We start from the raw sequence: 72,089 nt of genomic DNA on the forward strand, positions 1-72,089 counted from the left end.
TCTAGAGAACAAGAATTGCTGTGTCAGAATGCTGTTCATTGATTTTAGATCCACCTTTAATACTGTCATCCTCCAGAAGCTGATATCGAAGTTGATATAGTTGGGCATCAACACCCCCCATGTAACTGAATAATGGACTTTTTCATCAACAGACCCCCAAAAAGTATGTGTGGAAAATAACAATTCAATCAGTACTGCATTGAGCATAGGTGTCCCTCAGGGCTGCGTCCTGAGTCCTCTGGTGTTCACCTTGTTGACACATGACTGCATGGCCAAGCATGAATCCAACAAAATCATGAAGTTTGTGGATGATATCACTGTCGGAGGTCTTGTCAGAAATGGTGAGGAAACAGCCTACAGGGATGAAGTGGAACATTTGATAGGCTGGTACAACAGCAACAGTCTGGGCTTAAATGTAAGCAAGACCAAAAAAATAATAGTGGGCTTCAGGAGGACACAGGAGATATATCAACCTCTGGAAATTAAAGGGGTGACAGTGGAAAGGGTCAAAAACACCAAGTTCCTGAGGTGCACATCTCAGATAACCTATCCTGGTCGACTCATATTAGCCACACAGTGAAGAAGGCACAACGTCTGCACTTCCTACGGAAACTGAGGAAGGCAAACCTGTCTCAGTCCATCCTCAAAGCCTTCTACAGTGAGACCATCGAGAGCATCCTCTCAAATAACATGTGAAGATATGTGAAGGCTGCCAGCCTAGCTAGATAGAATTTTGTAGATAATTCTGTCATTTGTAAATATTAATGTAAGCTACAGGCTTGTTCTCTTAAATGTGAAAAGACTGTATTGGATGTTGAACTGAAAAAAATGTAACAACAGTGTGTTTGGCAGTGGTGGGATATCCACACCACATATTAAATGGTTGGCAAATACTAATTGGCTTGTAGTGGTGTGGGTAGTATGAATTCCTGTAGCTTGTGTACAGTGATCTCTGAAGGTGTTTTTGTACTCTAAATCAGCCATGCAGTGAATACTCAGAGTTCAGATCACAATTGTTTTATTTCTTTTGTTAGCTTAGTTCATCAAGGAGAGCAGGCAAGCATGTCAGCAGAGGTGTACGGAAAGCTGACAAGGAGCCATCTGGCTGAGATATGCCAGGCTAGGCGACTGGTGCATGGAAACCTGACTGAGGCAGACATGACTGCAGCTTTGGTCACAGCTGCATCAGAAAACAATAACTAGGAGGATGATCATACTGGCAGTGGAGATGTACCACACTCAGAGAATGGACAGCTCAACATTTCTGCAAAGGACTTAAAAATCCAACTGGAGCTAAAGAGACTTGAGTTGGAGGCCAGGTGTTTGGAAATAGAAGCAGCTGGAGACTGAGGCATCTAGAGAGTGAGGGCAATGAGAAACTGCAATGTTTGCGGGCTGAGGAGAATGAAAAACTACTATGCCTGGAAGCTGAGGAAAAGGAAAGGCATAGGCAGCATAAAAAGGAGATGCTGACTCTTCTCCAGAGTCATGGAGGTAATGGGGAAGGAAATAACTGGATCCCAGGAGCACAAAAGGTCACTAAATTTCTTCTGCAGTTTAAAGAGGGGGATAATTTTGATAGTTTCATTCACATGTTTGAGAGGGTATGTAAACAGTATGATATTGACCAAAGGCTCTGGGCACAGTTCCTGACCCCTTTACTCCATTGTAAAGCTGTAGCTGTGTTGTCTAAAATTTCTGATCAGGAATGTTTTAATTATACTACTGTTAAGAACTGTTTGTTAGAAGTTTTTAAGCAAACACCTGAAATGTATAGGAAAAGGTTTCGTGAGCATAGACGCAAGGCAGATGAAAGTGTGTGTGAATATGTTGCTGAACTGAGCACTTATTTTCATAGGTGGGTGAGGGGATGTCAGGTCACCACTTCTGAAGGGCTGGCAGACCTTTTTGATGAGGGAACAAGCTCTTAGCACTTTGCCTGAGGACATGAGGATCTGGTTAGCTAATAGACAATGTGCTACTTCAGAGGAGTAGGGGAAGAAGGGAGACCTATACCTAGCAAGCAGAGCATACCTGCACATGAATGGGACCTCCAGTACTGCTCATGGGTCTAAAGGAACCCATGGTGGACAGCACAGACTGTCCTAACAGAATCTGCCAGTAGAGGGGGAAGCCACTAGTCCAGGTACACGTCCAGGACCTAGGGTTAAATGTTTTGAATGCAACCAGTGGGGCCATGTGGCATACAGATGCCCATGGAGGTAAGGTGGGGAACCAATAAGTGGGGAAGACAAAATGCCAATAGTAGGTTGTCTTGAGACAACAATGGTACCAAACTACCATCCTACAGATGTCCTGATAGGGAAGGATTTGGATGAGGCAGTACCATGTGCTTATGCAGTTACACGCAGTCAGGTTAGGAGACAAGCATGTGAGTCTGGTAGCCTGGTGGAGACCCAGACAGACTGCATACTTGCAGCCAAGACTGGTGAGGTGGTTACTTCAGGGAGGGAGACATTCTGTAGCAGAGAGGCTGAATGTGATCCACAGCTGCTTGTGGGTACTAATGTTCCCTTGGACAGAGTGACTGCAAAGGTAGAGGTGAGTAGTAGTACCCAGGCTGACAGGAAGACACCACTGTCAGAGGATGCCAGACTTCCTGTGGAAGGGGAGCTGGGAATGGTTACAAAGAGAGAGTTGCAAGGCCTGAGGCAGGTAGCTAATGAGGCACCTGATTCTCAAGGGAAGGGGGAATCTGTATACTGGGACAAAGAGGTTACTGTATAGAGAATGGACCTCCGAGGGAGGGCTAGAAGGTGAAAGGATGCAGCAGTTGGTAGTGCCTAGAGCCTACCATATGGTGCTTCTAGCCATAGCCCACGATATTCCCTTTGCAGGTCATATGGGCATAAAATGCACAAAGAGGCATATTATGCAGAACTTCTATTGGCCTGGAATTTCCAGAGATGTAACAAGGTATTGCAGGAACCTTGAGCAGTTCTAAAAGGTAGGAAAGTCAGGAGACAAGGTGAGAGCTCCTTTGATGCCTTTGCCTGTAATTGAGGAGCCATTTTAGATGGTAGCTATGGATATTGTGGGGTCTCTGAGTACCCCAAGTTCCACAGGGGAAAAAGTATATCCTAGTGGTAGTGGATTATGCTACATGATACCCTGAGGCAGTGGCTCTGTCCTCCATTCAGGCAGAAAAGGTGGTAAATGCTTTGATAGAGATTTTCAGCAGGGTATGTTTCCCAAAAGAAATACTGACTGACAGAGGTGCCAGTTTCATGTCAGACCTGCTGGCTTGTCCGTGGATGTACTGTGGAGTGAAGCACCTGAAGACCACCCTCTACCATTCCCAGACTAATGGTCTTGTTGAGAGGTCAAACTCTACACTCAAGTCCATGCTACAGGCATTTGCAGACCAGTTTAAGAGGGAGTGGGACAAGCATTTGCCCCATCTGTTGCTTGCCTACAGAGAGGTTCCCCAGGAATCCACAGGTTTTTCACCCTTTGAGTTGCTGTATGGGCATAGGATGAGGAGACCTCTAGATTTAATTCAAGATGAGTGTGAAGGTAAGTGTGAATCTCACAAGGAGTCTGTTGTAACATATGTCCTAATTCTCAGGACAAGGCTCAGGGAACTCGTGGGTTTGTCCCAGGAAAATCTGGCAGAAGCCCAGCAGCAGAAAAAGGTCTAATATGACAGAAATGCTCGAGCTAAAGAGTATGCTGTAGGGCAACAGGTAATTGTTCTCATTCCTGTCAGACACATCAAGCTGCAAGCAGCCTGGGAGGGACCCTACAAGGTGGTAAGAAAGGTAAATGATGTTAACTACATGGTAAAACTGCTAAGCAGGAGGCAGGGACACAAATTGTACCATGTTAAGATGATGAAACCTTACCATGATAGGGAGGCCCGTGTGCTGAGCATTTGCAGTGGATTACAGGAGGAGTCTGAGGGAGATCTGGTGACTGATCTCCTCACTGAGGCTCGGACCGACACCTCAGTGAAAGGGGTAGCAATGTCCCAGCAGCTATCTCCTACCCAGTTTCAAGAAATCTGTGCAGTGTTACAGGAGTTTGGGGACATCTTTACGGGGAAACCAGGGTGCACCCACCTGGTGTAGCACCAGGTGGATACAGGACCCCAAAGGCCTATTAGGCAGGCCCCTTATAGGGTGCCTGAGAGAGGCAAACAGATTCTGAGGGAGTAGATACAGGAAATGTTGAAAGTATGGGTAATTTAAGAGTCCAACAGTTCCTGGGCCTCCCCACGGGTGCTTGTGCCAAAGAAGGATGGCAGAAACAGGTTCTGTGTGCACTACAGCAAATTCAATAGTCACACAGTCATATGCTTACCCCATGCCTAGGACAGATGAAGCCCTAGAGCAGGTGGGTGGGGCTAAGTATCTTACAACTATTGATCTTACCAAGGGTTACTGGCAGGTGCCCTTGACTCCCAGTTCTAGAAATAAGTCAGCCTTTGTGATTCCTTTTGGCTTGTATGAGTTCACAAAGATGTCCTGTGGGATGAAAAATGCTCCAGTGACTTTTCATAGGCTGGTATATCACATCCTAGCAGAAGCAGGAAGGTTTGTCCTTGCTTATCTAGGTGATATTGCCATCTACAACCATTCATGGAAAGAGCACCTTCAACATGTCAGGTGCTGGACAGACTACAGAGGGCAGGGTTGACAATTAAGCCCAGCAAATGTCAGATGGGTATGGCAGAGGTCTCCTACCTGGGACATAGAGTGGGGAGTGGTAAGATCAGGCCAGAACCTGCCAAAGTGGAAGCCATTCAGGCATGGCCTGCACCTGTTACCAAAAAGCAGGTGAAGGCATTCTTAGGGACAACAGGGTACTACAGAAAGTTCGTCCCCAGTTATAGTACCATAGCTGCTCCCCTCACAGACCTGACAAGGAAAAACAGGCCAGATAAGGTAATGTGTACCACAGCATGTAAGCAGGCATTCCAGAAGCTTAAAGAATTTTGGGAGGACCCCCTTTGTTAGCCAGTCCAGATTACAGCAAATAATTTGCTGTGCAGGTGGATGCTTTGAACCATGGGGTGGGGGCTGTACTTAGCCAGATTTCTTCAGAGGGAGCAGAGCACCCAGTGGTTTATCTCAGTGGCAGGCTCCAACCCAGGGAGGAATGCTAGAATATGAATTAACCAAATGCTTTAGTTTTTTGAATAACACTTCTAGTTTTCTAAAATTCACTATGAAGAGTTCTACCATGCTATTAGACTTTCTTGACATCAAAATCACTATCACTGAGGAAGGTAAACTTACCACTGGTGTACACAGGAAAGACTGCTATAGAAATGCATATCTCCATAGAACAAGCATGCACCCACAACATATGTTTGATAACATTGTAAGGAGGCAATGGATGAGGTTATCTAGGTTGTGTGTGGATTCTGAAGACTTCGAAACTGAAATGTCCAGCCTACAAGACAAGTTCGTACAGAGCGGATGTCAACAGAGGAAACTGAAGAACATAATAGAAAAAGTTAAAGATGATAGAGGTGAACAAGGGACACCTTATTTCTCTGAGAGAGTGGTAGGAGGGTTGACTAAGAGAAAGGGTTATAAGAACCATAGGATGTCTTTGAAATATGCTAACAATGTATGAATAGCCACTGATATATTCAAGAGATGGTCTATTTTAACAGCGGACCCAGAAATTGAAGCAGTTGTAGGTACTAGGCCTAAATTTGTGTATAGGAATATGACTAACATTAAAAGGCAGTTATGCTACCCCAGGTTTAACAACATGAACCAAGATAGAGAGGCTAAGGCATGTGGTAAATGTAATTTTTGCCAATTTATTGATACGTCAAAACAATATCAGCATCCAGATTTAAACAGAACCTTTTGGTTCAAAGCAAATGGGACATGTGACACAGAGCACATAGTGTATCTGGCTTCTTGTCAAATCTGTCAAGCCTTCTATGTAGGCAAAACTGATAGAAAATTTAAGCATAGCATTAAGGAGCACCTGTATGACATTCACAAGCAGGTCTTGACTAATGTGTTAGCTAAGCATGTGAAGAACACCACAGAACAACATAACTTTAAGTTCTCTATGATTGAAAACAATAAGATAGACAGTACACAAGGTCTCATGAGAAATAGAACTGAAACTAACAAAACCAGATGGATAGTTAGGCTTAGGGCTGACTCTGGGAAGGGTCTGAATGATAAGGTCCGTATCAAGCCAATATTAAAGAGTAGACCCCTAAAACACTAACACATATTTAGAACACTTCTGGCACTGTCATGTTTTATATATGTAAAAAAGGGGGGGTGAGATACACTCCTTTTTTATATGTATTATAGGTTTTTAGAGTTGTAACATGTTTACATTTTTATGTACATTGCATATATTTTATGTGGATATATATATATATATATATATATATACTGTTCTGTGTTATATATATTTTTAGAATACTGAAGTGCTTTAAGTACATTAGATGTATTTTATCAGAATACATGGGATCCAACTTGCTGTTTTTGATCATGCATTATATGACTTTAAGAAGAGAATGCATGGAGAAGGTGCTTTCAGTTAGTGACTGATGGTAATAGTATGTAAGTAGAAGCTCCATTTCAAATATGTATACGTCTGAGGAAGCAGTGGGACACACTGCGAAAACGCTTATGTTTTATTTTCTGTTCTTTGTCAAATAAATAGTGGACCAGATTCAGGAAGGCTTACACGGAGTTCAAGAGTAGTGTAAGCCTCCGTGTAAGCCTCCCGATTCAGGAACAGCCCAAATCTCCGTGTAAGAGACAGCTAACACGTCTCTTACACAGACTGGGCGTGGAAATGCTCAATACCTCATTTGCAGCTTAAAGATATGCAAATGAGGTATTTGAGTGATCCACGAAGCCGAAACCAGTCCGTGTAATGGACGTGTTAGCTGCAGAAATGTACTCAGCTGACAACTGAGTACATTTCTGCAAAATTAAAAACGGAGCTATGTCAGCTCCAAATAAAGGGTGCATATGTTTCATTAAGCATGCCAATGGCCAGATATGTGGCCATTGGCATGAAAAACTGTTGCAAAAATAAGTTATATAACTTTTTTTTTTTCACGGGATTTCTGGGTTTAACTGCAGCGCACACCCGCGCAAATGAGGTGCGCTACCTAAAACTAAAAACCGAAGCTTATAAGCCCACAATTGTGGGATTTATGTATTACATGGAATGTCAATGGAGGGACTTGCAGACCAAAAACAATATGGCCTCCGTTTAGTGGTTGTCAAGGGGGGGAAGCTCCATGTAAGACATGTAACTAAGCATTACTAGGCAATCCTATGTAAATGAGGGTTACAATACTGAATCACACTGCCACATAGGTAATGAGCACTTTCTAAGTAGTGTAAGAGTTAGAGAAGGGGGAGGAACAGAGTAAGAGGTAGGTGACATCACGGGGGGGAAGGATAGTAATAAATGTACCAGATTGGAGGGCAATGTAAGGTAACAGATGACAGACAGACATCAGGGAGGGAGGTGTGTCCCAACAGAACACTAGGAAAGTCAAGAAATTGAGGGTATACGCTATCCCTACACTCAAAGTTTCTTGAAATACGTGCATGCACGCGTGTGCGCACGTGTAAGGCAGGTTCAACATGTGGGAGCGTGTTGCAAACCGTTTACAACGGTTTCTTGGCGTCTGCGTGTTTAAAGCAGTGTGCGCGCGTTTTAACATGAATCAGCCAAGCTCACACCGTGTAAGGATGTGTGCGCGCGTGTAACACCATGTAGAGATGTGTGCGCGCGTTTAAGTGACTGTGAGCGTGTTTAAGCTGGTGTGCACATTGCTCCTCCTCAGGAAACAGAGAGGAAACAGGAAACAACTAAAATACAGGGAAACTGCCAGAAGATACTGCTGGAGTTAATTGGTGGAAACAATTAGAAGCAGGCACTTACACAGGCAGACTAAAAGCCCAACCCAGCACTTAAAACACTGCAAAGAGCAGTGCAGGCTGTTTCTCACAAGAGATACTGCCAGAAACTAAGCTATCAGAATTGAAAACTGAAAAAAGCTGAACTCAGAGCAGAAATGCTAGGGGCTGCCATAGCTATTATAATCAGGCATAGGCGAATTGCTGAGGGTGGTGACAATGCAGATGCTGACAGACAACCCAGAGTGAGGAGAAGGAGAAGAGTATACAGGCCCAGGGTCACCTACCATGGGTTACATGAGCTGGAGATAGTAGAGCACTACAGAGTGGACAGAGACCTTCTGCAGCAGATTGTTGAGCTGTGCAGGCCACATCTCACACACAGAACCAACAGAGGGGAACCCATCCCAGTGGAAACCAAGGTATGTGTCGGCCTAAGAATACTAGCAACAGGTACCTTCCAGAGACCAACTGGTGATATGATGGGGATATCACAGGCATCAGCCTCCAAAGTACTGCACCAGTTCCTGGATGCCATGTCAGCACATGTCAGTGATCATATATATGTCCCTAATGACCGTGAGGTTGTGGCCAGCAATATGCGTCTCTTCCAGCAAATAGCAGGATACCCTGAGGTGCTGGGTGCAATAGACTGCACGCACATACGCATCAAAGCACCAGCCAGTGAGCGGGGTAGAGCCTACATTAACTGCAAGGGATACCCCTCCATCAACTGCCAGGTCGTGTGTGATGCCCAGGGCATAATAATGAATGTGTGTGCTGGCTGCCCTGGGAGCTACCATGATTCCCATATCTGGCATCTGATGCAGCTGTACCAATCATTTGCCAATGGGGACTTCCCACACGGACACCTAGTGGGGGATGCAGGTTATGCACTTGAGCCGTGGCTGATGACACCCATCAGAAATGCAGACACACCTGAACAGGCACACGCACAAACACGTAATGTCATAGAGCGTGTGTTTGGGCTGCTCAAGTCACGGTTCCGGTGTCTGGACACATCTGGTGGAGTCTTGCAGTACACACCAACTACATGTACCCAAATGATCGTGATATGTGCTATGCTACATAATATGATCCTGCAGAAACAGCTGCAGCAGGACCAGCACAGAGCTGGACCAAACATCCCCCCACCATTGCCAAGGCCACCACAGGCAGGGGGTGACTCGGAGGAGGAACAACCTGACCTTGTCCCAGTAGGCAAAAGGAGGTGTGCCCAGTATGCCCTGGCCTTGGCAAAGAGGCAACGCATAGCACATACACTTGGTCAGTAGGAACATTGGGACTGATACCTGCTCTGACTCACTCATACAATAACAGGGATGCCTAACATGACACAACCTGCTTCCAAACATGTACAGGGAGTGTAGTATGTGCATCTGACAGAGGCGGCCCTGCAGCACCACCTGAGGCATGAATGCCATGTGTTAAGTAATGTAATATCATGTACCATATGCACACCTGAGGACCCCAACTAACATCCACCCTCAACAATCATAAACCACAAAAACACAAACCCACCTCATGGGTACCACAAGGGATAGGAACCTAGATGTAATGCTACCCAATGCCAGAAGTATAAACATCAAGATGAGTGCAGTGTAAACACACACAGTATAGAGAATGTAGATATCAGTGCTGTAATAGAAAACAGGGTCAAAGCCCACATCAGCACCCTGACACTACCAGGTCACACCTCATACAGTGATGTACATGTGCAAAAACATGGAACAAGATAAAAATGAGGGTGACTAGCAATAAATGGCATGGATAACCACACACCCATGTTTGTACCACAACAAGAAGCAACATGGAATAGCCATGGTCAAAAACCAATGGCTAAAACTGACTACTACTATATAGCTTGCTGCAGACCACTGTCCTAATAGCAGGAACTGCCCCAGGCCTATGTTCATAGGTTCATAGGTTCATACTAGGCTATCTGCCATAGGGCATTTATAAGCCTAGCCCAGAGTTTTGTGGCTTCTGCCACCCCCTTCAATTTGATGGATAATATGCCCATTATTTTGCTGTGCCTCTGTCAAGCAGTGATACTGAGGTTATCCCTGGGGTATACCTGCAATCTCCCATCCATTGGTCAAGATCTCACTTGAACAAAGCCAGTGAGGTGCTCAGCCTCACATGTACCAGGATGTTGTTCCACAGCATAGGGTCTCTCTGGGTGATGAATCTGTCCCTCCAGCACATCCTATTAATATCTGTGTTAAGGTTTAAGTCTCCTGCCCTTGTAGTTCTGATGGATGTAGAGGTCTTGAGGTGAAGCATGTTCATTAATTCTGGGATGGACATAGCCTTGTATGTCAGGCACAGGTCACCTCTGAGCAGACGGTAAGCGACTGAATACAGCTGGAATTCCTTCAGTTGGGCAGCATAAGAAATATGTCTGAGACCCTTTCACCTCCTGTTGAGGAATTTGTGGGCCCATCCAATTGCCGCAGGTGTTGGGTCAGATACATTCTGAATGGGGCATTGTATGCAATCATTGGTCTGATGAGTGATGAGTACAGGGGAACAATGACCTCCCTTGATCTAGATGTGAATCCCTTCATGATGAGGTGGCCAATGTAGAAGGTCTTCCAAACTACCCTGGCAATGTGAGTGTCAAACAAAAGGTTACTGTCAACCTGGGTGCCCAGGTCCCTGATAACCTCCTCTGTGCTTAGAGGATTGCCACCTAGATGGGAACTAGTGGTCACCTTGTTCTTCCTGAAGGGTATGGCTATGCATTGTTTAGTGTTTAATGTAAGGCCATGGCTCTGGCACCAGTTATCCATGTCTATGAGACCCTTCTGAAGGATGTCTGTGTCAGATGGGTTTCCAACTATGCTTCCCAGTTTGCAGTCATCTTCAAACTTTGTCAGCCATAATCCTCCTGTGTTTGCTCGTACTTCTGAAAAGTAGATGCTGAACAAATGTGGGCCCAGGACTGAGCCCTGTGGGACACCACTTATGACAGCTCTGGAGTGTGACATGGCACCAGCAACTTTGACCCTGTGTGTTCCGTCACTTAGCCAGTTTGCAACCCATGCTGTGATGTATGGGTTCACAATTAAGCTGGTGATGTTTTCAATGATACCTGAGTGGGGTATTGTGTCGAAAGCCTTTGCCAGGTCAAGGTAGGCTGTGTGGACTGCCTTGCCCACGTCAATGGCCTGGGTGACTGTCTTGAAAAAGTCAACCAAGTTTAAAAGGCATGATCTGCCCTTGACAAAGCCAAACTGGATTGGATCCAATGTCTGCAGGTCCCCTATGTCTTCATTTATAATTTCCATTATGATCCTCTCCATAGCTTAGCAGAACAGGCTTGTCAAGCTGATGGGATGGTAGTTTCTGGGGTTGGTGGAGGCACCTCCTTTGTGAAGTGGGTCCACCATTGCCGTATGCCACTCCTTGGGCACATATCCTGAGGTGAGGCTAAGATTAAACAGCTGCCCTAACTGCGGGTGTAATTACTCATTGAGTTCATGGAGCACACAACTGGGGACACCATCTGGTCCCATGGATAAAGTGTTTTCTGCCTTGGATAGAGCAGTTCCCACCCCAGCATTGGAGATGTTTGGGGGGCTACAATCCTCTGGTGTAGATACCCCTCCAGTTGGGGGGGGGGATCTGCACTGAACCTGTCAGCCAGTATGTTGGCAATGTCTGTAGGTGCAGTGATATCTACATAATTCCGAACTAATTCTGAGCATATCTGGGAGTTCCCTCCCAGGTTTCATACATAGGTAAAAAAGGCCTCATGATTGTCCCTTGAGTCCTGAGTGGGTTTACTCTCAAAACTTGCCTCGGATGATTGTATGGGGGAACCCAGTGTTTTACTCACAATGAGCAGGGGTGTCTTCCCTCCTACGGATTACGCTCTATCTCATAGTAGCTCCTTCCTTGTGTTGTAGAGCTTGTTTATGGCTAGGGTCCACCAGACTGGATGCTTGCCTGTGGTACAAAGAGTCTTTGTTTTGTTTGGGATTGCCTGATCCATGCAGTCCTGGAGGTGCTGGTAGAAGGCATTTCTAAGTGATACAGTGGCTAGGGTAATGGTGTCCGCTGGCTTGGGGGCCTTGAAAGAGACCACACCAGTCCTTAGAAATGTGAAGTCGGCATTTGAGAAGGTCTTCACTGTTTGTTCTATCTGGGGTGTGGGTGGGATGTGGACTCCCACTGAGAGTAGTCCATGATCTGATCTCACCAATGATGGGTATACTTCTGGTGTTGAACAGTGTGACCCCATGTTCGTGATGATGAGTTCTAGTATGTTGCCTCCACTTGTGGGGATTGGGACCAGTTGTTCCATGGCATTTGAGTGTATGAACTCTTGGAACCTTTGTGTTAGAGTGTTGTGGCTTGATTAGTGATCCCAGTCTATATGTGGATAGTTGGGATCACCCAGTAGGATGGTGTTTGGAGATACATTTATCCCCTTCAGTGTTTGCAGGATAGCTGTGTGAGGTACCTGAGTTTGAGAGGGTGGCATGTAACATGCTACAAACTGCAGAGCAGTCTTGCCTACGGTCACTGGCACCTGGATGGTCTCCGATGCATCGTGTGTTGCCACCAACCATGAGGTGAGGGTGTCCTTGATGAATATGGACACCCACCATCCTTCTTGGTGTTGTCCGGATTCTGGTGCCGGAACACATGATATGAGGTAACACCCGATAGTGCCGGGGTGCTGTCAGAAGCTGTGAACCAGGTTTCAGGCACAGCACAGACATCAATGTGCTACATACTGAGAAGGGCATAGAGTGTGTGCAGCTTGAGGTTGAGACCTCTGGCATTGAGCAGCATTACCCTTAGTGTCTTTCCTTTACTGTGTTCTAGGGTGGTAGGTGTAGAATCTGAATCTTGCATAAAAAAGGCACAATGGGGGTGGCAAGAGCATCATCCGAAATCCGGAAGCCCAGGGGTGACAGGTGCAAGCCGTCCCTTGCAAATCACCATGGCCTGTCCAGCATGTCATCCCAGGCAGACAGACATTGGACCCCCTTTGAATGACACCATAGTTTAAGCAAAATATTACAGCTGATCATCTTGTCTCTGTTTATGTGGCATCATACTTGGTGAAGGTAGGATACTGCTGAAGGTCAGGGTAACACCTGCCTGGTCTACATAATCAGAGGGATCCTCTATGTCTCTTTCCATGTAGTCCAGGGAGGTACATCTCAGGTCGTTCACACCAGCATGGATAATGACTGGGTCAGACTTGTACTTGCAGTTGAGTGACCTGAGTGCTTGCATTATGTGGTGAATTCCAGTGCCCGATAGGCAGCTTACTGTGACCTCCTCCATACCCGATCTGGTGAGCGGGATGTCAGTGTGTCTGACTATGGAGTCACCTATGACAAGTGTGTCTGGCATTGTGTTTGGCCTTAAGGGCTGTGACTGTTTGGCACACCGACTCTGTGGTCAATGTGTTGCATGTGCTGTGCCCTGTGGAGGCAGTTGTGTGAGTGTCTGCAGTGGTGGCCACTGCCGTTTTGGTAGAATTCTGATCAGAGCCTCCGAGTATGTCTCTGTGTGTCTATGTGTATGATCTTAAGTTGTGATAGTGCCATGTGAGACTGGACTTGTGATGTGTGTGGTTACCTTCACCTTCTCTCTGGTCTTGCTAGTCCTATGTTGAGAGAGCTCAGCCTCCACTTTGGCTATATAGTTGCATCTCTCACATGTATGTGTGTTTTATGGGAGAAGGAGAGGGTTGTCAGTGTACATGAGGCAAGTGTAACATTGCCTCAATATTCCCAGGTTCACCAGCTGAGCAGGAGAGGACACTAGCAACTGATCCCTAGACATGCTAGAAGGAATAGACAAAACAATGTTGGAATACAGGGAGATATCAAGCCCCCCAAACCACATCATAGTGTTTGATTGACAATACCTACACATACACCGGTGTTTCATAGTGTCATAGTCTACTACTAGGCTATCTGCCCTAGTGCATGTATAAGCCTAGCCATAGTGATGTGGCTATTGCCACCCCTTATAGTGGTAATAAGTGTACAGAGTAGATTCTGAATATTGTGCCTCTGACTTAGTAGTGACACATTATGACCCCCTTACGTAATTGAATAACATGACTGTGCCTCTGTCTAGTCTGTGCCTCTGTCTCATATGCAGTTGTCCAGATGTCTCCTGAAGAGAGTCAGTGAGGGACTCTGTCAAACATGAACTGGGATACTCTGCTAGAGTGTGAGATGCCTCTGAGTTATGACTGTCCCTCCAGCATGTCCTATACATGTATGTGCTGAGGTTCAAATCCTCAGCTCTCATGGCTCTGGTGGATTTGGATTGCTTGCAGTGGAGCATGTCCACCAAATCCTGATTGGACATGGTCTTGTATGTCAGGCATAGGTCACCTGTAAGTATGCGGTATGACACTGAACAAAGCTGGATTTCCTCTATTCTGGAAGCATATGACATGTGTTGAAGAACCCTGATCTTCATGGTAGGTACTTTTGGGGTGTCTCCAGCTGTTGCAATTGCTGGGCGAGGTACATACCATATGGGGCTTTGTATTCAATCATGGGCCTGATAAGGGAGAAGGATAGTGGAACAATGACCTCCTATGATCTTGATGGAAAACCCTCCATGATAAGGTGGGCAAGATAGAAAGTCTTCCTAACCACTTTGGCAACAGGGGTGTCAAAAGAGATGTCACTATCTACATGTGTCCCCAGGTGTCTGATTTGTTGTCTGTGCTTAGTGGGTTGCTGTCTATGTATTGTGTTTCATTACAAGACAGAACAGGGACTTCTGTCTTCTGTCTTCTATGCTGTCAGACAGTGCAGTGGTGCAGTGGTAGCATTGTTGCCTCAAGCAAGAGGTTCTCCGGTTCAATTCTTGACTGGAGTGCCTTCTGTATGGAGTCTACATGTCCTCCCTACATTCATGTGGGTTTTCTCTGGGTACTCTGGTTTCCTTCCACATTAAAGACATGCATCTGGAGTGTTTCTCCCCAGGCCTCTGCTGAAAATTGGCTTTGTTCCAAGTTTGACTTTCCCAGTAAACAAATGCTAAAAAAAAAATCTGCATGTGATAGGGAAAAGGAATGCAAAACTGAAAGCACATGGTATGAAACTGAGTACAGAGAAAACAGCTGTCATGGCAGTAAATGGGGAAAGCTGAAGAAGCTGAAAACAAAATCTGATACAGAAGGTCTATGTATTGATCTGTGGGTACTTTGTTCCTCCCAAAGGGGATGAATACACATCAGTTGCATTCAGTTTCAGGCCATGCGTCTGGCACCAGCTATCCGCCTTTGTGACGGCATTCTGTAGTATGTGTGCGCCGGCTGATGTATTCACTATGGTGCCTAGGTTGCAGTCATCTGCAAACTTTGTCAGCCACAACCTCCCTATGTTTGCTTTCACATCTGAAAAGTAAATACCAATTAAGAGGGGTCCCAGGACACATCCTTGTGGGACACCACCTGTGACTGGCTTCGAATCTGACAAGGCACCTGCAATGTTGACTTTATGGGTTCTGTTTCTTAGCCATTTTGCAACCTATCCTGTGACATATGCTGTTATATGTCAGCTGTTGAGCTTGGCTATGATGCCTGAGTGTGGTATTGTGTCACAGGCCTTAGCCAAGTGCAGGTAGGCTGTGTGGACTGCGTAGCCCTCATCGATGGCCCTACTGACAGTTTCATAGTAGTCAACTAGGTGCAAAAGGCAGGATCTGCCCTGTACAAAGCTGAACTAGGTGGGAACAAGAGTCCGTAGGTCAGTAATGTGTCTGTGTAAGAGCTCCATAATGACTCTTCCCATATCTTTGCAGACAAGGCTGGTTAAGCTTGTGTGGTGGTAGTTGCCATGGTCTGTGGAGGCATCTCCTTTGTGGAGTGGGACCACTGTTGCCGTATGCCAGTGTTCAGGTACATATCCTGTAGCAAGACTAAGGTTAAATAGCAGTTGTATATACGGGTCCAGCCCCTTCTGGAGTTCACATAGCATGCAACCGGAGATACCAGCAGGTCCCATGGATGCTGTGTACTTGTCTTTGCTGAGTGCGGCTCTCACATGGACATCCAAGATGACAGTGAGGTTACATACAGCAGTGATAACTATCTTCTTTTGGGGGTGAGGGGGTAAATCGCACTGAAGCTGTCCGCCGGAATGTTGCCAATATCTGTCAGGTCACTGGAATATATGTTGTTGTGTACCAACTCTGAGCATATCTGAGGGTTCACAACCAGGTGTCTGACATAACTGAAGAAAGCAGTGTGGTTACCGTCATTGTCTTTGGTGATTTATGTCCCCAAGTTGACCTTGCATGTCTTTATGAGATAATGTAGCTTTCTACTAGTGCTGATCACAGCTGTCTTCCCTTTTGGAGATGTAGCTCTGTCTTGCATTAGTAACCCTCATCTGTCATACAGTTTGTTTATGGCTGGGGTCCACCAGACAGGACACTTTCCCTTTGTGGAGAGGGTCCTGTTTTTATTTGTGATTGCATGGTCCATGCTGTCTGACATCTAGCTAAGGGGAGGTCATTGTGGTTCTGCAGTTATCTTTCATCAGCATTAGAAATGACCACAACAGCCCCTGTGGGGTGTACCTCATGCAGACACATCCAGCACCTGTAAAGTCCACAACAGTACCTCACCAGGATTATGACAGAGCTGGAACACATGTAATGTGTAGCCTGATTAAACAGAGTGCAGCTCCACACACTGCCATGCTGTCCACCCAGATGCAAGCTGTGCCTGATGTAGAAAGCCATGTCCAAGCTGGAATCAATGCACATGCTGCACCTTGTACAATCTGAATGGCAGGGAGCTATGCACATGAGGGACCTGAACCCCAGCACTGACATATTTAGGACAGGCTGTACTGCATTATCCAAAACACAGAAGCCACCCCCACACATGAGTAAACTACCAGTACAGGTTGTCCGTAGAGACACTCGTTGAGTCCCTCAACAGGAATCCTAATGAGTGGATGGGAGATGGGAGGTTTACCCTGGGTATCAATGTTATGTCACAGGTAGACAGAGGCACAGTATACTAAACAAGACATATGTCATGGCAAACTACACTTACAATGTGTTGATGGACAAACACACTCTCCGACTAGCATTAGAAATAGCCTAGGGCACATCGGTAGTGTTTGCCAATGTACACCCATGTTGTGGAATACACTACTGATGTTGGATGAGGCTGTTGTAAGTAGTTCACATCTGAACATAATGCAACATGGTCAGATAGGTTCATAGGTACATAGGTTTTATACTAGGCTATCTTCCCTAAGGCAGGTATAAGCCTAGCACAGAGTTCATTGGCATACACCGCCCCTTATATGGAAACAGTACTGTGCCCATTATTTTGTCATGCCTCTCTCCAGCAGTGACACAGTGACGATCCCCGGGTTAAACGTATGACCTTCCATCCACAGGTCAAGATACCTCTTGAACACAGCCAGCAAGGTGCTCTGCCTCACATGGACCGGGATTGTATTCCACAGCATAGGGAGTCTCCGGGTGATAACTCCATCCCTCCAACATGTCCAACGTACATCCCTGCTAAGGTGTAAGTCACCTGCACTAGTGGTTCAGGTGGATCTGCCGATTCTGAGGTGGAGCATGTCCATTAATCCCTGTTTGGACATGGCCTCGCATGTCAGGCACATGTCACCTCTAAGCAGACGGTATGTGAGTGAATAGAGTGGGAGTGTCTTCAATCTGGCAGCATATGACAGCTGTTGGGGTTCCTTGATCCTTTAGGTGGGGGACATTTAGGGTGTCTCCAATTGCTGCAGATGTTGGGTGAGATACAGCCAGAATAGGGCATTCTACTCGATCACCGGTCTGATAAGTGAAGAGTACAGGGGAACAATGACCCACTAGATCTGGATGTGAATCCCATCCTGATCAGGTGGGCAATGTAGAAGGTCTTTCTAGCCACTTTAGCAATGTGAGTCTCAGAAGAACGGCGACTATCAACCTGGGTCCCCAGGTCCATGATAACCTCCTCTATGCTTGGAGGATTGCCACCTATATGGTAGCTTGGGGTTACCTTGCTTTTCCTGAAGGGTATGTCTACACATGTTGTGCACTTTGACTTCAGGCCATGGCCCTGGCACCAGCTATCAGTTACTGTGAGTCCCTTCTGAAGGATATCCATGTCTGATGCACTGTCCACTATGGCGCCCAGTGTGCAGTCATCTGCAAACATTGTCATCCAAAGTCCTCCCATGTTGGCCTGTACTTCTGGGAAGTAAATGACAAACAATGGGGGCCAAGGACTGAGCCCTGTGTGACACCACCTGTGACCAGCCTGGAGTCTAACATAGTGCCAGCAACTCTAACCCTGTGGGTCCCGTCCTTAAGCCAGTTTGCAACCCATCTTGTGACATATGGGTTTACATTTCAGTTGTTAGGGTTTTCCACAATACCTGAGTGGGGTATTGTGTTGAAAGTGTTTGCAAGGCCAAGGTAGGCTGTATGGACTGCCTTTCCCCAACAATGGCCTAAGTGACCGTTTTGAAGATGTCAACCCAGTACAAAAGGCATGATCTGCCCTTGACCAAGCCAAAATGGGATGGGTACAATGTCTGCATGTCCCCTATATCTTTGTTTATGAGCTCAATTATGATCCTCTCCATAGATTTGCAGACTACACTTGTTAAGCTTATGGGGCAGTAATTACCAGGGTCTGTAGAGGCACCGCCTTTGTGCAGATGTGCACAACTGGACCCTAACCAGGCTGTTGTGCACACTATGGAAATGTAAAGCGGTGATAGGACTAAAGCCCAGGATACTGACCACCACAGTGAAAGTACTGAAACACTACACTATACAGTGCTATAGTGTTAGGTCAGTATGAATGGATGTTGACAATTGTGTGCAAAGTATCCCATGCAAAACCTGCAGGCACAGTATACTCCCTGTTTTGTTCACGCAAAAAGCATTTGGACAGTAGCTACACAACATGGCACAGAATACACAACCATAAACTGGAGGTATTTGTTGAAGGTCACACTCATCCACAAATGTGATGGGCTGCAGAGTTCAACATATGTAAAGCCCACACTGGGCATGCTCACACACTTAGATAAATGAGACATCTTTCACACAACATGCCATGGGAAGGCTGAACTGGGCATGCTCACACACTTGGTCCAAATGTTACTCCTAGCAACTGTGAAAACACACCAGAGGATGCTCATTCCCCTTTCTAGACACTGATCATGTAAGCACCCTGTAAGTATATCGGAGAAAAGGAATCTCTCAGTAATCCGACTAGCGCGCTCTGCTAGTGCATCCGTCTCTAGTGTCATAACATAGTTAGGTAGGGGTTTGAATCCAGCAAGTGGCAAGTGTGTGTAAAGGGGAGTAAGTGTGTGTATGAAAAAAACATCCCTTTTGGCAACTGGGAAAACACACCACAGGATGATCATTCCACTTTCTAAACTCTGATGATGTCAGCACCCTATAAGTATATCAGGGGAAAGGAAATCTCCAAGTAATGTGAATAGCGCGCTGCGCTAATGTGTCCATCTCTAGTTTCATAACATAGTTAGGTAGGGGTTTGAATCCAGCAGGTGGCAAGTGTGTGGAGGGGGGTAAGTGTGTATGAAAGAAACATCCCTTTTGGCAACTGGAAAAACACACCACAGGATGATCATTCCACTTTCTAAACTCTGATGATGTCCGCACCCTATAAGTAAATCAGGGGAAAGGAAATCTCCCAGAAATGCGAATAGCACGTGGTGCTAATGCGTCCGTCTCTAGTGTCATAACATAGTTAGGTAGGGGTTTGAATCCAGCTGCTGGCAAGTGTGTGTGAAGGGGGGTAAGTGTGTGTGTAAATTGTATGAAAAAAACATCCCTTTTGGCAACTGGGAAAACACACCACAGGATGATCATTCCACTTTCTAAACTCTGATGATGTCAGCACCCTATAAGTATATCAGGGGAAAGGAAATCTCCCAATAATGCAAATAGCGTGCTGCGCTAATGCATCCGTCTCTAGTGTCATAACATAGTTAGGTAGGGGTTTGAATCCAGCAAGTGTGTGCAAAGGGGGGGGTAAGTGTATATGATTGATATATCCCTTTTGGCAACTGGAGGATGCACATACCCCTTTCTAAACGATATCACAATTATGTATGGCTTTTGATTACAGACATGCCACGTGTGTTTTGCACACACAGAATGCCCATGTGTGTGGGTTGTCCCTCACAATAATGCATGACATTGATTAAACCAGTTATGGCAATGCACACATGATGTATGTGTGTGCCAAATACACATATGTACCTGTGACCTTCAATAGTTACCATGTGTGATGCCTGCCACATGTGAATACTTGGTATTTGCACAGGGTAACATTATGACCCTGGTCTTCTGTGCAGGTGCTGCATGTGGGATGTGCATATACAGTGTGAGATGTAGATGCTATCAGCCTAGTAGTGAGGGATGCACACCTGGTCTGGGGCATATAGTCTACATGTTGTTGATGTACAGGAGCTGCATGTCTTCACCTGTTGTGGGAGTGGTAAGACAGTATTCCATAGCAATGCAGTGACTGCATGCTAAGAACAATTCAGCTAGGGTGTTGTAGCTACACTAATTCATTAGCATTCAGTAATCTGTCAGAATCCCTGGTGAGGGTCTGATGCCAACCAAGGTCAGGGGTCTACCAGCCTGTGTCACTTGCTCAGTGATCCCTTCTATGTTCCCTATCATGTATCCCAGTGAGGGACATCCCACATCAGCTGTGGTGGCATGGACAATGACTGATTCATATGTGTCCATGCATCTGACTGACTTGTATGTTTGTGTTATGTGGTGAACCATAGTGCCCCATGAGCATATCACTGTGACCTACACCTTTTCCAGCCTGGTGAGCATTGTCTCACTGTACTGGACAATAAAAGTACCTAACACAACTGCGGCAGTAGTGTTGTATAGCTGTACAGACTGTGCTTGTTTGACACACAGGATTTGTGTGCTATGTGTTATGCGTGCTGTGTGCAGGCCTAATGTATGCCTGTGTGCCAGCTGCAGAGATGTCTGCCAGTCATGCAGGATGCTATCCTTAGGCTTCACAACTGACCTGTTGTGTGTTTCCATGCTTGTATTGCTGTCCGTGTAGGTCCACATCAGATTGGTATTGCTGTCACTGTAGAATTTCATGCCACCAGACAGGTTATGCCAGTACTGGGTTCAGAGTGCTTAGTCCACAGTTTGGCCATGTGTTTCCATCTCATACATGTGATGTACATCCATAGGTAGGGGATAGGGTTGACTGTGTACATGTGGCAGCTGTGACATTACTACATGACACACATATTCCACAACTGTACCATAGAGGTGACTGACATGCTACCATAGTATTGAGATTACATTGGTGATTAACAGCACATAGGGCCAATGGTGAAAAAGATACATAGGTCCATAGGTTCGTACAGGGATGTCTGCCCAGGGCATGTATCCACCTAGCCATAATGTGTGTGCCTTTCAACATGCATTGTGAATCTGTCTTGCTATGCCCTTTTCCAAGGTTAGTATACTGTGCCTCTGTCTCACAGTGACACATAAGTGATACCCAGGGTAACCCTACAATGTCACATCCAGTCATTAATATCACTCTTGAAGATAGTCACTGAGTCAGTCTGCCTAACCTCTATTGGGATAATATTCAGGAATGAAGGGAGCCTCTGAGTTGTGAATGTGCCCTCCAGCATGTCCTATGTATATCACTCCTGAGGTTCAAGTATTTCCAGCGTGTATCCTGGTGGGATCTGGATATTCTGAGATGCAGCATGGCCATTAAGTGAGGGTATGACCTGGCCTTCTATGTCAGGCACAGATTGCCTATGAAGAGGCAGTATGTCACTGAGTAGAGCTGCTGTTACTTTAACCAGTCAGTATGTGGCATCTGTTTGAGCCCTTTGATCCCCTTGTCGAGGTACATATGTGGTATCTCCAGTTGCTGCAGGTGTCTGGTAAGGTGCATGCCGACAAGTTCATCATAGTCAATTATGAGCATGATGAGGGATGAGTAAAGGGGCACAATGTCCTCCCCGATCTACATGTGGATCCCATGATGATGTGGCCCATATAACATGCTTACCTAACCACTTTGTCCATGTTGTTGTCAAATGGTAGAATGCTATCAATCTGTGTACCCCAAGGTCCATAATTCCTTCATCTGCACTTAATGGATTAGCACATATGTGGTACGTTGTGGTCACTTTGTGTTTGACAAAGGGGATGACTATACGCTTTCTGTCATTCACGTTGAGGCCATGGCTGTGGCACAAGTCATGTGTTTGCAAGAGTCCCTTTTGGAGGATGCGTGTGTTAGCTGGTGAGTTGATTATGGTGTCCGGTTTGCAGTCACCTGCAACTTGCTGAGCCACAGTACTTCCATGTTGGCCTGTACCTATGATAAATATATAATGAACATGACAGCTCCCAGGGCTGTGCCTTGTGGGACACCACTTGTACCAGGTTGGAGGCTGACATGGCTCCAGCAATTCTACCATGTGTGTTCTGCCCTTGAGCCACTGTGCAATACCCATGGTGACATAGGGGTTAATATGTACACTGGTGAGCTTCCCTAGAATGCACAAGTGGGGTATTGTATCCAAGGCTTATGCAAGGTCCAGGTAGGCTGTGTAGACCTCCTTCCCCTTGACAGTGGCCTTGGTGACTGTTTCAAAGAAATCAAACAGGTTTGAGAGGCAGGATTTGCCATTGACAAAGCTAAACTGTGTATGGTGACATGTCTGTAGGTCCACAATATCTAGATATGTGAGGTTCATGATGATCCTTGCCATAGCTTTGCAGACAAAGCTAGTCAGACATATGGGGCGAGTAGTGTCCAGGATCCGTGAAGGCACCACCTGAATGTTGAGGGACCACTGTTGCTGTATGCCACTCTCTGGCCACATATCGTGTATTAAGGCTGGGATTGAACAGTGGTGTTATGTCTGGGTGTAGCTCTTCTTGTGGTTCATGTAGGACACAGCCTGGGACACTGTCTGGTCCCATTGATGCAGTGTTTATTGCTTTGGGAAGGGCATCTCTTACCTGAGCATCTGTGATGTCAGGGGGGCAGCACTGTGCCGTGAGACATATTTGCCCTTTTGGTGTGGTGGGGGGAGAAGGCAGCATTGAACCTGTCCACTAGGATGATGGCAATGTCTGTGTGTTTTGTATTTTGTGTGACATCTTGGATTACCTCTGAGCATATCTGGGTAGTACCACCCAGGTTACTAACATAACTACAGGCAGCCTTGTGATTATCCTCAGTGGCTTGTGGAATCCTCTCTCAAAGATGGCCTTAGACAATCATATGGGTGCCTGTAGTTGTCTTCCAATACTCATCAGTGGTGCCTTCACATTTTGGGAGGTTGTTGTATCATGTAGTGGCGTCATCCTTCTATTGTATAGTGTGTTTATGGCTGGTGTCCGGCACCCAGGACATCTGCCTTTGGAGAATTGGGTCATGCTTTCATATGTGGCTTCATGATCCATGCATTCCTGAATGTGTCCATAGAATGCCTTTATACAGATATCTGCAACCTGGTCCATATTTTCAACAGGCCTTGGGCCTTTGAAGGTTTCCACATCATTTATGAGGGGTGTGAACTTGCTTGACATGAGCTGTTGACAGACGTGCCGCCCTCCAGACAGAGCAAGGTGAGGGTCACAGTTAGCTACCTGTCGGGTGATAGAATGTACCACATAACACAGGCACACAGGTCACTCCACAGCAAGTACAGCTATGAGGCAGACATTGTCCATGCTGGTGCAAACAACCTGAGACATACCTCCCTGGACCACATGGAAAGAGACACAGAGGAGCTCTTACAGCACCCTCTCAAACTCAGGACTCCCACACAGCCTTCATGCTGACACAGGAGAGTTTAGATTACTCTGCAAACACCATCATACTGGGTGACGTCAGCTACCCAAACATAGACTGTGAACATTACACAAGCCACAATACCCAAGCTCTAGGGTTCCCATAGATCAGACATTCTTTGGCTATGGAACTGGTAACCAACCTTCCCACAAGAGGGGCAGATATACTAGACCTGATTATCACAAACATGAGTACAAACTGCTCACCACTGGGAGTATATCCCTCATTGTTGCAATCAAACCATATACTAATCACACTGGAGTACTGGATCCCCCACATATGCAAACCTCAAACACATTGATGTGTGTGTGGGAAATGTCCCTATTAGCAACTGTGACAGTACAGTACAGGATGCAGATCCCCCTTTTGAAACACTGATGATGTCAGGACTGTATAACTATATTACCTGTAGTAAAATCCTCCAGTAATTCGCATAGCGCGCTCTGCTAATGCATCTTTCTCCAGTATCATAATGTAGTTAGGTAGGGGTTTGAATCCTGCAAAGGGAATGTATGTGTGTTAGTATGAATGGGGTTTATGTGTGTGCACTATGCTGGGAGGATTAACTGCCTTTTGCCAACTGGGAGAACACACTACAGGGTGCACATCCCTCCTCCTACACACAGATGATGTCAGCACCCTCTAAGTACAGCATTAGTGAGGATTTCTCCAACTACTGCAAATAGCATACTCTGCTAATGTGTCTGTTTCTACTGTCATAACACAGTTAGGTATGGGTTTGAATCTTGCAAATGGAAAGTATGTGTTTTACTGTTGGTGGGGTTAGTGTGTGTGCACAATGATGGGGTGGGATGTGGCTTTTGCCACATGGGGCTATGCACTGCAGGGTGGTCATTACCCTTAACAAGCAGTGATGTTGATAGCACCCTATACAAACAAAACTACAAAAGAGAAGGTGATGGTACCAATAACACATGTAAGGTAACACTTCTTCAAGTAATGTCCACAAAACGGAGTAGGATAATCAAACAATTCTTTTATTCTATACAGACAACATGACAACAGACAACTGCCAGTACTCAGTATAGTGTTACATGCTACTGTAACACGCACATGTACTCGAATATACCTAGATAGTGTTCTGAAGCCTGAATGTGGCAAGTGTGTGGATGTGGGATGTGTCTGTGTGTGCATTTCCGTATGGGAAACATGTTTGATGTGGCAATCAGGGCACTACAGTACCTGATGCACATTACATCTTTCAACTTATGAGGTTGCCTGCACCCTGTGAGTACAGGTAGAGAAGGGGACACCAGTAGTAAACAACATAGTGCACTTCTCAAATGTGTACCTGTCATGTATCAACAGCTACTCATGTAGGGTGATAAATAATGGGAATGGCAGGTGAGCGTGTGCATGTGTGTGGGTAGCACAGTATAAATATATATACATTATAAGTATAAAAAGGTAGTATAAATGCATGTGTGACAGAACAGATACATATAGCTGAATCTACATAACAGCACAAGATGCGCATTGCCATAGTCAATGTTAGCATGTGATGGTGTGCAGCTGGTACACTTTGGTAAGTAGTATGGGTTCAGATAACAATTGAGGACATTCATACAGTTACTGCAGCAGGATTGCTGGGATATACACACAATTATACTGGAACAGTGAACAGTTACCAACATGTTACTACTTATACACATCTATGTAGTCACCCTGTGCATCAGCAATGTGTTTACCTTTACCTGCACCGATGTTGTAGTATGCAGGAGGTGGCACAGTGTCATCATATGCACAGGGTGTGGGTTAGGTATGCCCAAGCCAGACACTGGTAACACCAATTGACATGTGTGTATGTGTGTTTGTGAGGGGCAGCAGTACAGGGTGGACCGGTGTTGGTGCAGTGTGTGTGTGTATGTGTTTGCCCTAGGTGTTAGGTTTCTGCATGTGTGTAAGCACGCACACAGTCCCACATAATGGCTGACATGTACAGGGTTTTGTGGACAGCCACAGACTGCACCTGTCAGGTCATCCAGATCAGTGTCTGTGGGCACGGACACGGTACCTGTGCCTGGCAGGGGTGCTACGGGCCGTATCCGGTACTAACCCAGACTGGGTACTGTCATCGGAAGCAGGGGTGTGTTGACTGGACACAGTTCCCTGTTGGGACTGTCCAGAGCCACGTGCACGTGGTCTCCTGGGGCGTCTTGATGACAGCACAGACCCAGCATTGCTGGGGCTGGTGCTGGCACTTGAGGTGCGTGAGTGGGCCTGTTGTCGTCCGCGGCCACTGCCAGTTGGTGCTGTTGCTGGCATACGGCCACGTCAACATCGCAAACGTACACCATCGCCCTGGCCCATGGACATCTGGTTGTGGAGCAGCTGTTCTATGCCCCCACAACGTCTGTCAATGACATCTGTGAAGTTACGGATAGCATTCGCAACGTCACGCATGCCGTCTGTCATGGCTGTGTGACATACTCTCAGCTCCCTCAGACCCTGTCTGGTGTACCTTTCCATACGTGCCTGTGCCTGCATGACAGTTCGAAACATAGTGGAGGTTGACATACCTCCTTGGGCATGTCGGCCAGAGGCAGTACGGCCACGGATGCCCCCACGAGAACCCATGGGCGACTGTCTGCGTGGTACCATTGGAGGCCCCTGCTCATGGCTGCCTTGTGGGGATGCATGTACCACAGGTACCACATTACCCTGATCTATGCCCACTGCAGACTGTCCATCACCTAGGGACAATGGTGACAAAGGATGTAACGGCAGGATGACTGTGCGCATTGACGGGGTTGAAAGCTGTGTACTGTCAATTGGCTGACCAATGGTGGACCCAGACACACCTTCCTGCACCATTACAGACATTTCATCATCATCAGTACCTGGGGCACAAGATTCAGGTTCCCTGCTGCAGGTCACCAGAGCAGCACCAGAACCTACGGAGGAAAACATGGAACACAGATTACAGTCTCAATACATATTTGACAGAGATGCACTTCAATACTAATGCACACATTCAGAAATGGACACATGCACTCATGGACACTAACACACATGCACACTTGGGCACAGGCACACTTGCACACATGCACACCCCACAGTAAACACACACATCAGTACCGTGTTACACCACTCAATTTACTACAACTGTGTATTACAGGTATTGTGAACACAGTCACCAGCATGTCTACTACAGAGTTACACTACTCTTCCTAGTTTTATAAATTGTTTTACAGATAATGTTAGAAAGACTCACCAGCATGTATGGCCTGCCTCATTGCTAGATGGGAGGGACCTGGAAGTGTGAAGAGAGTAATGTCAGTGGGCACATGTGTGCCATTTGTTTTGCACATGATACAGTGCAGTAGTACACTAGTTCCCTTATACACATCAGCTGCACATAATGTCTGTATATATATCATGATGACAGATACATACCACATGCACACCTTATGCGTGCATGAAGTAACAGTGTACAGAACAGTCATATGTACATACCAGGAGTTAACTCTAATCTCACCCTTACCTCTCTTCAAACGACAACTCAAACTGTACTTCCAAAACCACTGGCTTTGTTCTTCTTGGAGTCCAGGCTAACATCCCGCTCCCTACCCTCTCTTTACCTTTAACCCCTCATTGTGCATAGAAACTAGCTTCTACCCTGTTTCTTTCACCTTGATGTCCTTCTATGCTCTGACCTACTTCTCCCATCCCTCCCACCTCCTCTTGACTGTCTTCCTTCTTTTCCTCACTTCCCTTCTTGACTCCTGCCTCTTCCATATCATTGTATCTTTCATACTCCTTCTACTTCTCTACCCTTCTGAGCCCTAACTATTATGTATATGGCTTTTGCCTTATTGCATAACCGTTATGCTTTAGGTAGGATTGCTTTGAAACCAATGGTACATTGTGTATGACTCTAAACTGTTTGAGTTCCTTACATGTATGTTGATTTAATTAACAGGCTGGTGTGCAATTCTATTATGTTGGCCGTCTGTATTAACAACTTGTCTGTCTGCCTTTATTACGTTATGTGTGGAGCTTTTCTCCACAGGCCTCTACTGAAAATGGACATATATCCAGCTAGACTATCTGGGTCAACAAATGTAAAAGTAATAACAATAAATGAATATGGCATCTTACCTGCACGCTCGGTGTCTTGCTGCTGTGTGGATCCAACCTCCATCATGATGCATGAGTGTTGCTGTTGTTGTTCTGGGGCTGGATCCACAACACTTAGCAGTAGCCCCTCCTGTCTGGTGAGGGGGTGTGGCCACCCCCCCACCTGTGGCAACCTGTTGCCTGCGGATATCTGCAGCACGCTGGAGGACATTTCTAATCAAATCACTGCAGTGTTGTCTCACCTGCTCATATGTCCTATCATGCATGCCGACATCATTTATCCTGCTAACGAGGTTTTGCCACAGTGCAGACCTCTCCTGCTGATTCTGGGTGGTGCGTGAGAACAGGATGGCATAGTCACGCACCAGGCTCTGGTGAATCATGTCATCCTCTGCAGCAGAATATGATGGGTTCCTTTTTGGAGCCATGTCAACCTGGAAAGGTACACAAACAGGTTATCAGCATAGTATCTCAACAATACATGGTACACATTCTATACAGGGAGTATTAACTTCTACTTATTACTGCTCGGTTAAAACTTGATTACAGTGTAGCTATCATTCTATGTCATTTGTACTAAGCACTTGGCCTTCAGACCAGTTGTTTTACATTAGGGAGGTTGGTGGCAAGCACTGTGGTGGCAGGACACATATCTTTCATCCATTGAAGTTGGGAACTGCTGATTGAGGGCCCAGTGTACAAGTGTATTAGTTCTGGTATGGGCAGTTGGCCTTCAGGCCAGTTATTTAACATTAACAAGGTTTGTGGTCTGCACTCGTGTGTGACAATAGACTGTACTCTGCCATTCATAGCTGGGGACATCTGGTTTCAGGTTTATAGTGCCTGCATATCTGAGCTGTATCTTACTGACATTGCTACACCTTGTTTGCTGTAGCAAACACTACATCCAGGCCTCCTGGATCTACCTTTGTTTATATGCTTGTTATTTGTTAGCTTGTTATTTCACTGGTATGCTACTTCCACATAGTACACAGCTTCTCAACACGTCTGTGACTCACTACTGATATCTGCATTGCTTACTGCACGTATTTCCATGTTACACATGACAGCAAGTGACTGCTTCTCATTGTTGCATTTACTTAATTGTAACACATTGCACTTAGGTTACCTGGCACTTGCTCACTGACGCTTTTATATCAGTCAGCAGTTGTAGGTAATGTCAGTACACCCTCACTCCCCACTGGACCTTGTTTTCAATCATTAATTATTACAGAATTCACAATAGTATTCTAGCATGTCCAGAGGTCAGTTGTCAGTTCCTCCCAGTCCAGCTGGTGAGTGTGGTTCTCCAGAGACAATGTTAGAACAGATGCATGTACACAGACAACCCCCTCCTCCTAACAACAAATTCAAACTCATGTGAGTGATGCAACCATATACCAAACTGGAGGCTAGGCTCTGTCTACTCAATACCGCCATAACCAGTTAGGTGGCTAAGGAGACCACTCACTACACTTCCAGTCTCGCATAGACCTACCACAACAGTGGACCTAACACATGATCACACATGAACATACTTGTAGGCTCGGACCACAGCTCTGCCTATGCAGCAGAGACCTCCTAAGGAGACATCCAGGCAACCACTACCACGGAAACGAACATGTGCAACACATATCACACAAAGCCAATGTGCTGAACACTCACAGCCATTAACAGTAAACAACACACCTCATACACCTGTACTAGGTGCCTCTATCATCAGGCACACTAACATCACGTTCACCAGGCTTAACGAGGTGAGGGTCACGGTGTGCAGCCTGTCGGGCACTATGACCTGCCACATAACACAAACACTCAGGTAACCCCAAGGCAAGTACAGGTGTATGACTCAGTCAATGTCCATGCTGGTGTGAATGGCCTGACACATTCCTCCCTGGACTACATGACATGAGACAGTACAGAGCTCTCTGAGCATGTAGCCCAAGACAGTTTGACCCTGACCTTGAGTAGCATCCTACCCTCACCTAGAACGATGCCACAATATCAAGGCACGATGATCCCTTCCAACAATTGACTGACATACTGGTGTCATTCACAGGTGTGCCAATGCCTGCCATCTTGGGGTGGTATGCTTTGCTAGGGACAGCTTGCACCTGTCACCCCTGTCCTATTGGAATTTGGCGGAGCCTCTTGCTACACCCATAGTGCCTGTATTAGGCAAGGCTCATAAGGCAAACCCACATCCATTTGTATCACAAAGGATGAGGGAGTAAGAGTGATGCTACTCAACACCGGAAGTCTAGACCTAAGGATGCACGCACTCAAAACCCTACTTAACATTCTGGACATCGATATCTGTGCAGTAAGATGAACCTGTTTCAGGTTTCACAGGAGCACACCAGTACTACCAAGTTATAGCTGTTACCATTCTTGTCGGCCCCAACACTTGAACAAGGGAGGGGAGTATCAGTATTCAATGCAGATTCCCACGCCTCCACATTGGTGGCACAGTACAACATAGGTGTTAGGCCATTGAGTACAGAAGACGTAGTTGGGGACCTGGGGAAGAAACATGGTAGTGGTCTGTCATTTGTCAACCACATGGCCAACGTGGATTGAAAGACATGTTATATAGCCCAGCTAATCATGAGGGATTCACATGTATGGCAGGGGAGGTCATTGTGCCTCTTTACTCATCCATCATCAGGCCTGTAATTGCGTACAATGCACCTTTTGGGATGTACCTAACCAGACACCTACAGCAACTGGTACAGGACAATAGTACCTCATCAAGGGGATGCAATGGCTCACACAGATGTCATATGCTGCCCAGGTAAAGTAAATCCAGCTGGACTCAGTGGCATACTGCCTGTTCAGAGGCAATCTGTGCGTGCCATATACAGCCATGTCCTACCCAGCCGTAATGAACATGCTGCACCTCAGGCAATCCGAGTCCCATACAGCCACATGCTCAGGAGAGCTGGACCTCAGCACTGACATACATGGACATGCTGGAGGGCATATTCTAACCGAGAGGCTCCTTCACTCTGTAATGAGCTCACACTACTGGTTAGGCAGAGTCCCTCATTGACTCTCTTCCATAGGAATCTGGATGAGTGGATGGAGATCATAGTTGTACCCCAGGTATCACTTCTATGTCACTGTTAGACAGAGGCACAGTATACTAACGTCAGACAAGGGCATAGCAGCATAACTTGTAATTGGGTGGTGAAAGACAAACACATTCTACTAGGCTTACCAATGCCCTAGGGCAAATAGCCTAGTATGAACCTATGAACATGTGTGTACTGCTATAGTACTTCTGCCATATGTTGCATGTGTGTGTGTTGTGGGGGATGCACAGGTAATGGCCGGATACTTCTGCACAGGCGACACGTCTGACACATTCTGGGTGTTCATCCCTACATACTGGATGTGTGTTGCCATCCAACACTGTGATGTGGACACACATTACTCAGCCTGGATATACATATACGAACAACACCACAAGCACAGTACACTACCTTGCTATGTATGCATGTAATTACACAGTTATTCACTAGTTATGACAGTGATGCTATCCATGCAGCCCATTGGGCCAGTGGAAGCCACAACACACACCGCCAGCACCTTTGCATATGCTTACAGACATCCCACATACTGCATGTACTGTGCACACATATCTAACCCAGAACAACTGCACACCACTTATTAATCCTGTCTAGTGGACTACAGATACAGGCATATTGTATAACAATAGTAGGAGGCTACTGCAGCACAGGGCAGATTCACATGACAAGGCATCTGTGGTCAGCAGTGTTAAGATGCTTCACATTCACCAAATGCACAGATATTGGCAACATTGTTGCAGACAGTTTAGGTGCAGGTACCCCCCATTCTCCTACACATGTGGTATTAGTTATCCCAGATGACTGTAACCTCCCTATCCTCTCACATGTCCAGGTGAGAGCCACCCTCATCATTGCAGAACACATATCATCACTGTTACAAAATGGTATCCCTGGATGTGTGCTACATTCACCCCTGGAGGACATAGCACCACATGACAGACTGATATTAATCCCCTGGCCATGCTACAGGATATGTACCTGAACAGTGCCATACATACACAGTGGTCCCACACCAATGAGGAGGAACCTCTACTGACCCTGGGAACTACTGCATCATATGCACAACTGGCCTTGTGTTCTAAGCTATGGAAGTGTTGGTATGGGCAACATGTACAGCAATATTACATATGTTTATATTTCTGGACTATGTACACGCAACCTATCTCATGGACATACCTATAGATAGTGAACTATGATACATTTGGAGGTGTCACAGTATACACAGGATTAACCTGCTACTTTGCATTACCTGTGTTTGTGGCAGCTGTTGCTGTGCCAGTGGTGCTGCTTGCTGCTTGCTCCTTGCTGCTTGCTGTTTGCTGCTGCTGCTGCGTTTGCTGCTGGCTGTCCTTATATTTGTTTTATTTCTCTCTCTGTCTCTCTCTCTCTTTCTCTGTAGGTTTTGTGCAATGAATGTGTGCATGAGTGTAGTGTGGGTACTCGATGCTTTTGTAGGTATCTGCATAGGTCCATGTGATGGCCTCTGCACCAATTGTAAGGCAGCATTTGCTAATTGCATGCAGCCAGGTGTACTGATTGCATGTCTCACTGTGATTTCAGGACACTGCTATAAAAGGGTATGTGAGATAGGCGTTGCCCTTTCAGATTGTAGGGCATGGACCATGCTGGTATGCTGTTGACAGTGTTCTGTGAGTGTGAAGGTTAGTACATCTCCCATGTTTCATGCTGTGTTGTAGATTCAGGTTGCTGCATTTCTCTTGCCTGTTCCCTGTAGTGAGTGTGTATGCATACTGACACCTACAACTATATGTCATATGTATTGCTATATAAATATATATATATATATCTGTGTACATATACATACTTTCATATATGTACATTAGCTGACATTATTGGGTACAAGCTAACAATTAGCAGGCTGTTTCTGTTAACACTACACTAGTATGGGAATCCAGTAATTGGGACTATAAAAGTCTGCCTGACATGCTTTGAGCAGTAGACATACTATATTGCCTTTATCTTCATTCCTACTATTACATGTTCCAATTTATTTAGCACTATATTCCTGTATGAGAGTCCTGGCTTAGTGGTAGGTCATACAGACTAGTGTTACAATGGTCTTGTGGTAGGGCCTACTAGTATGCTTATATTCTGCTTTTGACTTGAGTATAGGGCCTATCAATCAAAGTGCTGGAGGCACCTTTAAGCAGTTAAAGGGTTAGTAGGTCTCACAGGAGCCAGGCTGTGTTGCAGATTCTGGTTGCTGCATTTATCTTCACTGTTTCCTGTAGTGAGTGTGTATGGATACTGACACCTACAACTATATTTCATATGTATTAATATATATTTATATATATGTATGTGTGAATATACATACCTTCATATATCTGCATTACCTTACTTTATTATGTACAAGCTAACAAGTAGCAGGGCTGTTTCTGTTAACACTGAATTAGTATGGGAATCCAGTAATTTGGCCATTAAAACTCTACCTGACATGCTTTGGATAGTACACCTCCTATATTGCCTTTATATTGATTCCTACTATTACATGTTATATTTATTCTAGCAGTGTGTTCTTGTAAGGTAGCCATGTCAACCTGGAAAGGTACACAAACAGGTTATCAGCATAGTATCTCAACAATACATGGTACACATTCTATACAGGGAGTATTAACTTCTACTTATTACTGCTCGATTAAAACTTGATTACAGTGTAGCTATCATTCTATGTCATTTGTACTAAGCACTTGGCCTTCAGACCAGTTGTTTTACATTAGGGAGGTTGGTGGCAAGCACTGTGGTGGCAGGACACATATCTTTCATCCATTGAAGTTGGGAACTGCTGATTGAGGGCCCAGTGTACAAGTGTATTAGTTCTGGTATGGGCAGTTGGCCTTCAGGCCAGTTATTTAACATTAACAAGGTTTGTGGTCTGCACTGTGTGTGACAATAGACTGTACTCTGCCATTCATAGCTGGGGACATCTGGTTTCAGGTTTATAGTGCCTGCATATCTGAGCTGTATCTTACTGACATTGCTACACCTTGTTTGCTGTAGCAAACACTACATCCAGGCCTCCTGGATCTACCTTTGTTTATATGCTTGTTATTTGTTAGCTTGTTATTTCACTGGTATGCTACTTCCACATAGTACACAGCTTCTCAACACGTCTGTGACTCACTACTGATATCTGCATTGCTTACTGTACGTATTTCCATGTTACACATGACAGCAAGTGACTGCTTCTCATTGTTGCATTTACTTAATTGTAACACATTGCACTTAGGTTACCTGGCACTTGCTCACTGACGCTTTTATATCAGTCAGCAGTTGTAGGTAATGTCAGTACACCCTCACTCCCCACTGGACCTTGTTTTCAATCATTAATTATTACAGAATTCACAATAGTATTCTAGCATGTCCAGAGGTCAGTTGTCAGTTCCCTCCCCAGTCCAGCTGGTGAGTGTGGTTCTCCAGAGACAATGTTAGAACAGATGCATGTACACAGACAACCCCCTCCTCCTAACAACAAATTCAAACTCATGTGAGTGATGCAACCATATACCAAACTGGAGGCTAGGCTCTGTCTACTCAATACCGCCATAACCAGTTAGGTGGCGAAGGAGACCACTCACTACACTTCCAGTCTCGCATAGACCTACCACAACAGTGGACCTAACACATGATCACACATGAACATACTTGTAGGCTCGGACCACAGCTCTGCCTATGCAGCAGAGACCTCCTAAGGAGACATCCAGGCAACCACTACCACGGAAACGAACATGTGCAACACATATCACACAAAGCCAATGTGCTGAACACTCACAGCCATTAACAGTAAACAACACACCTCATACACCTGTACTAGGTGCCTCTATCATCAGGCACACTAACATCACGTTCACCAGGCTTAACGAGGTGAGGGTCACGGTGTGCAGCCTGTCGGGCACTATGACCTGCCACATAACACAAACACTCAGGTAACCCCAAGGCAAGTACAGGTGTATGACTCAGTCAATGTCCATGCTGGTGTGAATGGCCTGACACATTCCTCCCTGGACTACATGACATGAGACAGTACAGAGCTCTCTGAGCATGTAGCCCAAGACAGTTTGACCCTGACCTTGAGTAGCATCCTACCCTCACCTAGAACGATGCCACAATATCAAGGCACGATGATCCCTTCCAACAATTGACTGACATACTGGTGTCATTCACAGGTGTGCCAATGCCTGCCATCTTGGGGTGGTATGCTTTGCTAGGGACAGCTTGCACCTGTCACCCCTGTCCTATTGGAATTTGGCGGAGCCTCTTGCTACACCCATAGTGCCTGTATTAGGCAAGGCTCATAAGGCAAACCCACATCCATTTGTATCACAAAGGATGAGGAAGTAAGAGTGATGCTACTCAACACCGGAAGTCTAGACCTAAGGATGCACGCACTCAAAACCCTACTTAACATTCTGGACATCGATATCTGTGCAGTAAGATGAACCTGTTTCAGGTTTCACAGGAGCACACCAGTACTACCAAGTTATAGCTGTTACCATTCTTGTCGGCCCCAACACTTGAACAAGGGAGGGGGGAGTATCAGTATTCAATGCAGATTCCCACGCCTCCACATTGGTGGCACAGTACAACATAGGTGTTAGGCCATTGAGTACAGAAGACGTAGTTGGGGACCTGGGGAAGAAACATGGTAGTGGTCTGTCATTTGTCAACCACATGGCCAACGTGGATTGAAAGACATGTTATATAGCCCAGCTAATCATGAGGGATTCACATGTATGGCAGGGGAGGTCATTGTGCCTCTTTACTCATCCATCATCAGGCCTGTAATTGCGTACAATGCACCTTTTGGGATGTACCTAACCAGACACCTACAGCAACTGGTACAGGACAATAGTACCTCATCAAGGGGATGCAATGGCTCACACAGATGTCATATGCTGCCCAGGTAAAGTAAATCCAGCTGGACTCAGTGGCATACTGCCTGTTCAGAGGCAATCTGTGCGTGCCATATACAGCCATGTCCTACCCAGCCGTAATGAACATGCTGCACCTCAGGCAATCCGAGTCCCATACAGCCACATGCTCAGGAGAGCTGGACCTCAGCACTGACATACATGGACATGCTGGAGGGGCATATTCCTAACCGAGAGGCTCCCTTCACTCTGTAATGAGCTCACACTACTGGTTAGGCAGAGTCCCTCATTGACTCTCTTCCATAGGAATCTGGATGAGTGGATGGAGATCATAGTTGTACCCCAGGTATCACTTCTATGTCACTGTTAGACAGAGGCACAGTATACTAACGTCAGACAAGGGCATAGCAGCATAACTTGTAATTGGGTGGTGAAAGACAAACACATTCTACTAGGCTTACCAATGCCCTAGGGCAAATAGCCTAGTATGAACCTATGAACATGTGTGTACTGCTATAGTACTTCTGCCATATGTTGCATGTGTGTGTGTTGTGGGGGATGCACAGGTAATGGCCGGATACTTCTGCACAGGCGACACGTCTGACACATTCTGGGTGTTCATCCCTACATACTGGATGTGTGTTGCCATCCAACACTGTGATGTGGACACACATTACTCAGCCTGGATATACATATCTGAACAACACCACAAGCACAGTACACTACCTTGCTATGTATGCATGTAATTACACAGTTATTCACTAGTTATGACAGTGATGCTATCCATGCAGCCCATTGGGCCAGTGGAAGCCACAACACACACCGCCAGCACCTTTGCATATGCTTACCACAGACATCCCACATACTGCATGTACTGTGCACACACATATCTAACCCAGAACAACTGCACACCACTTATTAATCCTGTCTAGTGGACTACAGATACAGGCATATTGTATAACAATAGTAGGAGGCTACTGCAGCACAGGGCAGATTCACATGACGGCAAGGCATCTGTGGTCAGCAGTGTTAAGATGCTTCACATTCACCAAATGCACAGATATTGGCAAAATTGTTGCAGACAGTTTAGGTGCAGGTACCCCCCCCATTCTCCTACACATGTGGTATTAGTTATCCCAGATGACTGTAACCTCCCTATCCTCTCACATGTCCAGGTGAGAGCCACCCTCATCATTGCAGAACACATATCATCACTGTTACAAAATGGTATCCCTGGATGTGTGCTACATTCACCCCTGGAGGACATAGCACCACATGACAGACTGATATTAATCCCTGGCCATGCTACAGGATATGTACCTGAACAGTGCCATACATACACAGTGGTCCCACACCAATGAGGAGGAACCTCTACTGACCCTGGGAACTACTGCATCATATGCACAACTGGCCTTGTGTTCTAAGCTATGGAAGTGTTAAGTATGGGCAACATGTACAGCAATATTACATATGTTTATATTTCTGGACTATGTACACGCAACCTATCTCATGGACATACCTATAGATAGTGAACTATGATACATTTGGAGGTGTCACAGTATACACAGGATTAACCTGCTACTTTGCATTACCTGTGTTTGTGGCAGCTGTTGCTGTGCCAGTGGTGCTGCTTGCTGCTTGCTCCTTGCTGCTTGCTGTTTGCTGCTGCTGCTGCGTTTGCTGCTGGCTGTCCTTATATTTGTTTTATTTCTCTCTGTCTCTCTCTCTCTTTCTCTGTAGGTTTTGTGCAATGAATGTATTGCATGAGTGTAGTGTGGGTACTCGATGCTTTTGTAGGTATCTGCATAGGTCCATGTGATGGCCTCTGCACCAATTGTAAGGCAGCATTTGCTAATTGCATGCAGCCAGGTGTGTACTGATTGCATGTCTCACTGTGATTTCAGGACACTGCTATAAAAGGGTATGTGAGATAGGCGTTGCCCTTTCAGATTGTAGGGCATGGACCATGCTGGTATGCTGTTGACAGTGTTCTGTGAGTGTGAAGGTTAGTACATCTCCCATGTTTCATGCTGTGTTGTAGATTCAGGTTGCTGCATTTCTCTTGCCTGTTCCCTGTAGTGAGTGTGTATGCATACTGACACCTACAACTATATGTCATATGTATTGCTATATAAATATATATATATATATCTGTGTACATATACATACTTTCATATATGTACATTAGCTGACATTATTGGGTACAAGCTAACAATTAGCAGGGCTGTTTCTGTTAACACTACACTAGTATGGGAATCCAGTAATTGGGACTATAAAAGTCTGCCTGACATGCTTTGAGCAGTAGACATACTATATTGCCTTTATCTTCATTCCTACTATTACATGTTCCACTTATTTAGCACTATATTCCTGTATGAGAGTCATGGCTTAGTGGTAGGTCATACAGACTAGTGTTACAATGGTCTTGTGGTAGGGCCTACTAGTATGCTTATATTCTGCTTTTGACTTGAGTATAGGGCCTATCAATCAAAGTGCTGGAGGCACCTTTAAGCAGTTAAAGGGGTTAGTAGGTCTCACAGGAGCCAGGCTGTGTTGCAGATTCTGGTTGCTGCATTTATCTTCACTGTTTCCTGTAGTGAGTGTGTATGGATACTGACACCTACAACTATATTTCATATGTATTAATATATATTTATATATATGTATGTGTAGATATACATACCTTCATATATGTACATTACCTTACTTTATTATGTACAAGCTAACAAGTAGCAGGGCTGTTTCTGTTAACACTGAATTAGTATGGGAATCCAGTAATTTGGCCATTAAAACTCTACCTGACATGCTTTGGATAGTACACCTCCTATATTGCCTTTATATTGATTCCTACTATTACATGTTATATTTATTCTAGCAGTGTGTTCTTGTAAGGTAGTCATGGCTTAGTGGTAGGTCATACAGACTAATGTTATGAAGAGACTGGCAGTGGGAATTTATTTTTCTTTCCAAACTTTCAAAATGAGTACAGGACCTGTCAATCAAAGTGCTGAGGCCACCTTTAAGCAGTTAGAAGGGTAAGTAGGTCACACAGCGGTCAGGCTGTGTTGCAGATTCAGGTTGCTGCATTTATGTTCACTGTTTCCTGTAGTGAGTGTGTATGGATACTGACACCTACAACTATATTTCATATGTATTTATATATATTTATATATATGTATGTGTAGATATACGTACCTTCATATATGTACATTACCTTACAGTATTATGTACAAGCTAACAAGTAGCAGGGCTGTATCTGTTAACACTGAACTAGTATGGGAATCCAGTAATTTGGCCATTAAAACTGTACCTGACATGCTTTGGATAGTACATCTCCTATATTGCCTTTATACTGATTCCTACTATTACATGTTATATTTATTTTAGCAGTGTGTTCTTGCAAGGCAGGTGTGGCTTAGTGGTAGGTCATACAGACTAATGTTACCAAGGTCCTGGGTTTGAGACTGACAGTGGGAGTTTATTTTTCTTTGCAAACTTTCAAACTGAGTACAGGACCTGTCAATCAAAGTGCCATAAAGGCACTTTTAAGCACTTAAAACCAGGTCTGCGCTCGTTTGCGCGAAGCTCACGCATGCGCACTGGCGGTGAGCTCTGCTAACACCCACGCACACCTGCGCTATTTTCTTTGAGAGAAAAGAAAAAGGGGTGACAGGACAGTGGTGAAAAAGGGGTCACAAAGAGGGTAAGACAGTAGGGAAACAAGCGTGGGATTTGCAGGAGGGATGTAGGTAAGGCCCATAGATGCCCATGTCTTTGGCAGCAACAGCTGTGCATTTCCATGTATTTTGGTGAGACATTGGAAACCTTTCACCCCTGAGAGAGGTGTCAGGACAACATTAATATTTGTTGTAGAGCCAATTGTAATTAACTGTTTCAATGTCAAGCAGACATGTGTGCGACATGGACAGCTATGTATGGGGCGTAATTTTTTTGTGGGTACAGAGTGCCCTTTTTTTTTTTTCAGGTGAGAGTGGTATGTCAGGTGAAGGAAGTCGGTATAGCTGGGGAGGTAGGTTGGGTAGGTTAACAGACAAGACAGACAAGACGCATACAGGGGCGGTGTATGACACACGTGGGGGGGTTACACAATTGACGGGGACGGAGGTTGGGATATCCAAGATGCATGAGCCCACAGATGGCAACAGTGGAACTGATATCCCCACCCTTAGGCAGTTGCCACTGTTCCTTCACAGCCCAGGACAGGTCTGTGCTGGGGGCTGTGTAGGCGGGGCAACGGCTGGGGCCATTAGCTGTGCCACACGAGCCTCGAGCTGGCGTAGGGGCCCAAGAACGGAGTCTTGGATCTCCCTTCGCATCACAGACCGGACACCTTGGAGGGTGAGTGGACGAACCCCTCCAGCCACACTTGCAGAGGGGGGACGGGCCGCATCCCCTGCAGCGCTTCCACCCGAAGGTGGCACAGGGCCACCGGAGGGGGGTCCAGCCTGGGCACTAGTGCCAGGTGCAGTCGCCAGCTGAGGTGGGAGAGGTGGGTCTGCTGGGACCTGCCTTCCCAAGCATTCTAGGTTTGTGAGTAGTTATATTAGCTTGGGTTAGTGGCATTTTATTCCATTCAGATTAGTTGTAACAGCATGCATTGGTATTCCCATCAAACAAACACCCAGATATTAACACCATTGAACAAGGGGCATATCAATATCACATGCATTATTTGAACAGAAATACACAGTCAAACAACATGCAGGGTTGATTAATGGCAACAGGCCATCAAATTTGCAGGTATGAACAGGGCACATGCACGAACAGACATGCATATATTTTTGAAACGGACAAATGTCCATGATTAATGAAATGTTCACATACCATTATTTAGTGGGTGTTGTTATATGGAATTATAGGGTTGGGTGGAGATAGAAAGTGATGACACATTCATATGTTACACATTGATTTACATTTGTAATAGGTACACAATTAAGTTGAGGCTGATGTTTCAAAATAATTTTTATTTGACTGTCATGCTACACCTGTTACAAATATATCACTATCCTACTTATTTTGAATCTGATCAGATACATCATCCTGCTACACTTTGATGACAGGACAGGGGACAACTATGGCTGTTTAGTCTGTCAGATAATCATTCATTCTATCTGCAAATTGTTTACTGTGATCACCATATACAGAATTTGGCCTAGACTGTCCAGATTCTGACACACTGAAATCAGTTTGGGATATTAAGATGTACTTCCCACATGCATTTAGTTCTGTAGAAACACACTGGGGCTAATATATTCAGGGGTTATTACTACTTTATTTATTCATACATGACCCTTTCTGTCACTCTCACACATCCTGCAACTTCACAGTTCAGGTTGGTACTTCTAGGCTTTGTTCACATGTTAGACTGGTGGTGATTCAAACACTTTCCAACAGCCTCACTTCTGTCATGATTCAGCATTTCAACAGGGGATATATCTCACATATGACTACCTCAGATTCTGGAGCTGTACTCTTGAGACTACTGCAGGTTACACTATATTTAATTAATGGTGGGACATCTGTATTACAGCACTGTTTAATTCTATCAATTATATTTCCAGTTACACTTGCATACTGATGAACTTGTTGCAGCCATACCTGCAGACTTTCAATTCTTGCTTGCACATTATATTACTTTTAATCAATACACTGCAGTGTTCTGATACATGCTACAGTATAATATTTATTTACAAGTAATGGGTGGGGTTACTAACCTGCATGGTGGCGCAGCCGCACCAGCCTACGGGCATACATCTCGCGGTTCGCAGAGCGGACACCTGCAGCTGTAATACGAAAGAAGTAATATTGGACTACACATCTCCTATCAGCCAGTTGAAATCCTTACATACATAAGTAAAATGTTACTTACTCAGTAGTGGGGTGTTGGGCATATCCCGGGCCTCCTGGATCCATTTGGTCAACTGGTCTTGCTTGCGTCGCTTCAGGTCTGCATGGTGGTGACGGACCTGCTCACCAGTGCGTGGAATGCCAGTAGCACTGGTCAGATCACGAGCCAACTGGTCCCATGCCTCTGCCCTATACGCTCCCCATGAGACCTGGCCCTGCATGAGTTGGGCCTCGTGATGATGGACAAGGAGCCAGACCATGTATCTGGACTCCTCAACGCCCCAACGCTGTGCTCGAAAGCAACGTCCCTCACCTATTCCACTCATTCTGACTGCAGGTCTGTTCTACAATCGTTTCTGCTGTGTATTCCCACCTATGGGGCTTATATATGCCGCTTTTCCCGCACATTTTTCTGATTGGCCGTTTTGGAATTGTATCTACTTCACTGAAAATGCTTTATCATGCTCCATTCTGGATTTTATCCCATATATATGCTATTTCTGCATTTCTAGGTATTGCTGTCATGGCTTAGTGGTTTAGTACCTTGACTCTAGTGCATGGTATCCTGGGTTCGAATCTGGCAATTGATTTTCCTGACAGAAATGAGTTGAGGACCTGTCAATCAAACATGCCAAAAGCACTTTTAAGCACTTAAAAGCAGGTCTGCGCTCATTTGCGCGGAGCTAATGCATGCGCACTGGCAGTTAGCTTGTGGGAGCGGCGCGCAAACGGTGTGAGCTGGGATAAACCTTAATTGGCTAGTGACACACATGTTCAGCTAAGCACAGCTAGTTGCAAACAGTTTCAGCCTGTTAAACCCGTGCTTAGCAATGGGCACGCAGTTTGCAGCTTTTTAAACACTACTCAGCTACGGGCAGTCTGTCTCACAGCAGCTTAGCTATCAGTACATTTCTGACTATTTTTATTATTGTGTTACTTCAAAATATATGCTCCATTTCATTCCATTTTACAAAAGGGAATACTTTTACATTTGTACAATACTGTCAGGGGGCTTTTTAGTGCTTATTTACAAAAAAAAAAAAGGTTGTTGTGGGGGCTCAAACCCTGCCTGCCTACTCTTAGGCCAGCAACTCTACCGCTAAGCTATTACTTCGTGGCTTACTTTGCATATTTAGTTCTTATATCCTTTTCCACTGACTGCTAACTGCAATTGCGCTAGTAGCACACCCGCGCACACAGTAGCAAACATTTACGGGGTTTAAAAAAAATAAAACAGGTTTTAATTTAATTTTATAACATCTCTTAACTTTATACACTGATGGTCTGTCGGGGCATGTGTTGTGTAGTGTGTTTATTCACATTTCCATGGCCTCTCTCGTGGCTGTTTACTTTCAGCCATTTCATTCTAGTCTTCCGGGGGCATGTCCGCTTGCAGGGCTTAGCCTACAGACACGCCCCCTACTCTCTTACACGGACCGTGTAAGAGTTACTAGTGTGATTCAGCATGCCTCATGCACCTCATGCATATGCATGACATGCTGACATCACACCGTTTAACTGCAGCCTCCGTGTAAGAGTTATAACTCTTACACGGAGGCTTCGTGAATCTGGCCCAGTATCTTTGTTGAAGCCATTGGTTGGACTTGCATCCCACTTTTCTGTTGTTGATATATTCTCTATTTTTTTGGTTTGCAAGCCTTTATCCAGATCTACAAGGAACTTTTTGTCTGTATATATATATATATATATATATATATATATATATATATATATATATATATATATATATATATATATATATATATGTGTGTGTGTGTGTGTGTGTGTGTGTGTATATATATATATATATATATATATATATATATATATATATATATATATATATATATATATATATATATATATATTCACATATATATACATATAGAGAGAGAGAGCACAATCCACACAGTCACAAATGATATACATGGCATTAATGTAATAAGACACCTATGTATGTAGTGTGTGCATCATCAGAACAGGTAGCACATCTGCATCTGGTGTAACAACTTGATTGGTGTTCCGCACTATCAGACAGTCATGTATATTCCACAAAAAGAATACCTAGGTATGGGCAATAAGATGAGTGACAGCAGACTGTGACAAAGGTGGTACACTTCAGTTACACATCACTGGAAAAAGAGTAGGGAGGCACATGAAAAATGGTGCATTGTACTCAGTTAATGGTGTAGTGAAGGCTGAGAACTGTGAAAGATATTATGCCCTAATACTTGTTTTACATTCAAGGGAGTAGTCAGTACTTTAACCATGTGCTGGTGGATGTTCCACATACCATGTGCCCCAGGAAATGGGTCACATACCTATTGTTCTGATTATAGGGTCTGATTCTACATTATACTTGGGTTGTGTGTTTGTGTACCTGACAAATCCCCCCACCCATGTTTTCTTGTCATTGCAGGTGTTGCCATGGCTGTGGCAGCAACTTTTGTTATGTATTGATACTGTCTGTATTATACTAATATTACAGTTGGAGTAAATGATTGCCCACAGTCTGTAGGCCTTCAGGCAGCTGTTTGGACACAGGATGTGTATGTCATCTGTAATGTTCATCAGTTAAATAATCAACAGGAAAGGGCTTAGCAGACAGCCCTGATGTACAGGCATGATCACTGGACCTGAGATATAAGCAACTTCACACATTTCAACATAGTGAGATGCCACGTATGTAATACACTGGTCTACTCACTTGGTGATATAGCTGTTTATGGCCACATATGACAGTGTTGATTGAATACTTCAATGTCAAATGTCTTGACCTGGTCAAGTTCTACAATATGATACTGTTGTCATCATGCATGCCCTTGCTCTTTGAGGACATCTGTCAGATGTAACAGACATGATTCAGCATTAACAACTCACACACATCTGTTGCAAATAGCTGGAATATTGCTAGTGGGTCCATGATGATATGTTGTCTTTCTTACAGTTGAGGAGAGTCAGGATGTCTCTATATATGCGTGCATCAGGTTCTTCCCACCAACTCAGATGCATGTTGATGTACACCCTTCTACAAGAACATAGCCCATGCAAAGGGTGTGCTGAAGTGCATATTCAATCATATCAGAAAGGTGTATGTCCTGAGTCATGCCATAGATGATCTGTGATGTTGTCACAGCCCAGTGATTCCATGAGACAAACCTGGATTAAGGTAAGAAAGTGCATACTGTATATCATGATATGGCCTAGTGTAGAATAGTGTGTGTGTGCTGTACCTTTAAGTAGCATTTCAAGGACAGCGCATGCATGTAAATAGCATGCAAGTGCTAGCTTCAGTGCAATTTTGAGAGTGCAGCCAGACAGTGAGCATGTATGAGTGTGATAGCTAGTTTGATTATAAGTTTATCTAAGGTACAGTTATTAAGTCTCAATCCTGATGTGTTTGTACATAATAAAGCTGCTTGAAAAGAACCCACAAACACTTGTCTGTTTTATCCTGATCAGTCAAGCGACACCTAGGGTTTTGCCACAATCCCCCATGCAGGTATCATTGCCAAATCCTCCCAGCTGGGGATTAGTCCTTATGTCACTAGATGAGTGTCCAATTGGCTCACTGACAGTACACATACCATGAAAGGTGGTGAATCAACCTGTACCAGTACAGCTGTCCCCACTGGCAAACTCCAAAGATCTGTGCTTGGCCCTTCATTGTTTGGACTCTATTTCTTGACAGTTCAGACTAATGTATATGGCCTTTGGCTTACCAAGTTTGCTGATTCTTGCATACTGGGTGCAATCACTGAGTCCATCAATGTTGATAATACAGTACTGGATGGCGGTAACACAGACAAATGATTGGAGACAAAGGCACACAATCTACAAGTAAATGCAGAAAGGTGCCTTTTTATGCTGTCTGTTGGTTAAGTGGAATTCCATGTTAATCACAGCATGAAGAGCAGTCTTGCTATGCTAAAAAGCAGTGATGCAAGCACCGGGAACACATATAGATAGCAATCTGAAATTCGACCATGAAGTGTCCACACTGGTATTGAAAGCCTATGTTATGCATATCATAAGTCATGCCATCCTATTCAGATCTTAGGACTGTATGACAAGACTGAACTCAATCCTCCAAAGAACACTAATAGAGTATAATGCTCTCTTTGGCATGTACTTCACCTCACACATGCAGCAGCTAGAGAGATGATGGGGCTTTCTCATCAATGAAACACAGGGCCTACAAACCATGCCATGATGTATGAGGAGAGACTGAAAGTCATGTAAGTGTTATCTGTCTTGCATAAGATGAGATGACATCTGCCTGGAGTCCAGGCCAGTCTCTTCCCCTGCCCTGGTGGGAGTACGCATATACACAAATCTGATATAGCTCATGACATCAGCAGTATCTGTTGAGAAGAATATGCTAATAACAGTGTCCTACATGCTGGTGTAAAATGCTCTCTCTAATGTCAAGCAAGAGTGCATACACACATACAGCTGACTGCAGTGAGAATAGAACTCCTACCTAATACATAGACTACAGAACTCAGTACTTTATGCAAACATCATGGCACAAATCTGATTTGGAGTGTCTCAGACAACACTTTATAGCTGATAACATCAGCAATGTATATTGAGGAGAATAGGGCACTAGCAGTGTCTCATATGCTGGTATAAAATACTCTCTGTAATGTCAAGCAAGAGCACACATGTCCAACACACACACACACACACACACACACACACACACACACACACACACACACACTGCTGACTGCAGTGAAAATAGAACTCCTACCCAAGTACAGCAGACTACAGAACACAGTAATTTATGCAACAGCCATGCTACAAGTCTTACTTTTACAAGAATGCAGGTCAACTTATAGTAGATGACATCAGCAGATCATGTGGAAGAGCAGATGTTGGGTGGCCTGCATCAGTTTATAGCTTCATAGGTTCATAGGGTGTTTACAAGCCTAGCCGTGTAAAAACACAAATACCCTTATTGAGCATAGTTAGATGGTCGTTGTTAGAAAAACAAGTGTAACAACTAGAACCATCAATAAAAAGGCAGAAGGAGGCACCAAACCACTCAAATGTTTAATAAAACCAACAAAGAAAGTAACATGAAGCGCTTTTCGTCCGATCAAGTGACCAGACTTCTTCAGACAAAATTAAACAGCAGTTCTGTTGTTTAAAAACATATCCATTTCCCTCCTCCATAACAAGTTAACCAATCGAATATACCCACACACTCTCTAATGATTAACAAATTAGTTAGTTAACTAAGCAGATGAACCTTCTAAAAGGCATAACAGTTTTAAAACATATAAACGTATGACGTTGTGTATATGTATTACAGTAAATTTACATGGTTCAAATTCTAACCGACAGTGGAATAAGGACAAGTTAAGTTAAAAAATTAAATTACTAATAATACTAGCCTAAATATTACAACCCTACATCACATATTTGTGGAATCAATAACAATAACATGGTATTACACCACCATACAATGCATTTAAAAACCTACTCCATTTTAAAATACAGGCTAGCGAAATAATTTTAAAATTGAGAAGTCTCATTAGGTGAATTATTTGTACATTCGAATATAAGACGACATAAAATTTAAACTGTAAGTTGCAGTATAGTATTAATGTTTTGTATCACCAAGTGAACAAACCTTGTGTTTTTATGGAGTAGATTTTTAACTGCATTGTATGGTGGTGTTATGGAGGAGAGAAATGGATATGTTTTTAAACAACAGAACTCCTGTTTAATTTTGTCTGAAGAAGTCCAGTCACTTGATCAGATGAAAAGCGCTTCTTGTTACTTTCTTTATTGGTTTTATTAACCATTCGAGTGGTTTGGTGCCTCCTTCTGCCTTGTTATTTTTGATTCTAGATGATTGTTGTTAGCAGGGTGATTTTGTGAGCAGCACCAACAGGCCCTATACATGTGGGACATAGATGCCATCCCAGAGGTGACTTTACAATCACCCAACCAGTTGTTATGGTTGTGCTTGAAAAGGGTGATTGTGGAGCACTGCTTCACACACAGTGGCAGCCTATTACAGAGGAGCATCATTCGCTGGGGGATATATGTGTCTCCCCAGCATGTTCTGTTTATATCACAGGCTAAATTCAGAACCCTGGAGCAAGTTATTCTTGTTCCATTTGATTTACAGATGTCCAGCATTTCCAGTACGACAAGATCTGAGACTACTCTGTAGGCCAGGCGTAGGTCACCTCTCAGCAGCCTGTATGATACTGTGTACAGTGACAGGTCTTTTAGTCTTTCCATGTATGTCATATTTGTAGGCCCTGGATTCTCCTAGTCACAAACCTCTGTGTTTTCTCCAATTGCTGCAAGTGCCTGGTGAGGTAAAGCCAAAAGAGGGCATTGTACTCAATAAGAAGTCTGATAAGGGTAGAGTACAGCAGAGCTATGACCTCCCTGGTCTTGGCTGTGATGCCCATATGTATGAGGTGCACAATGCAGTGTCTCACCACTGTGGACACATAGTGATGAAGGTGTACATTGCTATCAACATGTGTTCCTAAATCTCATAACACTGTGTTTGAGCTTTGAGGGGTGCTATATATATATCATATTAGTAGAATCTAGAATTGAAGCTGCCATTAAAAAAGGAATACTTAGTACAACATATAAAAGTTTGCATGATAACTAAAAGAATCCATCAGAGGAGGTTAGAAAGGATTGGGAAGAGAGACTAGATAAGCAATTCACAAAGAAACAATTGGAGGCTATATGTATATTTCCAAATATGCAACAAAATCTAGAAGATTTAGGATTTTTGCTTGGAAATGTTTACACAGATATTTTTTATACCCCGAGTAGACTCCAGAAAATTGTTCTTCAGGCAAATGTTGGACGTGTGACAGGGAAGAAAGAGGTAATTGGGAACATATTTTGTGGGATTGCAGTGAGTTGGTGAACTTTAAGGATTCCCTGAGGGTGCACTGTTGGAGATACTGGGTGGGTAGATTGGTGTAATGAGGGAGATGATTTTTCTGAGCTATGATACAGAATTGGAATTGACTAGACATGGTAAGGCCTTGCTGTGTCTAATTAAGGTGGTTGTTAAAACAACAATTACTAGAAAATGGAAATCAAATTCTAAGCCAACTATATTAAAAGTAGTGAATATAGTAACAGAGAAAAAACAACTGTAATTGAGATATTTAGAAAAAGGAGCAAACTACATAGGACAAAATGGAAATTATGGGAACAATACATACAGGGAAGGAATGAGATTTAAAAGAAGGCAGGACTTAAATGAGCCATGTAATGTTTGACTGAAAATTATTGTGTAGATTATAAATGATGTATAATGTTTGCAACTAAGAGTATGTCATTATGGTTTGTAATGTAAAATGCTTGCAACTAAGATTGTGTTGGTGTGGTTTGTTTTTGTTTATATAACTGTAAAATTAGTTATGTCATAATTGATGGTTTAATAAAGATGTTTCTTGTTTAAAAAAAGGAGCAGGAATTGAATAATTTATCTAATGTTGCTTAGGTTATATGATATATAGCAATATATGTGAAGCATAATATTTGTTAATTTTAATTTTCTAATACAGTTTGATTACTTTTATATAACTGTAAATGTGCCTGTGTCACAAGTGATAATTCAGGAAAGGTGTTTAAAAAAGTAATAATTAGCAGGGGTGCTTCATGGTCAAAGGGGACAGATGAGGCACTGTTTGCTTTAAGGTTCAGTCCGTGAGTTTGCCACCAATCATTTGTCTGTGTCAGTCCTGTCTGCAATGTTACCATCATTGGGAACACTGTATGAGTGCATCCAGTTAACAGACATTTGCAAACTTGGTAACCCACAGGCCAACTACCATTGCCTGGGCTTCAGAGAAGTAGTTTTCAAACAGTTGTGGGCCCAGCACAGATCTCTGTGGAATTCCACTGTTAAGTGGTCTAGTGGTAGAGGTGCAGTCCCCAACTTTGAGACTGTGTGCTCATTCGGTGAGACAGTTGGCTATCCATTTATTATTGTATGGCTTAATTCCCAGATGGGAGCTGTTCAGTATGAGACATGAATGAGGGATTGTGTCAAAGGCCTGGGATAACTCAACATAGGCATTCCTGTTAAGCCCTCATTCAGGTCTTTGAGGTGGGTATCAAAGAAGTCCACATGGTTTAATAAGCAAGATCTACCCTTGGCAAATACAAAATGGGTTAGGTCAAGTGTGTTGAAGGTCACATATGTCCCTGTGGAAAATGTCCATGCTGATTCCTTCCCTTGCCTTGCACATATGGCATTTGATATTACTTTCTGTACTGCAGGTGATATATCTGGGGAAAAAGTACTGAGACACCAGGGTTGCAGTGCTTGGAGTGGGGGTGCCAACACATGTATTGTAAATATGTGATATATTGTTAGAAAGAGCCTACAGCTTGTTCTGTTTCCACATGTAATTTCATGTCATAGACAGGAAATGGACAGTAAACAGCAGTAATACATAGCAATGTTTACTTTTCCATAGCATGACAAGCAGCAGGTTTGCTCAATGGTTGACAAAGCGTATATGCATATGAGATGCACCTATTTGCGCGTAACTAAGCAGTCCACAAAAGTGTGCTGCATTGCTAAAGTCTGACAGTATTGTGCCTATGAAACACACCTGCTGCTTAACAGACTCTGTGGCAGCATGTATTAATGTAGTGATAAATTTTGTTTTGGGCCCAAATGGTACTGGGTTCAAATCCAGGTGTATCTAATACTTTTAAATAAACATTATTAAGGCAATGACATGAATTCTTTAGAGTACATGCATTGCTGTGTGTTGGCATAGTGCAGCAGGGATAAGCAGCACTGCACGGAAGTAACTGTAGCATTTTGCTGCTTCTCGCCATTGCTGTGCATTGGTGCATGATGTGCAACTCTGGGCAAACACAGAGCCCAAAAAGTGAAGGGATCCATTGTTTTTTCAGCAACATATGTGTATTGTGTGTGCTTCTATTTACTGACCAGATTAAAGTGGTGAAAATGGGGTAGCTAGGAAAGTGGTGAAATGGGGAGAAAGCAGGGGGAAGAATAAAGGGAAAGCAGGACAGGAATGTGCAGGAGGGAGGTAGGAAAGAACTATAGTTATCCATTTCTTTAACAGTGTAAACTGAAAATATGTGCAGAATATTAACTGAATTTGGACTGTCACCTCCAGAGAGAGGGGTGACGACAACACAGTCATGTTGTATAGGCAATTGGACCGAATCAAGTACAAGTGTGAGAAATGGAGAGTTATGTATGGCATGATTTTGTTTTGTGGGACAGGTGCCCATTTATTTTTTATTTGATAGAGAGAGGAATGTTGGGGAAGGGTGTAGGTATGTCTGTGTCAGGTAAGCTGGATAGGTGAGGAAGTAATTCACACAGACAAGACAAACAAGACAAGAGACAGGGACATTGATGGGCACAAAAGGTGGGAGACAGCATGATAGGGGTGAGAATGAGGCAACCTGGCCTCATAGTCATCAAGCTTGGAGGGAGTGAGAATCGAGTCCTCACCCACTGGTGTGTCATCACTGTTACCTTTCTCCGCAGGTAGCTGGAGTGCTTGACATCTCCTCCTCCTTTGGAACATGAGGGAGATCAGCCTCTCTATCGATAGTAAGCATGAACCAATGGTGAAGTGCACCACCCTACACACCATCACTGGCAACTCGCTGCAGGTGATAAAATCACCACATCCACCACTCTTCCTGGAGGGTACCACTGGACCAGACTCTGGGGCAGTACTACCTGATGGTGCAGGTAGAGCAGGGGCAGCAGAGGGGCTGCCTATCTCACTGTGCTGTGGAGCATTTAGTGATGTGGTATGTATGGATGACATGGACACATTTTGACAACACACAATAAAAATAAAATATAAAATCATATAAAATAAAAAATATATTTTAAAACCAAATTAAACTAAAATATAAAATATAAAATAAAATAAAAATAAAATAAAAGTATTTTTTAAAATAAAATAAAATAAAAATAAAGAAAATAAAAAAGAGAGCTAAGGGTTGCGGTGAGAGAAAAAAGAGATAAGATTAGTATCATCATATGTGACATACAATGACTTAAAACAATTATACAACTCTATTATCATAAGTTTTACATTTAAGTATACTTCCTAAGAGGTACACACTATGCTACAGATTGCTGCAAGTAATCATTGAAATGTGCATATATTGCATATATGTGTTTTCCAGTTATACAGATTACAGTTTACAGCAAGGCATTTCTGCCACTGACATAGATGTTTTAATTTAATGTAAGTATTATTGAAGAAATAACAGTGTGGTATAGTTGTGAAATGAGGTATCTGAACCCACAACCTCTGACTACAATCTAATATTGGACTCTTACAGTTGGTTTGTGCTACAGACTAATGCATGCATACTTGCTTTTACAGTTGGGATATGCATGCTTAATTTGTTACAACTCTATAAAATACCAGAAAATGCTATCTTTAACGTTTAATTTTACAATAACACTTCTCTTCTGCTGCATACATACCACTTGCTTCCCTAAGTCTCTCCAACCTGGACTTGTGGTCATGGACATTAAACTCCTGATCTCTGGCAGCTGGGGAAAAACAGAACAGAAGAGAAGCCCATTATACATACCAGCCTTGCCTATATTCAGTTGTCTAAGGCTTATAGGTAGTCTGTTAATTGATACTTACACAGCTTTGGGATGTATGCAGTCCTAAATTCCTCCAACCAATGGTTGAAACTATCCCTCTTCCTCCTCTGTAGGTCACTAAAATGATGCCTACATTGTTCTGCAGTGCACAGGATACAGTGGCCTTGGATAAAGCCTGGGCTAAACTATTCAACTCCTCAGACTGGGAGGCCAGAATAGTCCCCCTCCCGTGCAGAAACCTTTGTCTGTGGTGCTTTACTAGGAGTCAAATAAATATCCTGGACTCATGGACACCCAGTCTCTGTGCCCTAAACCTGGCACCTTCCCCACTAATGTCAGTCATGTATACCAGCAGACATAAAGCAATGGAGACTGATGCTTTCCCACCAATTCCACTTATTGCATTTACTGGAGTCTGCACACCCAAACAACATGTTTACATGATGGTAAGTGGAATACAGCAGTGCCAATGAGTGAGGAATGAAATAATTGCAATTGGAAGGTTAATCTGACACTTGGCCTTAGTTTGAGGGGTGTCTACTGATGTAGCCTGGAAATATACATTGAAATTTTGGAAGGGAACTGTTAGGTGAGTTAGATTTGTAGAGATGCACTGCAGGCATAAATGTTATGACCTGACACATTTGTTTTTGCCATTATACCCTGATAAAATTGATTTTTACACTGTGGGAGTCAAACCTAGTCATAAGAGGCAAACCATTTTCTTCCACAGTGTTGATTTTCTAACTTTGCCACACAGGAGCTGCTGCTCAGATATAGTCAGAAATCATATATAAATACAGATGACAGTATAAGCTGTTACACATGTGTGTGTGTGTGTGTGTGTGTGTGTGTGTGTGTGTGTGTGTGTGTGTGTGTGTGTGTGTGTGTGTGTGTGTGTGAGACCTGACATGGTTATTGGATATAGAGGTAGTTGTGAATGTGTCTTAGGCAAATGTGAAGCCCATGCAAGTCCAGATAATAGAATTATACGTACAGAAATATAGTACACAGAATACCCTCAGTCATATATATGAAAACACATTAATGGTGTCTCATCCCTGATACATACAATTCATATCAGCACCACTATCTAAAGTGTCACAAGTGAGAGTAAATATAATTGAAAGTGGAATAACAGTAAAAGTTTATGGAATATTCTCTATTAGAACCTAGAACAATGTGTATGGCAGTCCTACACTTATATACCTGTTACCACAAGGAAGTTGAAATAACACTTGTCTGTGTTGCAGTTCATTGCTATAAACTGCACTGTCACAGCAGTAAAAAAAAGGTTGCACACCCTGTACTGGAACCCAGGACCAACTGTACCTCAACCCTACAATTATATCTACTGCCACTGGGCAAGTTACATGACATTTCCTAATTTACTAATCATTCTTAAGGTCTCTATGTTAACTGGCGTGCAATGCCACTTGGCAGGTTTGTGTAGTGCTCAATAGAATTAATTGAATATATTTTGGCTACATGGGTCCTGCCTGCTTCCTTGATGGTCCAGCAGTCCAGTTTGGGATAAGCAGAGCCAAACCTGACATCCATTTACTCCGTTTCCCATGACTGCACTAAGCGCTGCATCGTGCAAACACTGGACCCCCAAAAAATATTAAAAAAAAAGATAGAAAAGGAAAAAAAGAAAAAAAAGAGACAAGTGGTTGAAAATAGAAAAATCAGTCTATGACATTCATGCTAGACAATGTTGGTTCACACGAGCTATGTCTACATAGATCTGGATTTGAACTCTCATTGCAATGAACTTTAAGAACGCAGGACGGGTTCCTTACCTCTGTTTGCTACACAAACTGCTTTGCTGCAAGGAGCTGAGATCATTCTGCGCTCAACCAATTGCAGCATCATCAACAGTAATATGAAACCATACAACTGTTATTTGTACAGTCATTATTTTTGGATGTAGTGCACTAAGTGATCACACAACCAGTTAAGATTATTGCATGAAAATATACAGCTCTGTCTTACCTATCTGTGTTTGTTGGCCATTTTCACTTATCTAACCAGTAATCTGAGACATGCAGTATGTCTATTTCATTGGCCTTAAAATGTGTGAGAATATTAACTGGAAATAATAGCGTATGCAGTTGTCAACAAATGAAGGACAGGCTGGATATTACTGAACACAACTTGTAAATTATGTGCTGCTTATTTACATTTCCAACTTTACATCTAACACTTTGTAGCTCTAACCTGCCACACCCACTGGATGTAAGGCAGCCTACAGTGTTGCTGTGTTTTCCTTCTCCCAATCAGTAATCATTCACAGTTGCAATCCATTAAAAACAAACACTGAAGGAGTGCCTCCATTATATTTACATCTCATATACAGAGTCAAGTATTTGGGATTCAGCAGTTCTAATCAGTTCACACCATATTTGCATCTTCACCACGTTAACAGCCCTGAATCTATGTCATATAAAAAGCCAACCATGTAGATAAACAAACTGATAGTGAGGAGACTTGTTTATGTGGAGAAGACTGAACATATTCTACTACTTTGGGATATTGCTGCAAAGAGGATTGCTGAACGTCAGAAGGCATGCTTGCATTTTGGAATGTAAGTAAGAAAAATCTGAAACAAAGACTTTTACCCTTTTATCTGTATGCATTAGTTAGATGTGTACTGATGCCATGGGCATATTTGTGAAGGCATTTCACAGGTTTACATGTTTGTCAATACATGAAAATGGAATGCTATGTGATAAATATGTACAAATGTTTCAGGGACAGTTCATTTGATAGTACTTTTAACATTTCAAATATTTTTTTTAGCAAAATGTGTCATTTGCATGCTCTGTTGGGGGGAGCAAAGCTGTGTTACTGTTATGGCACAAACAAGGATATGTTGCTGTTGTTACTCTATTTTTTTTTTTTTGCATCCAGACTGTTGTTCATATTTCACATCCATAGACTGTTTTATGTTTCTCCAGTGGGTAACACTGAGAGGGGACCTTTTCTGTTTTATCTGGGAACAGTTAATTTGTAGTTATGTGATACTTTTGTGTATTATCCTTCTGTTGTCTTTTAGGATACCTAGGAGTATGCCCCCCAGGCATGTCAATCCTTGGAGGCCCCCTTCACTGATGCTGAAATTCAGATGATAGTGGATGCCTTTAGACAATATGGTGCTTTCCTTCTAGAAAGTGGATGTGTAGATATAGCATGCAGAATGCAAATTTGGAGGCAGACTGTGGATGATGTGAATGCTGTGGGTTGGCATGGCAGGACATCTGAGCAGGTGCACCATAGGGCCACTGACATGATCACATCTGCATGGAGGAGAGCAGCTGCAGTGGGCCATGATGAGATGGGTACCAGTGGAGGCTTGATATGGAGCCACCACTAACACCAAATGAAGATTTCCTGGCCACAGGTAGGGATCTAGACAGCTCCCAGGAAAGTGCAGAACAGCATGTACTGGATGTTGGTGCAACCATGTCAGGGACAGCAAGTACATCCCAGGAGGAGCTTCCAGGTAGGCTTTGGTATCTCAACAGCTGAATATTGTTGTATAGTAAAACAATTGAAATCAATCCATTAGTTCTGTGTCGCAAGAATTGTTTTTTGGGGGGTTTGAAGATTGCTAGAGTTAACAACACATTCGGATTGATTTGCGTAGGTTGGAGTTGTCAGCCAAGTTCTTGTTGAAAGTATAGTTAATGGACATTTAAAGGGCTATAAGTATTACCCCTGTGTTACTGTTAATTGTGATGATTTTGCTTTACATCTTCCAGGACCATCTGGCTGTCAGAGGAGAATCTCATCTGCAGATGATAAGCCTAATATTTTTTATGTCAGTACTGCTGAGCAATTAAAAGATATATTTTAGTGTGTGATGTTGATGTCAGGCCTATTGTGTGTATTGCTGTACTGTCTGTAATAGTGGCAGCACTGTTAGTTTGTTAGCATATATTGGACTATAGTAGTGCAGGTATTACATTTTGCCTGTGTTTGTTGCTTTTTATCACAGGTGGTCCTGACAGTGGACGTGTGGGACCACTACTAACTGATGTCAGTGTATTAGCAGACTCTGATGATGATGGTGGCCAAACAGAGGCACAGTTGGGGGTGCAGAGATTGAATCTGACACTGAGGGTGACATACAGCCATCCCCTGCAATGACATAGCAATCCCCTGCATATCCATTGGACACAGACAGTAGGCCAATGCCTACCCACTGCAGTGAGGCCACAGAAATTAGACAGGTGGAGGGAGAGGCAATTGATCAGGGAAGTGTGGTTACTGTGGCTTCAGTGTCTGTTGACTCTGGCCATAGCCAAAATGTGGGTGAAATGCCACGGAGAATGGTTGTTAAGGGTGCTCAGGGAAGGCCTGCTGTCCCTCCTTTACCTGATCCAGGTGTCTCTTCTTATGCCTCTCAACATATGTTTAGGGCCATCATGGAGGTACATGCCCATTCCCATAGATACTCCAGAAAAATGTTCAGGGTTGTATATATGGCACAGGCTGACATGCATGACTGCCTCCATTGTGTTGCTAATTCAATGGATCAGATGAATGATACATTAGAATGAGGAGAGTCTGTGATAGAATGAGGGGTGTCTGTCATGGAACGAGCATTGTCTGTGATGGAACATCTCTGGGAGGGGAACAGCATTCTCATGGGTGTAGGTCAGACACATCATCTGCTGTTAACCAAAGTGGCCATGCCCAATCATGCACCCATAGTGCAGTACTTCTACTGATCTATCAATAGTGAGCTGTCCACACCTACGTGTGGCAGGCCATGGGGAAGGGAGCAGACCATGGGTGTGGATGTGCCTGTGCAATTCCTGACAGGACCAATTCTCATGACCAGGGGTGACAGCAATGAACTTCCACCTCTACCATGCACAGCTCACACCTGTCTGACATACCAAGATGTAGAGCCAACACAGAGGATGGCTGTGTTCAAGCAGACACTCTCACACCAATTTCCCCTGGAAGTCATCTACAGACACATACACAATGGTTACATGGTTCAAACGAGCAACTTATAACTCATTTTGTCTCACTGGTCATTTGTTGGTTTATCCAAATGTCTGCCTACTGCTTTTTCTTACACACACACACACACACACACACACACACACACACACACACACACACACACACACACACACACACACACACACACACACACACACACACTCACTGACCTTTTGTGTCAGCCTAGGCTTCCTGCCACATCCCCACATCACACTATGCAAGTGATGATAACTGTGCTATATCCCTGTTTTCTATCTTTTGGATTCAGGGATACATAAGCCTTGTGTCTGATGCTCAGGGTGCATAGCTGAATTATAGTGCTTAGTATATCTGCATTTGTGGTGTTGAACTGGTAATTGTACTTTGACTTATATTGGTCTTAGGAAGTAAGACAGTTTATAGCATCAATATTTCCCAACTTTATTGTGAATGATCTTGTGAGGGTTGTGAATTCGAAACTGCAATGTGTAGCATTACTTTCTAACTTCTCTCTTTAATGATTTTCCAGTACAAACTTATGGTGCGAAACTGAGGTTATACTAAACTGAGGCACTTTTGAGAGGTATAATCGTGTGAATCTTTATGCCTGAGGCCTACTACTTAATAATGGAGATAAATATATATATAAAAAAAACAAACAAAAAAATACTTGTTTTCCCACCTTTCTAAGCTAGTATAGTCCAGTTTTCAGGTTAGTGCTGAATTTAGGGCTGTGTTACAAGTTTCTGTGTTTGCCCATACATTACTTGGATAGATGGAAGTTTCTCTGTTCACTGTGAGGAAGGGAGCTTTGAGCAGTCTCTCTGTCCCTGGAGGAGTGGTTTCAGCCCAGAAATTAGTAGTTTATTATCCAGTTTGGGCTAATTTCTATCTCTTTCATTTTCCTGCTATAAAACCCACATTTGCAAGGCTTTGCGAGCCAGGCAGCGCCAGTTAGCTAGGGTATAACTATTCCTGGCTCCACAAAGTCTACTCTTCAATTTTTCTCTTGGAACTAGACAAACCATCAACTTAAGCACTCAAACCATTTACTTTTCATACCGGCACTTGCTCAAAACTTATAGCAAGCACTAATAAACCTTAGCACTAGACCCCTTCTATACTGTAGAGAAGGACAAGGCTCTCTATTCGACCTTACTAGCCAATCAGTAAAACAGTTCACTGTACCTATCCAGGCATGTCCAAAGGGCAGTTTCAGGTGTACTCTCCAGTCCAACTGGTGAATCTGGGCATTTTGAGCCAATGATACAATTGCCTCATGTACACAGACAACCCTCTCCTCCTTCCACCAAACACTAATACATGCGAGAGATGCAACTATACAGCCAAACTAGAGGCTAAGCTCTCTCAACCCAAGACTGGACCAGGCAGTCAAGAGGAGAAGGGAATTACTTGCATCACACCACCAGGCTCACATAGACCTATGAAACAAGCACCGGCAAAAAACACACATAAATACACAAAAACATACTCGGAGGCTCTAAATAAAAATCTTCAGAACAACAGAGACCTCCAAAGCAGACATCCAAGCAACCTCCACCACCAAACACAAACCAAGAAGCACATACTTCACAAAGCCAGTGTTCCACACAATCACAGCCCTTAAGGCAAAATAACATAACCAACACACTAGTAATAGGTGAATCTATAGTCATGGAAAACTGACGTCACACTCACTATTCTGAACAAGGAGAAGATTACTGTTAGCTGCCTCTAGGGTGAAGGGATCCACCACATAACACAAGCACTCAGGTCACTCCAGAACAAGTACAAATATGACTCTGTCATTGTCCATATTGGTGTGAATGACCTGAGCCGTACCTCCCTGGACTACATGAAAAGAGACATGGAGGAGCTCTCTGATCATGTAGCCCAGGCCGATATGACCCTGACCCTGAGTAGCATCCTGCTCTCACCAAGAATGATACCACGGTATAGAGAAAAAATTATCAATTTCAACAATTGGCTAAGCTTCTGGTGTCATTCAAAGGGGATCTAGTGTCTGTCAGCCTGGGATGACATGCTCGACAAACCATGCTGCTTTGCTAGAGATGGCTTGCACCTGCCACCCTTAGGCTTTTGAATACTAGCCAAGGCTCTTGCCACCCCCATAGTGCCTTTTTTAGGCAAGGCTCAAAAGACAAATCCACCACCATAAATAGCACAAGTAACAAGAAACTGAGGGTAATGCTACTCAATGCCAGAAGTCTAAACCTCAAAATGCATGCACTCGAGGCACTCCTCAGTATGGAGAAAATCGATATATGTGCAGTAACAGAAACCTGGTTTAAGGCTCCAGAGAGCACCCCAGCAGTACCAGGCTACAACTCATACCATACATTTCAGCCAAAAAACCCGGACCAAAATACAAAAGGTGGGGGTGTATCCATATTCATCAAGGATACCCACACCTCCAGGTTAGTGGCACAGCACGATGCTTCAGAGATCATTCACATGCAACTAACAATGGGCAAAACTGCTGTTCAAATTATGGCTTGCTACAGATCACCCACCATGTCCCAAGACCCCCACTCTGCATTCCTGGCAACACTGGGAAACATAAAGGTCCTACCAAACACCCTGATATGGGGTGATTTCAATTACCCAAACATTAACTTGGAGAAATACTCAAGTACAAACTCCCTTTCCCAAAATTTCCTAGAATTTATAAACTCAAATGCCCTGAATCAACTGGTCAACACCCCCACCAGAGGTGACAACATATTGGACCTGGTCATCACCAACATGGGTGACAGGTGTTCCATACTGGAGGTCAACCCCTCTCTGGTTAGATCTGACCATAAATTAATCACTCTGGATATCCACATTCTGCCACCACCCCCGGTCAAAGAAACCACTGTGAAAACGTTTTCAAAAGCAAACTTCATGTTACTTAAGACTGAGGTGGGAAGTATCAAAGCCCCCATGCTAAAGGATAACACTGTCCAAGCTGCAAAATCCTTTACTAATGCACTCTATGGGCACCTATAAGAATGCATGGATCATGCTATCCCAAACAAAACCAAGACTTACTCCTCCAAGAAAAGGAAATCAGTCTGGTGGGCCACTGCCATAAACAAGCTATACAATAGAAGGAGGAAAGTAGTACAGAAAAGAGTAAAATCCCAAGAAGGGAAGACATCCCTGATCAGTATCAGCAAGAAACTATATTCCCTCATAAAATCATCCAAGGCTAGCTTTGAAAGAAAAATTTCCATGGACTCTAAAGATAACCACAAGGCATTCTTTAGCTATGTCAAGAATCTAAGTGGCAATTCTCAGATCTGATCGGAGTTACTGCAGAATGGCACAAAATATACTGAACTGACTGATATAGCCAACATCCTGGCAGACAGGTTCAGTACAAACTTCACCCCCCTCTCAACCCCAAAAGGGCCCATAACTATACCAGAAGAATGTAGTGCCCCTGAAATCACAGACAGACTAAAACAGCCCTCTCCAAAGCCAAAAACACAGCATCAATGGGACCGGATGGTGTCCTAGGCTGTGTTCTACATGATATCAAAGATGAACTAATGCCTCGCCTAAACACACACTGTTTAAACTCAGCCTCTCCACAGGCTATGTGCCCACAGAGTGGTGCACAGTAATGGTTATTCCACTCCACAAAGGTGGAGCCACAATGGACCCCAGGAACTATCGCCCTATAAGCCTGACTAGCTTGGTCTGCAAAGCTATGGAGCGCATCATCATGGATCTCATTAAAAGGGACATCGGAAACCTCCAAACACTGGACCATACCCAGTTCAGCTTTGTTAAGGGAGATCATGCCTCCTAAACCTGGTGGACTTCTTTGAGACAGTTACCAAGGCTATAGATGAGGAAAAGGTTGTCTATCTAGACCTTGCAAAGGCCTTCGACACGATTCCCCACTCAGGTATTATAGACAAGCTCATCAGCCTGAACATAAACCCCTACGTCATGAGATGGGTTGCCAACTGGCTCACGGACAGAACCCACATGGTAAGAGTTGCGGGAGCTAGGTCTGACTCTAAACCGGTTACAAGTGGCATTCCCCAGAGCTCAGTCCTAGGACCCCTCTTGTTCGGCATATACTTCTCAGAGATACAGGCAAGCACAGGAGGACTATGGCTGACCAAGTTCCCAGATGACTGCAAACTAGGGGCTATAATTGACTCTCTGGCTGACACAGACATCCTCCAAAAGGGTCTCACTGAGACAGATACCTGGTGTCAAAACCATGGCCTCAAGCTAAATGCCAAAAAGTGCATAGTCATCCCCTTTGGAAAAAACAAAGTACCCACAAACTACCACATAGGTGGTAGCCCCTAAATACAGAAGATGTAATAAGGGATCTGGGGACCCAAGTAGATAGTAACCTCTCCTTTGATAATCATATTGCCAAAGTGGTTAGAAAATCCTTCTATGTGGCCTACCTAATCACAATAGGGTTTGCATCCTGATCGAAAGAGGTCATTGGGCCCCTCTATGCATCACTCATCAGACCCATCATAGAGTACAATGCCCCATTTGGGATGTACCTTACAAGACACTTGCAACAACTGGAAAGACCACAGAAGTACCTCACCAAGAGGATCACAAGACTCAAGCAAATGCCCTATGCAGCTCGACTGAAGAAACTCAAGCTGTACTCAGTTACATACCGCATACTCAGAGGTGATCTCTGCCTGACATACAAGGCCATGTCCAACCCAGAATTGATGGACATGCTCCACCTAAAGAAAACCATATTCCCTCGAGCCACACGCTCCAGGGATCTAAACCTCACCACAACAATAAATAGGACATGCTGGAGGGATAGATTTCTGTCCCAGAGACTTCCCATGCTCTGGAACAAGATTCCAATCTACGTTAGGCAGAGCTCCACGCTAACCATCTTCAAGAGAAACCTTGACGAGTGGAAGGGAAACAGAAAGTTTGCACCAGGGATCACTTCAATGGCTCTGCTGGACAGAGGCACAGGGAACTAATCTAAGGGGGTGGCAAAAGCCAACACATTCCAACTAGGCTTATAAATGCCTTCAGGCAGATAGCCTAGTACCTACCTATGAACCTATGAACCTAAATAAGTCTCTGCTGTCACATGTTAATGTCATTTCTGTACAACACTTTTTACTTGCTTACTGAACCAAGCTATGAAATAAATGGATATGCCACTCATTCATATTATTACAGAACACACTCCAGGTTCAAGACTTATCTTGTAAATGCAGCAGTTACCACAGTTTCAGTTCAGGGATGACTCTGATCCAAGCAGTACACAGCCAATACAAGGGGAGGTACAGGTTGTGACAGTTGCTTGGCATCAATGTTAGTGTATGTATGTGCGTAGGAGGAAGGCTTTAGGTCCTTAAGTGGTGAGTGAGTGTGCTATGCGATGTCTCTTAGCTAATATGAGGGCTTATTGAGCATGCCTACATCTACCTACACCCACAGAAGCTGGTGGTTCCCCCTCTGACTCCTCATCTGCGTGTGGCTGTGATGACCTTGGCATTGGTGGTGGGATGTGTGCTTCTTCCCCTTGTTGATCTTGCTGAAGCTGTTTTCTCAGGATGATGTTGTGTAGCATGGAACATAATGTAAATATTTCAGTACATGTCTGTGGATTGTACTGCAGGGCTTCCTCAGATGTCTCTAGGCACCAGAACCACAACTTCAGCAGTCCAAACACATGCTGTATGATATTTCTGGTTTGAGCGTGTGTCTCATTATGGCATTCTTTAGAGGGTGTGTCTGCATTTCTGATGGGTGTCATCAGCCATGGTTCCAGTGCATAACCAGCATCCCCAGTAAATGATCCTGTGGGATGTCTCCCCTAGCATTTAGCTAGAGTGGAAGTCCTTTCTGTTTATGTAGAACCTACCCTGCTCCCAGGGTGGTGTCTTAATTTATATATGTTGCAATTTATGGCACCCAGTACTTCAGGATAGGGTGCTACAGGGTAGAACTCCTTCATATTTATGGACCTCTCCTCAGGAGTACGGGAAAAATATCTGTGGTTACTGGCAGGTTGGAGCATAGCATTCAGGAACTGATGGAGGATCCTGGATGCTGATGCCTGTGACACCCCCAGCATGTCCCTTGTTGGTCTCTGAAAGATATCTGTAGCTAAGATTTTAAGTGCTGCACATACCTTTGTCTCCACTGAGATGAGTTTCCCTTGATTGGCCCTGGCTCTGAGTTGAGGACTGTGATGTCTATGCCCTGGCCCAGCAATCAAGGAGCCTCGTTCCTCACCACTAACACCAGAGTCTCATATATGAGGAAAGGATAACAAATACACACGGTAAAGTGCAATTTCCCTTAAGAGCACACAGAGATCACAGTCAGTCCAGGACTGGTCACTCCCTTGCTCCCCAGGTCCCCAATAAGACTCCCCACTGGCACAGCTATAGGGTCCAGATCTCAGCCTAGCTGGGCAAGCTAGAATCTTCAGCACCCTCTCTGTCCAACCAGTGTTTCATGTCCCTGCCCAAGTAGCTGACACACGCACACTTTGAGATAAGAGTTTACACAGCCACGTAGACACTTCTGGGGAATGCTGGCACAGGTTCTCCCGCTGTGCCCCTTTTACCCAGACTATACAGTAGTACCACTTGCCACCACCCAGCTAATATTTAGCAGCCACTCAAAGGCCCTTAAAAGGGTGTCCAGTTATTTCTGTGCAATATTATTATCCAATTGGTAAATGTGACTAAACAGTCAAAGCTTATTTGGAGTGACCTGGACAGTAAACTCTATAAATATGCAATGTAATCTAGAGCTTAAATTATTTCTACACAAACCAGCCACAGTTAAATGTTTTAAAATATTTAACAATAAATAATTAAAACCAAAAGACAATACTTTCTACTACACAGTCAGTGCAAGTCAAGAGTTCAGAGATCACACAGAAATACTTAAAATAAATCAGTAGTACAGTTCTGACATCACAGAAAAAACACTTCATAGGTTCATAGGTTGGTACTAGGCTATCAGCCCTAGGGCCTATACAAGCCTAGCCATAACAATTCCCTGGCTATTTCTTCCCACATTATTTACTTAGTCTAATCTTTATAGTCCTAGCTATTTCTACAAGAAAATACACTTTAAGATAACTTACTTAAGACAACAGACGGAGTGCTAAGTTGGATAGACTAGATAAAAATGACTAATGCTTTCTGAATCTCTTTGTTTAAATTGAAACTGCAGTTCTGATAAAACATTACATAATTTCACACTTTCCTGGTGTTCCCAGGCTGACAGAAACTGCATTTACATTATTTTACACTTAGAGCAGTAAAGGACATTCCACATGTAAATTCTGGTCATTAACATTAGCCTAAAAACAATAGGCAGGAAGCCTTCTTCTAGCCCAGCCAGAGCCAACTTTAGATCAAAGGGTCACAACATGCTTTTACTGGGTCAATAGAGAGCACTGTTGCCACATTTTTGTAACAGCATTTTTTTAATTTAAGACAACAAGCCTGTGATTCACATTCATATTTACAAATGATAGAATTATGCATAAAAGTCTATCTGGCTAGGCTGGCAGCCTTTCCCCTTCTCTACTAGTCTTCACATCACCCCCAGAGAACTCAAACTAGTTTTTCCAGTGACCCTTGAGAAATGCTGCTTGAGAGGGGTAGGTCTATCTGAGTGTACCTCACCCCATTCCTTGTCTTGAAAGCACATCTGCGTTGGCATTGCTAATCCCACTGCGGTGCTGCATTGACATATCATATGCTTGCAACCTCAGGCTCCATCTTAGTAACTTGGAATTTTGCTGACTGGCTCTGTTTAACCATGTTAGAGGGTTGTGATCTGTCAAAACAGTGAATTTTCTTCCATACAGATAAGGCTGAAGTTTCTGCAGTGCCCACACTATGGCTAGACATTCCTTTTCTACAGCTGCATAGCATTCCTCCCTAGGTTGGAGCCTATGACTGAGATAAACCACTGGGTGCTCTTCCTCCTCTGAAGAAATCTGGCTAAGTACAGCCCCCACCCCATGGTTTGAAGCATCCACCTGCACAACAAATCATTTGCTGTAATCTGGACTGGCTAACACAAGGGGTCCTCCCAAAGCTTATTTAAGCTTCTGGAAGGACTGCTCACATGCTGGGATCCACACTACCTTATCTGGCCTGTTCTTCCTTGTCAGGTCTGTGAGGGGAGCAGCTATGGTACTATAACTGAGGATGAACTTTCTGTAGTATCCTGCTGTCCCTAAAAATGCCATCACCTGCTTTTTAGTAATAGGTGCAGGCCATGCCAGAATGGCTTCCACTATGGCAGGTTCTGGCCTTATCTTACCACTGTCCTAGGTAGGAGACCTCTGTCATACCCACCTGACATTTTCTTGGCTTAATGGTCAACCCTGCCCTCTGCAGTCTGCCCAGCACCTCCCTGACATGCTGAAGGTGCTCTGGCTAGGAATGGCTGTAGATGGAAATATCATCTAGGTAAGCAAGGGCAAACACTCCTGCTCCTACTAGGATATGATCTACCAGCCTCTGGAAAGTCACTGAGGCATTCTTCATCCCAAAGGATATCTTTGTGAACTCATACAAGCCAAAAGGAGTCACAAAGGCTGACTTCTCTCTAGCACTGAGAGTTAAGGGCACCTGCCAGTAACCCTTGGTAAGATCAATGGTTGAAAGTTACTTAGCCCCAACCAGCTGCTCTAGGTCCTCATCTGTCTTAGGCATTGGGTAAACATCCAACTCTGTGTGACTATTTCATTTCCTGTAGTCCACACAGAACCTGGTGCTGCCATCCTTCTTTGGCACCAGCACCACTGGTGAGGCCCAGGGACTGTTGGACTCATGAATTACCCCTAGTTCCAACATCTGTTGTACCTCCTCCCTCAGGGTCTGCCTGACTCTCTCAGGCACCCTATAAGGGGCCTGCCTAATAGGTCTTTGGGGTCCTGTATCCACCTGGTGCTGCACCAGGTGGGTGCACCCTGATTTCCCAGTGAACCTGTCTACAAATTCCTGCAACACTGCTTGGATTTCTCAAACCTGGGTAGGAGATAGCTGCTGGGACATTGCTACCCCTCCCACTGAGGTGTCACCCTGAGCCTCAGTGAGGATATCAGTCCTCAGATCTCCCTCAGACTCCTCCTGCAATCTACTGCAAATGCTGATCGCAAGGGCATCCATATCATGGTAAGGTTTCATCATGTTAACATGGTACAATTTGTGCCCCTGTCATCTGCCTAGCAGTTCCACCATGTAGTTAACATCACTTACCTTTCTTACCACCTTGTATGGTCCCTCCAAAGCTGTTTGCAGCTTGTTGTGTCTGACAGGAATGAGAACCATTACCTGCTGCCCCACAGCATACTCTCTAGTTTGAGCATTCCGGTCATACCACACCTTTTTCTGTTGTTGGGCTTCTGCCAGGTTCTCCTGTGCCAAGCCTGTGAGTTCTCTGAGCCTTGTCCTGAGGTTTAGGACATATGCCACAACAGACTCCTTGTGAGACTCGCACTCACCTTCCCACTCATCTCAAATTAAATCTAGAGGTCCCCTCACCCTATGCCCATACAGCAACTCAAAGGGTGAAAAACCTGTGGATTCCTGAGGAACCTCTCTGTAAGTAAACAACAGATGGGGCAAATATTTGTCCCACTCCCTCTCAAACTGATCTGCAAATGCCTGTAGCATGGACTTGATTGTAGAGTTTGACCTCTCAACAAGACCATTAGTCTGGGGATGGTAGGGGGTGGTCTTCATGTGCTTCACCCCACAGAACTTCAACAGACAAGCCAGCAAGTCTGAAATGAAATTGGCTCTTCTGTCAGTCAGTATTTCTTTTGAAAAACCTACCCTGCTAAAAATCTCTAACAAAGCATTTGCCACCTTCTCTGCCTCAATGGAGGACAAAGCCACTGCCTCAGGGTATCATGTAGCATAATCCACTACCACTAGGATATACATTTTCCCTGATGAACTTGGGGTACTCAGAGGACCCACAATATCCATAGCTACTCTCTGAAATGGCTCTTCAATCACAGGCAAAGGCATCAAAGGAGCTCTCACCTTGTCTCTTGCCTTGCCTACCTTTTGGCACTGCTCACAGGTCCTGCAGTACCCTGTTACATCTTTGGAAATTCCAGGCCAATAGCAGTTCTGCATAATATGCCTCTTTGTATGTTTTATGCCCATATGACCTGCAAAGGGAAAATCATGGGCTATGGCTAGAAGCGCCAGACGGTAGGCTCTAGGCACTACCAACTGATGTACTCTCTCACCTTCTAGCTCTCCCTCAGGGGTCCACTCTCTGTATAGTAACCCTTTGTCCCAGTATGCAGATTCCCCCTTTCCTTGATAATCAGGTGCCTCCCTAGCTACTTGCCTCAGGCCTTGCAATGTAGGGTCTAAGAGCTGAGCCTGTCTCAACTCTCTTCTTGTAACCCTTCCCAGCTCCCCTTCCACAGGAACTCTGGAATCCTCTGAGAATGGTGGCTCACTGTCAGCCTGGATGTTACTACTCACCTCTACCTTTGCAGTCACTCTGTCCAAGTGAACATCAGTACCCACAAGTAGCTGTGGCTCACATTCAGTCTCATGGCTACAGAGTAGCTCCCTCCCTGAAGTAACCACCTCAGCAGTCCTGGCTGCAAGTATGCAGTCTGTCTTGGTCTCCCCCAGGCTACCAGACCCACATGCTTGTCTCCTAGCCTGACTGCGTGTAACTGCATAAGCACATGGTACTGCCTCATCCAAATCATTCCCTCTCAGGACATCTGTACGATGGTAGTTTAGTACACCTGTTGTCTCAAGACAACCTACTACTGGCATTTTGTCTTTCCCACTTACTGGTTCCCTCACCTTCAGTTCCCCACCTTGCCTCCATGGACATCTGTATGCCACATGGCCCCACTGGTTGCATTCAAAACATTTAACTCTAGCTCCTGGATGTGTACCTGGACTAGTGGCTTCTCCTGCTGCTGGCAGATTTTGTTGGGGCAGTCTGTGCTGCCCACCATGGGTTCCTTTAGACCCATGAGCAGTACTGGGGGTCCCCTTCCTGTGCGGGGCTGTCCTAGTTGCCAAGTATAGGTATCCTTTTTTCCCCAACTCATCTGAAGTAGCACATTGTCTATCAGGTAACCAGATCATCATGTCCTCAGGCAAAGTGCTAAGGTGTTGTTCCCTCACCAAAAGGTCTGCCAGCCCTTCAAAAGTGGTGACCTGGCATTCAATCACCCACCTATTGAAATAAGTGCTCAATTCAGCAACATATTCACATACACTTTCATCTGCCTTGCATCTATGCTCATGAAACTTTTTCCTATACATTTCAGGTGTTAGCTTGAAACATTCTAAAAGACATTTTTTTACAGCAGTATAATCAAAACAGTCAGTGTCAGGCATTTTTGATACAACAGTTACAGCTTTACCATGGAGTAAGGTGGTCAGGAGCTGTACCCAGAGCCCTTGGTCATCTTCATACTGTTTACATACCCTCTCAAACATATGAATAAAACTATCAAAATTATCCCCCTCTTTAAACTGCGGAAAAAATTTACTGACCTTTTGTGCTTTTGGGGTCCAGTTACTCCCTTCCCCAATAATTGCATGACTCTGGTGAAGAGTCATCATCTCCTTCTCATGCTGCCTCTGCCTCTCTTGTTCCTCAGCTTGCAGACTTAACAGTTTCTCATTCTCCTCAGCTTGCAAATGTCACAGTCTTTCATTTGCTTCTAATTCCACAAGCCTGGCCTCCCACTCAAGTCTCTTTAGCTCCAGCTGGATTTTTAAGTCCACTGTAGAAAAGTTGAGCTGTCCTTTCTCCGAGGGAATTATATCTCCACTGCCAGTCTGATTGTCCTCCTGGTTGCTATTTTCTGATGCAGCTGTAACCTAGGCTGCAATCAGGTCTGCCTTAGGTTTCCATGCACCAGTCCCCTAGCCTAGCACATCTCTGCCAGCTGGCTCCTTGTCAGCTTGTCAGCTTTCAATACTCCTCTGCTGACATGCTGCCTGCTCACCCTGACTAACTAAGCTAACAAAAGAAATAAAACAATTGTGATCTGAACTCTGAGTATTCACTGCATGGCTGTTTTAGTGTACAAAACACATTCAACGCTCACTGTACACAAGCTACAGGATTCACTCTACCCACACCACTATAAGCCAATTAGTATTTGCCAACTAATTAATATGTGATGTGGATATCCCACCGCTGCCACCAATTAATATTTGAGGATATCCCAACCACTGCCACCAATTACTATATGAGGTGGATATCCCAACCATTGCCACCAGTTAATATGTGATTCCCGTGCCCTGGCCCAGCAATCAAGGAGCCTCAATCCTCACTACTCACACCAGAGAGAGCATCTCATATATGAGGAAAGGATAACAAATACACACTGTAAAGTGCAATTTCCCTTAAGAGCACACAGAGATCACAGTCAGTCTGGGGCTGGTCGCTCCCTTGCTCCCCAGGTCCTCAATAAGTCTCCCCATTGGCATAGCTATAAGGTCCAGATCTCAGCCTAGTTGGGCAAGCTAAAATCTCCAGTACCCTCTATGTCCAACCAGTGCTTTGTGTCCCTGCCCAAGTAGCAGACACACACACACTTTGAGATAAGAGTTGACACAACCACACAGACACTTCTGGGGAATGCTGGCACAGGTTCTCCCACTGTGCCCCTTTTACCCAGACTATACGGTAGTACCACTTGCCACCGACAAGCTAATATTTATTAGCTACTCAAAGGCCCATAAAAGGGTGTCCAATTATTACTGTGCAATATTATTATCCAATTGGTAGATGTGACTAAATAGACAAAGCTTATTTGGAGTGACCTGGACAGTAAAGTCTATAAATATGCAATATACTCTAGAGCTTAAATTATCTCTACACAAACCAGCCACAGTTAAAAGGTTTTAAAATATTTAATAATAAATAATAAAAACCACAAGACAATACTTTCTACTACACAGTCAGTGCTAGTCAAGAGTTCAGAGATCACACAGAAATGCTTAAAATAAATCAGTAGTGCAGTTCTGACATCATAGAAAAAAGCATTCTAATCTTTATAGCCCTAGCTATTTCTACAAGAAAACACACTTCTAAGATAACTTACTTAAGACAATAGGCAGAGTGCTGAGTTGGATAGTCTCAACAAAAATGTTTAATGCCTTCTGATAGTTCTGATAAACCATTACATCATTTCACACTTTCCTGGTGTTCCCAGGCTGGCAGAAACTGCATTTACATTCTTTTACACTTAGAGCAATAAAGGACATTCCACATGTAAATTCTGGTCATTAACTTTAGCCTTAAAACAGCTGGAGCTGACATTAGATCAAAGGGTCACAACACGCTTTTCTGGGTCAGCAGAGAGCACTGTTGCCACATTTTTGTAACAGCATTTTTTAAATTTAAGACAACAAGCCTGTGATTCACATTCATATTTACAAATGATAGAATTATGTATAAAATTATATCTGGCTAGGCTGGCAGCCTTCACCCTTCTCTACCAGTCTTCACAAGGACAACAGAGTTTGTGGAGTTCCTGTAGTGTGTCTCTATCCATGAAAAAAACTTGAGCAACACTAAACCACGTAATCCAAAAGCAGAAAGACACCACACTCTCCGTAAGCTGCCCAGAACACTTCTGTTGTTAAATCAACACTTCCGTACTTTGGCAAATACTTCAGAGGTTTAGAAGTAAATCATGAAAACGAACAGGAAGATGTAACGAATCTTTTTATTCCACAGCACCACAACAAAATAAAACACAAGGATAACCACAAGCGCTTTCGCCGTTAAGTACGGCTTTTCAAGTGTATTGGGTTGTTGCACCACTCCATATTTTAATTAAAACAACCCTGTCATGTGATTAAATTAATTGGATTAATACCATCAAACATGTTTGTTCAAACAAGAACTTTATGTGACATTTTGATGATTTTTTAAAAATGTTATCTTTTTATCAATCATGCAGTAAGTATTTATAAGTGTAGTGACAGTATTTAATGTATTTTAAGAAATGGAACTATATTCATTTAATACAAACACTTTTAAATGATTTTTATACATTTAATTGATGGTATTAATCCAATTAATTTAATCACATGACAGGGTTGTTTTAATTTAAATATGGAGTGGTGCAACAACCCAATACACTTGAAAAAGCCCGTTACGAACGGGCGAAAGCGCTTGTGGTTATCCTTGTGTTTTATTTCGTTGTGGTGCTGTGGAATAAAAAGATTCGTTACATCTTCCTGTTCATTTTCATGATTTACTTCTAAACCTCTGAAGTATTTGCCAAAGTACGGAAGTGTTGATTTAACAACAGAAGTGTTCTGGGCAGCTTACGGAGAGTGTGGTGTCTTTCTGCTTTTGGATTACGTGTCTCTATCCATCCTGTAGTGCTCTACAGTTTCCACATCATGTAGGTTGTAAAAGGTTAAATGGGGCCTGAAAACTCTTTTCCTTCTTTGCCTAGGTTTATTAGCAGCAGCAGTATAGACTTCAGCCTATTGCACATGCACATGAATAAAGCAAAAGCAGTCTATAACATTGTTCCTGTGTAGACTCCTTTCCATGGCTGTATTCCAATAGGTTTTGGAATTCACTATGAAAACCAGCACTGAGTCTACACGGTTGCATAGTAGCTTGTTGAATAGAATACAATTCAGCTGCTTATGTTGTAATTAGCATGTCATG

The sequence above is a fragment of the Protopterus annectens genome, chromosome 2.part2 (genome assembly GCF_019279795.1).
Source record: "Protopterus annectens isolate FY-2018-M chromosome 2.part2, PAN1.0, whole genome shotgun sequence".
NCBI classification, from domain to species: domain Eukaryota; kingdom Metazoa; phylum Chordata; order Ceratodontiformes; family Protopteridae; genus Protopterus; species Protopterus annectens.